The 70,430-nt window shown below is 58.5% G+C and overlaps 1 long non-coding RNA gene across 4 annotated transcripts; it reads left to right on the forward strand.

Annotated features, from left to right (window-relative positions):
• The first annotated feature begins 17,661 nt into the window (after nt 1–17,661).
• On the forward strand, nt 17,662–51,375 carry LOC307103763. Of its 4 annotated transcripts, XR_013813834.1 has the most exons (9): nt 17,662–17,792; nt 35,000–35,177; nt 36,438–36,635; nt 36,768–36,856; nt 41,590–41,716; nt 42,325–42,512; nt 43,743–44,904; nt 50,230–50,333; nt 50,732–51,375. It is a non-coding gene; the product is annotated as an uncharacterized lncRNA (long non-coding RNA). The 4 variants fall into 4 exon arrangements; XR_013813835.1 differs by lacking the exon at nt 41,590–41,716; XR_013813836.1 differs by lacking the exons at nt 50,230–50,333; nt 50,732–51,375 and adding an exon at nt 45,756–46,442.
• The last annotated feature ends 19,055 nt before the right edge of the window (nt 51,376–70,430 follow it).

The raw sequence follows: 70,430 nt of genomic DNA on the forward strand, positions 1-70,430 counted from the left end.
GATTCGCCGGCTAAATGAGCTGCTATTTCTCTCCTGCACTGAGGCTTGGAGTCATCTTTCTGAGCCACATGTTCTGCAGCTCTGAAGGGAAGCTTAATGTGCATCCGTTACAGCGAGCCTCAGTCGCCCTAAATCACGGGCAGCCGGTTCGGGCAGCGCGTGAGCGGCCTCCCCGGCTCAGCCCGTCCTTTACCCGCGCGAGCGCTGCTGAGGCGCAAACCGTCATCACAAGTCCGGGGAGGGGTACGGGGGGGGGGGGGGGGTGGGCAATGCTTCTCAAGAATCGCAGAGTCATTTCAAACCGATGGGAGCTGATTGCACGCCTCGCCCTCCATTTGACCTTCAGCGCGTGCCCTCCCCGTCCACCCGCCTGGCCTCGGCCTCCGTGGGCTTCGCCGTCCCTCTCACCCCACAGGGAAGGCGGTGACCTCGGGGCCCGGCCAGTGAGATGCCTGCGGTTTTCCTCCCGTCGGGGCCTCAGCCCGGCCCGGGACGCACACACCCACCCTGATGCAGGCTCGCACCCGGGCACGCCACCAAAGGCACCTTCTCCAAGGGGCTGGGCTCCCCACGGCCACGCAGGCAGGTCCACCCCCAGCTCTGCTCCCAGCAGCTGCAGCTGCTCCCTGGGGACTCCGGACCCACAGGGCCCCTCACTTCGGACCTGTGGCCCTCCCCTCCCCTCCCCCACCCAGCTCCTCCCGCGTTGGAATGGGAGGCGGGGCCTGGGCACAGGTGTTCTCTCTCTCGGCCGTCTTCCCTGCCACGGACCGAATGCCCCCACACCCACAGGCCGAAGCCGGACACCCTGTGGGAGGGTGGCGGGAGGCGGGGTCTGTGGGGGTGAGAGGTCCTGGGGTGGAGGCCTCCAGCTGGGATTGTGCCCCGGCGGCAGGGACCCCGGAGCCCTCCTTCCTTCCACGGCGCTCGGGGTCCTCACCAGACACGGATGTCCCGAGCCTCCACCTTGGCGTCCGGCCCCCGGCTGTGAGGGGAGAGGTCTGTGTGAGGAGGGGGCCCCGCCCCTGGCTCTGCCCCGGCCGTGGGACCGTGGGACCGTGGGACCGTGGGACAGCGCTGACAGCCCCGGCCCCGTGGGTCGCCGGCGGGAGGGACTCTGGACCCGGGGCAGGTGACTGGGGGGGGCGGGCTTGGAGAGATGCGAGGACACTGGGGTGGCCTTTCCTGGAGGGGGCCCAGCGGGCACCGGGGCGTCAGGATGCTGGCATACAGTGGTGGTCCCCCAGACCTGAGTCTGTGTCGGGTTCCCCGAGGGGACACAAAGCCCGGCTCCTTGTTCCGAAATGCCAGACTCCGTGCTGACGGCGAAGGGCGGGTGCGCTAGGTCAGTGACTCGGACCCGGGCCTGTGCTGGCAGCCGGGGCAGGTACCAATGGTCGCCGGGACCAGGGCTCCCATGGGGGACCCGCCTGTGCTGGGTGACCCTGTACCTACAGTCTGGGCCTGCACCCCAGGGGCTCTGGGGGCCCCCGTGGCGGCTCGGAGCACCTTCCTTTCCGAAGGGAGAGGAGACCGAGTCTGTCTGCGCGGGGAAGCCAGCACAAACCCCAGAGCAGGAGCCAGGAGGTCACCCCTCGGGGGCAGCCCCCATTAGCGACCTCCTGCAGGCTCATCGGAAACCAGCTGGCGGCCCAGATCCCGGATGCCTCGAGGTGAAAGACCAAGAACCTACTTGCCCGTTTCAGCGGCCGGTCCTCACTGTGCATTTCAAACGCAGCCTTGTCGCCCGGCCCGCGGGGCTCAGTGACTGAGCGTTGACCTGTGAACCAGGAGGTCACGGTTCAATTCCCGGTCAGGGCACAGGCCCGGGTTGTGGGCTCGATCCCCAGTGTGGGGCGTGCAGGAGGCAGCCGATCCATGATTCCCTCTCGTCACTGATGTTTCTCTCTCTTCCTCCCTCTCTGAAATCAATAAAAATATATTTAAAAATGAAGAAATAAAATGCCACCTTGTCCACATGCCTTGGTCCTCACAGAAACCTGCTTTCATCCCAACTCCACCGACAGGACCCTTAGTGAGATGTCTACCCAGTGCGGGGTGTGTCCCGGGCTGTGACTGCCTTGGGGCAGACAAGTCGGGAGCGGTCGCCCCGTCTCCATCCGCGCTGGACCCCTAATAGAACCTTCCAGTCAACTGTCAGACCTCGGGGATCGGGGACGCAGAGGCAGCGCCAGCCCGAGATCCGGGAGCCCTTGGGACCAATCTTGAGAGAAAAGCAAGTTTTAGAAAAAGTTATTACCCTTGAGGCTGAACCAGAAACATTCCCCTCCCCACCCCCCGCCCCCGATGCTGAGCTGGGGGACAGCTCATTTATTATCTGGTCCCCGGGAAGCAGTGACCAATGACTTTGTAGCTTGTGGTCCACGGCTGGGGCTGAGACTCGGGCCGAGTCACCTCCAGACTATGGGGGGTCAAGGGGGGAGCCAGGGGGCCACACTTGCATGTAACACACGGTGCCCCGGCTGCAGCGATGTTCCTAATTGCCATCCTCCCCAACCCCATTAAAAGTGTAATGAAGACGATGACACAAAACTCCTCTATGTGGCCTGAATGAATGGATTTATTTAAGCCCTAATGGACTTGAGACTCTAGCCGCCGCGCTCGGGGCTGGAGCGGCTGATGGCGGGTGCTGGTGGGAGCTGGGGACCGTGATGCCCGGCAGCCTGGTGCTGAGCCGGGGGACAGCTCATTTATTATCCGGTCCCCGGGAGGCAGTGACCAACGACTCCATCTGCTCCTCACTTCTCTTTCCAGACAGACAAATCCAGCCTCGGCCAGAGCCCCAGCATCAGGCCCCGCTGGGCTGCCCCACGGGTGTGTCCCAAATGCAGAGTCAGAAGGAGGGGCCTGGAGGGGGTGGAGGGACGCCCGCGGCTTGGTGGCCGGGGATGGCTTTGTGGCCGGGGACGGCCTGGTGGACGGGGACGGCCTGGTGGCCGGGGGATGGCCTGGTGGCCAGGGATGGCTTTGTGGCCGGGGACGGCCTGGTGGCCGGGGGATGCCAGGTGCTCCCTTCCGCAGGCGACAAGCTCTCGCCAGGGGCCGCCCTGGGTGCCCGCACGGCCGCCGGTGGGGCTGGTGCTCTGCACCTCCGGGAGCCCCCCCGCCCCGTTTCCTCGGGCACGTCCCCCGCTTTTAGACTCGGGCTTTTCCACATTCCCCAAGGCGCTCACATCTGCAGGCGGAGGCTCGGCCGGCCGTCCTGAGCGGACGTCTGTCCTTCACTCCGTGTCGTAGGGGTTTGGGTCCAGGATAATCACTGTCCTGCCTCTTTCTTCAGACCCCTCCCCCTGCCCGCCCCTCCCCCTGCCCGCCCCCTCCACCTGGCCCACCCCCTCCCCCTGCCCGCCCCTCCACCTGCCCGCCCCCTCCACCTGACCCACCCACTCCCCTGCCCGCCCCTCCCCCTGCCCGCCCCCTCCACCTGGCCTGGGCATCGCCCTGCCTCCCTGCCCAGGCGCGTCATCCATTCCATTTTCAGAGGCTGAGCTCTCTGCCTGCCTGTCCTCTGCGGGGCTGGGCACATGCCGGGCGTCCGGGGGCACCCACAGAGGGGAACGTGCTGATTGCCAGTGGGTACGTCACCGAGAGGAGTGGGGGCTGGTTGTCTGGGCCCTGGGCTATTCCTGCAGTTAAGTGTGTCAAGAACTAAGGCAGAGGCCAAGGGCAAGAGAGCCTTCTTTGTACAGCCGCATAGAATCCCACTGTGTGCGTGTACCGCAGAGGGGCCTGGAGTGTCCCACCGTGTGCGTGTACCGCAGAGGGGCCTGGAGTGTCCCACTGTGTGCGTGTACCGTAGAGGGGCCTGGAGTGTCCCACTGTGTGCGTGTACCGCAGAGGGGCCTGGAGGGTCCCACTGTGTGCGTGTACCGCAGAGGGGCCTGGAGGGTCCCACCGTGTGCGTGTACCGCAGAGGGGCCTGGAGGGCATTATGCTGAGTGAACTAAGCCAGTCAGAGAATGGCGTGTCACATGATCCCACTCATATGTGGAGTCTAATGAACAAAATGCACGGATGAACTAAATAGGTCCAGAGACACGGAAGCGTGGAACAGACTGTCAGGTCTCAGAGGGAAGGCGGGGGTGGGGGGTGGGAAGAGACCAACCGAAGACCCTGCATGCGTGTGTGCATCCCCATGGGCACAGGCAATAGGGCGCTGAAGGCCGGAGGGGCTGGGGGGCCAGTGGGGGAAAGAGGGACATCTGTGATGCTTTCAACAATAAGATGAATTTAAAAAGTAAAAAGGCAGAAACAGGTCATCGGCAGCCAGAGGAGTCACGCGGGACGCAGGTGGCGTCCGCACGGTCCCCTCACCGGGAAGGAGCCGCGTGGGCTGCCCCGCCCACGGCCGCCAAGGCGGGAAACCCGGAGGCTGTGCCGCCGCCCGGTCTGCCGCCGCTCTCCAGGGACCCTGCGCGGGGCAGCCTCCGCGCCGTGATGGCGGCTGAGCGCTGTCCGCGTGTCCACATCCGTGGCTGCAAACGTGTCAATTCTAACGTCTGACAAGATGGTTGGCGAGCGAGACGGCCGAGAGATGAGATCGCGGTTTGGGGGGTGTGGGGCCCTGGGTTTGTACACTCATCTGAATGAGCGGGAGGCTTGTTGCCACTGTTCACTGCGCTTCCGCAAACCGAGAGGGCGGCCCGCCACAGGCCCCGATGCGGCTCCCGCCGCGCTTGTCCCCGGAGCCAGGCGCGCAGGCGGAGCGCTGACGAGCGCCCTCGCTCCTTGGACTTGGAAATGCGTGCGTCTGCCTGGGTCTGGGAGCGAGCGCCCCGGGAGGCTGAGCCGCCCGCACGGTTTCCAAGTGAAAAGCTCTAAATTGAAATCCAGGCCTCCGGGGACTGTGAGCGCCAAAGAAAACCGCTGGAGCCCAAAGGCGCCATTCCCACCTAATGAGAATTTTAAGTGGCGTCTTTAAATCCCCGGAAAAGCCTTTCAGGAGTGTGTGCGCAAGCGACGGTGTCTGAAGTCCTTGCAAAGATGCTGTTACATTGGAGACAGGCACCTCATCCCAATTCCACAGCCCGGGGACCCTTCTCCCAGCCCGGGGACCCACGCGGGGGCTCTCCAGGTCCCCCAGCTGCTGCCAGAAGGGACAGGCGCACCGTGAGAGGGCGTCACGGCAGAGGACGGAGGGGATGCATCTGAGATTTTTTAAAAAATATCTTTATTGCTTTCAGAGAGGAAGGGAGAGGGAGAGAGAGAGAGAAACAGCAATGATGAGAGAGAATCACTGATCGGCTGCCTCCTGCACGCCCCCCACTGGGGATCATGCCCGCAACCCAGGCATGTGCCTTTGCTGGAATCGAACCCAGGACCCTTCAGTCCACAGGCCAATGCTCTAGCCACTGAGCCAAACTGGCTAGGGCTGCATCTGAGATTTTATAAAGGCTCTCTCCAGAGAGGGGCTGTGACCTTGTCTTCCAATGTATCTTCTTCGCCTGGCCACCAGGGGGAGCTGTCCCAGGTTTACCAGAAGCCCCTCCGACCTCGCCCACGTGAACGGGTCTTTCTAGCACTATCTGCAGAGCGTGCACGGGTGCAGGCCCCCTCCGTGTCCCGGGCTGCATGTAGAATGGACGTCCACCGGTGTGGGGGCCGCAGCGAGGCCGGAAGATGGCCTCTGCCCTGTGGTCACTCTGCGGGCATCGGGCATCAACTCAGGACGTGGGTGAGTCGCTGTGTGCCCCGGGCCAGGGAGGTTGTCCGGCGAGCGGACCCGAATGTCCCGCCTCTGAGTGAAGGCCTTGAACTTGGCAGTGTGCGCATCCTCCCCGACCCTCAATGAGATGACATTTCCCGAGGCCCAGGCGCTGGCGGTGACCCGCGTGGGCTCTGGGGACAGCGCTGCATTGTTGATGGGTCTGGCCTGACGCCAGTGACATGGACTTGCATCCGCGTGTCCTGGCCGTGGCCTCCCCTCGGCAGCATCCGGACAAGAGAGGCAGTGTGTCCAGAGACAAGGGTGTGGCTTCCTCCAGCCGCAGAGGGAAGGGTTCCCATCTGGGCTCGCTGTGGCCCTGCCTCCGGGGCGGCCGCCCTGGCTCTGACCCGCGTGAGTCTCAGTTCTGAGCAGATGGCCTGGGGCAGGAGGGCATGTCCAGGGTACGTCAGAGCGTGGGCACTGGGACCTCATTGTGTGGGGACTGGGCTTGGCTGTTACTGGGGCTGGTCTCCTGGTGTCCTTAAGGCTCTGAAGATCCTTTAGTGACGTTCTGATGGCATCGGTGGCAGAAGGGACTCAAATTGGATCTAAAAAATTAGAATAAGGCTGGGTGGCCTGGCTCGGTGGTTGACCACTGACCTATGAACCAGGAGGTCACGGTTCCATTCCGAATCAGGGCACATGCCCGGGTTGCGGGCCTGATCCTCAGTGGGGGGCGTGCAGGAGGCAGCCGATCCATGACTCGCTCTCATCATTGATGTTTCTATCTCTCTCTCCCTCTGCCTTCCTCTCTGAAATAAATAAAAACATATTTTTAACCTTTTGCACTCGGATGTCGAGTGTGACTCGACACGGTTAGCATTAGAATAAAGGAATCGAGAAAAAAGCAAGCGAGTGCAAAGGGTTAAAACTAATAAAAATAAAATATTGGAATAATAATTAAAGATTTAGATTTAGAATTGAGTGGGGTTGGTCCTTTCAGAGCGGTGACCGTGATGAGGGAACATGGAGCAGCGGGCCATGCGGGCTCCGTCGCGGGCTCTGGGACTCTGCCGTGTGGCCTTGGGTGAGCTAGTTAACTCCTCTAGGACTCAGCTTCCCAACTGAAACGTGTAGGAAAGCACAGCAATGGCCTTACTGGGGTGTGGTAGGCCGGAAAATGCCCCCCAAGGTGTCCATGACCGAATCCCGAGGGCTCCCACATTTGCTAAAGAGTCTTTGCAGGTGTCATTACATTTAGGAGCTTGAGATGAGATCATCCTGGACTCTGAATCCCATGACAAGTGTCCCTGTGACCGACATGCAGAGGAAGACAGACGGACAGACAGAGAAGGAAGGGAGTTGGGTGATGTGGCCACAAGCCAAGGACTTTGGGCAGCCACCAGACACTGGACGAGACAGGAGAGACACGCCCAGTTTTGGGTAATCTGATAGAGGGGCCCCAGGAAGCTAACCCTGGCGTGATGAGGAATAAGTGATGGATGCATGTGAAGTGCTCCATGTTCATTGACAGCAGAGCAGGGGCGCTGTGTCCATCTGGAGAGGGCAGCGTGGCCTCGGGCGTGGTGTGGGCTGTTGTTCTGTGGTTCCGTGTCTGCCTCCTGGGAGAAGGGCCTCACCCCTCATGAGACGTTGCTGCTCGAAGATTTTACTGCTTGTCAGTCATTTAATCCCAGCCATCTCCTCTCGGATATTATTCCCATAAAATAAAGCGGGGGAAACGCACAGTCCCCTCAGTGTGCGCCATGAATCACTGTTGAATAACCCAGCGCACCGAAGGCCCGCGCTCCGCCTGACACGGCGCTAATTTAATCTGTGATTTATCATCCGCGTCCCCACAAGCCCCCTCATTAATTCCTCGGGTGCTTATTGAGTGTTGACCGTGTGCTGGCCATCATTCTAGGCTTCAGGGATGGAACCTTGCACGCAACATACAGAACGGCAGGAGCCCTGCCCTCACAGGGTTAACTGTGCCGGCGAGAGAGGCAGTGGGGGCATAAAGGAGTAAAACAGTGCAATCCATTCCCTGGTAAGGAAGGCAGGAGACATGAAGGCGGAGTGGCCTCAGGAGAGAATGCCTGCTGACCAAGGTGCTGATGGTGAGCAAGCAAGGCCTGTGGGTCCCGGGGAAGAAGGTTCCAGAATGTGGAAGTCCTCGGGGAGGTGCAGAGAGTGCCAAGGTCCGTGTGCGGGGAGGTCGGATGGGGGTGAGGTAAAAAGGAAGTGGGTGGAGCCCTTGGGGTCCTTGTGAGTCCTTGGATTTTGATTCTAAGCTTCTTGGGAGCCAGCTGTAGGGTTTGGGCAGAAGGGAGCTCCAATCCAGCCATGTTGATGACATGTATGTGTGCCGTGTTGAACATGTGTCCCATGTTGAAAGTGTGTGCTCTTCTATGGAATGTGTGTGCCATGTTGATGGCATGTCTTCAGTGTTGAATGTGTGTGCAGTGTTGAATGTGTGTGTTGTGTTGTTTAATGGATGTGCAGTGTTTAAGTGTATGCTGTGTTGATGGCATGTCTTCAGTGTTGAATGTGTATGCAGTGTTGAATGTGTGTACATGTCTTCAGTGTTGAGCGTGTGTGCTGTGTTGTTGAATGTGTGTGTGGTGTTGAATGTGTGTGCGGTGTTGAATGTGTGTGCCATGTCGATGCCATGTCTTCAGTGTTGAGTGTGTGCTGTGTTGAATGTGTGTGCGGTGTTGAATGTGTGTGCCATGTCGATGCCATGTCTTCAGTGTTAAATGTGTGTGCGGTGTTGAATGTGTGTGCCATGTCGATGCCATGTCTTCAGTGTTGAATGTGTGTGCAGTGTTGAATGTGTGTACATGCCTTCAGTGTTGAGCGTGTGTGCTGTGTTGTTGAATGTGTGTGTGGTATTGAATGTGTGTGCGGTGTTGAATGTGTGTGCCATGTCGATGCCATGTCTTCAGTGTTGAGTGTGTGCTATGTTGAATGTGTGTGCCATGTCGATGCCATGTCTTCAGTGTTGAATGTGTGTGCGGTGTTGAATGTGTGTACATGCCTTCAGTGTTGAGCGTGTGTGCTGTGTTGTTGAATGTGTGTGTGGTGTTGAATGTGTGTGCGGTGTTGAATGTGTGTGCCATGTCGATGCCATGTCTTCAGTGTTGAGCGTGTGCTGTGTGGAGGTCACCCTAGAGGGAGGCAGGGCAGGGGCGCACCTGACAAGGAGCCTGTGGGTGCTGTACCTGCTGCCACCCGCAGGCACAAACGTGGCCGAGAGGGAGGCCAGAGCCCAGGTGCCGCCCTGACGGCCACGGCTCCGCAGGGGCCCCGGGCTCCTCTCAGCGAACCTGAGGCCGTTCACGGTCCCAGTGTGGGTTGAGGAACAAAACCTTTCATGCTGACCCAGTGCCTGCGCTGGGCTCCTCCTGCCCCCCTGCCGTCCACACCCACATTTCCCCGGGCTGCAGTGCGTCCCCTCTACCAGCCTGTCCCTCCCCCGGCGACGCCACAGAAGGCGCTGAGCCCCGGTTTCTTCCTCCTTTATGTTTCACGTGCTCAAAGCAATGGCCGGCTCGCAGCTTCTTATTTCCACCTCTGACCGACACACCAGACACACGCTCTCACACGCACACACGTGTGCGCGCGCCTCGGCTGGTGCTGATTATCCGATTGCTTTTTGGTGGGTTTCGTCGGCAGACGGGCCCCGTTACTCCCTTCAGTTGATGAAGCTCCAGTTCGCCCCCGAAGTCGCCAACGCCGAGAGCAAAAGGCAAGACCCCATTTCCATTGGCTCTGCCCCTCTCCCGGTTCCGATCTGCACAGGACTCGTGTATCCCTGACGTCCTTGTTTGGGGGAGAAGCATGGGTTTGGCTTTTATTGTAAACCATCAGATGTTTTATAGGCCCGCTAATGGCATGTTTGGTGTGAAATTAATTGTCAAAGACTCGCCGAGAGTTTTAAATTAGATTCTCCCTGTTCTTCGAGGCGAACAACGGGTCCTGTTGTTGTCACTAATAGGAGGTTCTCACTGCTGCCTCTCTCTCCCCTCAACAACAAAATGATAAAACAAATCTTCGACTTATTTTAATGCGCTAATTGGGGGTTATTACAGCTCATTTTATTTACATTAAAATAAAAAGCAGCAATTCATTTTCCGTGCACAGAGAACGCAGAGAGAGTTTAATTGCCTCCTATGCCAACACGTATTTGCAGAGAGAAATGCTATGGAAAACCAAGAGCCCAGGAACAGAGATGTGGGCAAAGGGCTCAACGGAAGCATGGTTTCCGAGGCGGATTCTCGGTGCCTGAACGCGTCCCTTCCGGCTGGTGGCTTCGCTGCGCGGCGGCGCACAGTTTGCGAGAGATAAATGCGGGGGAGGTGGGGGGCCAGCGAGAGAAGCAAGTGCAGGAGTGTTTACGTCGCTGTCCCCAGCGCTCCAGGGTGACTTGGTGGTACTAAGGATGCAGCACAGGCGAGAGGTATTTATTCATTTATTTAAGTATTTTTTATTGCTTTCAGAGAGGAAGGGAGAGAGAGAGAAACATCAATGATGAGAGAGAATCATCAACTGGCTGCCTCCTGTACGCCCCCCAAAGGGGATCGAGCCCACAACCCAGGCACGTGCCCTGACTGGAATCAAACCGTGACCTCCTGGTTCATAGGTCAACGCTCAGCCACTGGGCAACACTGGCCAGGCCGGGCTTCCATTTTTATTGGAGCAAAGAATATTCTAGACAAACAGGCTTGGGCCTCAGCTCCTGTCCCCACTGCCTCCCCAGAAGCCTGGGATCTCCTGAGAACGGGACCCTGAGAGCCCATGATTCCCCCTGGACACGCTCATTCCCAGAGAACTCTGCCTCCTTCTCAGGGGCGAGGAGCCCCGAGGATGTCCCTCCAGGGCTGGGATCGGCGTGGCACAGGTCCCGAGCCACCTGGTGGATGGGTCTGTGGCCGAGCCCAGCCCCCTATGAGTCCTTGGTTCTAGGGCAGCCAGGTCCACCCACCTCCCAGACGTGGGGTAACAACGGACATGCTGAAAGTGACCTGGGACAGCGACCGCACAGCCTCGGTGTCGCTGTCTCTCATTCTCCCCTCCTCCACGGGGAGGCTGGGGCGCAGGCCACGCAGCCAGGACCCTGCCTGCCCCTGCCTGTCCCTCCCTGCCCCTGCCTGCCCCTGCCTGCCCCTGCCTGTCCCTCCCTGCCCTTGCCTGCCCCTGCCTGCCCCTTCCTGCCCCTGCCTGTCCCTTCCTGCCCCTGCCTGTCCCTTCCTGCTCCTGCCTGCCCCTTCCTGCCCCTCCCTGCCCCTGCCTGCCCCTGCCTGCCCCTGCCTGCCTCTGCCTGCCCCTGCCTGCCCCTCCCTGCCCCTTCCTGCCCCTCCCTGCCCCTGCCTGGGCTGTGTATGTCTGTGTCTGTGTCTGAGTGTGTGTCTCTCTCTGTGTGTCTGTGTATGCATCCCTGTGTGTGTGCATCTGTGAGTGTGCCTGAGTGTGTGTGTGTTTGAGTCTGTGTGTGTATGCATCTCTGTGTGTGCATGTGTCTGTGTGTGCGTCTGAGTGTGTTTGTGTGTGTGTGCGCGTCTGTGTGTGTCTGAGTGTGTTTGTGTGTGCGTCTGTGTGTTTGTGTGTGTGTGTGTGTGTCTGAGTGTGTGTGTGTCTGAGTGTGTGTGCGCACCAGCTCATCTCCCAGCCCCGACACAGGCCCGCAGGGTGCAGATCTGGGCTCCGGAGGGGGGTGGCGGGGGTGGAGGAGGAAACAAGCAGGGGTTGAACAGGGCACGAACCACTGACCCTCGGACCACGAAAGCAGCTAATGAGACGCTGAGCAAACAGAGGGGCGGGCGGGGCCGGCTGCTGGCACAGGGCACCTCACTGCCACGGGGGGGGGGGGGGGGTGAAGGGGGGGTGTCTGTCCCTGGGAGGCTGTTTCATCCGTGACCCCAAGGCCGTCCTCAATCCTGCGTGTGGTGCTCGCGGGACAAGTGGGTGTGGGACTCAGACCTTGAGTTTAGGGTTTCTTCTGCCCCAGTCGGGGGGTAACTCTCCCGCTGGCTGGTCACCCTGGTTGCCTCTGGCCCCACCCGCCTGCCTCCCACCTGGACCCCCACCCGCCTGCCTCCCACCTGGACCCCCACCCGCCTGCCTCCCACCTGGACTCCCACCCGCCTGCCTCCCACCTGGACCCCCACCCGCCTGCCTCCCACCCGCCTGCCTCCCACCTGGACTCCCACCCGCCTGCCTCCCACCTGGACCCCCACCCGCCTGCCTCCCACCTGGACTCCCACCCGCCTGCCTCCCACCTGGACCCCCACCCGCCTGCCTCCCACCCGCCTGCCTCCCACCTGGACTCCCACCCGCCTGCCTCCCACCTGGACCCCCACCCGCCTGCCTCCCACCCGCCTGCCTCCCACCTGGACTCCCACCCGCCTGCCTCCCACCTGGACCCCCACCCGCCTGCCTCCCACCCGCCTGCCTCCCACCTGGACTCCCACCCGCCTGCCTCCCACCTGGACCCCCACCCGCCTGCCTCCCACCCGCCTGCCTCCCACCCGCCTGCCTCCCTTCTCACAGGCTCCACGCTGTCTGCGGTCGGTCGCTCTGACGTCGCTGTGTCCCTCTTAAAGCCGAGCACTCCACAGGCATCTGCAAAGACGTGTGGCGTGTGCCCGAGGCCCACACTCTCGGAAAACAGAAGGTCCTGTGAGCACGGACGTTCCTGAGGGCACACAGAGCAGGGGGGGGGGGGAAGCAAGGGGGCCAGGGGGCGCCTGCATCCTTGGTGCAGCTGTGACCTCGAACCTGGGGAAGAACTCGGCCATGGACTCAGCCAGAGGCGACTCCCCATCTCCTCGGCCTCCGCTGCCAGCGGGCGAGTGGTGCCCGGCCTCCCCGCCCGGACTTGGCGGCTGGGGAGACACCCTTGGGGCCGGGGCCGGGGCCAGGGCCGTGTGTCCTGAGGAGGGAGCGCAGCCGTGGCCTTGCTTCCGAAGCGGTGCCTCCCGCCTCCAGGGGCCTGCCCTGCGGGGCACATCCCTCCTCAGGGCCGGACCGCGGGCGATGGCGCCGCCAGGAGCCACGGAGGTTGCCGAGGGCGGAGCTCGGAGCCGGGCTGCGCGGCTCCATCTTCAGCGGCGCCCACAGATGCGGCCGCCCCGGAGCCACGCTCCCCGGGGCCGGGGAAGGAGAGCCGCCCGTGGCCTCCCGCACGCGGGCTCCGCCCAGGAGGCAGCGGGAGGCCTGTGCTCCGCACAAACAGCCGTGCCCCCCCAGAGGCCCCATCGCCACGCGCTGCTCCCCTCGCGGCTCCGCGGCTGTAACCGAGCCTTGACCGTGGCCATGATCACAGCTTTGGAAATCACCCGGGAACTTCCCTCCCGCGGCTCTCCTGGCGGCGGAGTCTGTCTCTCCCTCGCCCCTGCCCTCCCGAACCGCACACGCCTCCCGAGATGGACCCAGAACACAGCCTGCGCCCCGGCCTGCGCCCTTGGGGCTGGGACACAGGTTGGACTGGGACTGGCCGGCGCCGCGTTCTCACCGCTGAAGACGGCGCCGGCGAGGCCATGCGCGTTGAGAATGAGCCTGGGCAGCAGAAGTCACCTCCGCCTCCCGGTGGCGGGCTTCCGGCTGCGAGGTGCGCGCTTGGCCCAGAAAGGCATTCACGACGCCATCACGGCTCACGGTCCGCCCTGAGCACAGACCTCCTGAGGATGGGGAGTAACAGCAGCAAAGGAAGGAGGAGGCGGCTCCTGAGCCTCCGGGTGCAGGGACGGGGGGCAGGCGGAGCAGCCGCCAGGCCGGCCTGCACTTCCAGGGTTTCCATCGCTTCTGTTTCCTGGCCTGGTCCCCCGACCCCCCAGCTCTGCAGCCCCCTGGCCCCCCAGCTCCACAGCCCCCTGGCCCCCTGGCCCCGGTCCCCCGGCCCCCCAGCTCCCCAGCCCCTGGGCCCCCAGCCCCCTGGCCCCCTGGTCCCCTGGCCCTGGTCCCCCAGCCCCCTGGCCCCTTGGCCCCGGCCCCTCCACCATCTGCCCCCTGGCCCCCAGCCCCCTGGCCCCCCAGGGCTAAATGTCACCTCGGCAGTGCCAGGCAGGGAGCAAGTGTGCCCGCTCCCCAATGAGCGCGGCTCCGCTCCCTCCGGAGAGAGCGCCAGCCGGGCAGAGCGGCAAAGGGGAACAGAACATTCCAGATCAAACCGAGACGGCCATTCTGCAAGAGGCTGGAAGGACTCCACTTGTCTCCCTCTTCCCTGCGAGCCTCACCTTCGTCCTGAAGGTCTGTGAGAGCCACAGGCAGCAAGTCAGACGGCCGTGCCCTGTGGGGGAGTCTGTATTCACGGCAGACCCCGGGGTTGAGCCCTGGCCTCCCGCTCTACGCCCCATGGGCTTCAGTTTCCTCATCGTCAAGCGGCCGGGTGATAGCCTCTCCCTGGGAAAGTGTGTGTGTCTGAGGGTGGAAGGCATGCCATGTAAAGCTCGTAGGTCCTGGGCCTTTATTGTTCGAGAGATGCCCCAAGGCCAGTGTGGGGTCGGGAGCTCACGGGCATCCCGGGCCGGCTCAGTCCCTCCCGCCCCTCCAGGGAACCACGCCTCTGGTCTAGTGGGCAAGGTCCCCTGCACCAGCAGAGCGGCCTGGAGAGAAGACGGGACGCGCAATGCTGTCGATTCAGGAAACACGTATTACAGAAACCTGGGTGCAGGTCAAGGAGAGCTTCCCGGAGGAGGCGGTCCTGCGTGCGGTGTGCTACACGAGGAGTTACTTATTCATATTGAGGCTCTAAGAGCAACAAATGTCCGGGCCCCTGCTGTCAGCCCGGTCCTGGTTGCCAGATGAAGGCAGGATGCCCAGGTAAGTTTAATGTCAGATACATGACAAAGAATGTTTGGCATAAGGATCCCCCAAATCCCGCATGGGAGATCCCTAGATAAATCGTTTGTTGTTTATCCCAGGTCCAGACTCAGCTGGCAGCAGAATCTGTTTGCTGAACCTGGCAGCTCGCCGCCCTAGTGGCGGGCGTCGGTAGTGCGCCCTCGTCTTGGCCCTTCCCCCTCCCCTGCCCTCCCTCTCCTGGGGTCACAGGAAGCCACGCCCCCTCAGCCTTTCTCTCAGGCCCACACTCTGCCTGTGTCTCCAGAGAAAGGAATGCTCCCCTTAAAAACAGAACGTCTCCAAACATGAGGAAACGCTGCACAGCCCTGCTCACCCCGTCTCAGTGAAGGGCGCTCCCCACCCCCAACCGAGTCCCCGGACCTCCTTTGAATCCCTTTTCCGCCTTTAGAAGTCCCGGGGGAATTTCCCAAGACGTCTCGCCCTTCAGCATCAGCCTTTAAAGGGCACCGGACCCGCTCACGTCACCTGCACGCCGATGTGCACAAACGGAGACTAAGGCCTCGGCTCCGGGGCCACGAACCGTCCTTGTGGAGTAAAGCCCCGGAGGAGCCCCGCCCCCCCCCCCCCCCCCCGCCCCCCCGGCTTGGCCAGTTTCCGCGGCAAGAACCTCCTTGCTGGTGATGGACGAGTGAGCTCTTACAGAGTGAGCCAATTCTTCAAAAGGCTCCATGGAGAGAGACAAATCCCTCCACAGATGTTCTCCTGGGAGAGAGGCCAGACTCCGGCATCTGCTTGCAGAGAGGAGCCCGCACAGCTCCGTGGGGGGGGGGGGGGGCGGTCGAGAGGGCTTGTCCCGAAGGACCAGGCGACCGGGCGGAGGAGAAACCAGCCTTCCTCAGGGCAGGACGGCCAGGATGCTCAGGCTGCGCTGCGTGTGCGTGTGCGTGTGTGTGTGCGTGCACATGTGTGCACACGTGCGTGTGCTTCTGGTTGCTGTCGCTGCTCGTGTTGCACGCCTCACACAGGAAGCCCCTGTTAGACACAGAGCTGGCGCCGCTCTGCTTCAGGCTCCGCGTCTCCAGGGACAACGTCCTGTCGGGACAGGTTCCAGCCGTTCCCAGCTGCCCGGGTGCCAGGCGGGGCTCACCGCGCGGTTTCAGTTTAACTGGACGTCACTCTTGAAGGGCAGCGTGACACGGGCTCGTGGTCGCCCACGCGTGTAACACGGCTGGCTCATGTCCAGCCCCATGGCACCAAGGAGGTGCTCAGTGAGCGGCGGATGCAGGGAGAGGCTGCTCAGGCTCACAGCGCTCCCAGCCTCAGGGCCTTTGCACGGGCTGCTCGGCAAGGACATGTGTCAGTGCCGGTCCCACAGAGTCCTGGAATTCCAAGATGGCCCCTCCCTCTCGGACCCCTGCTCACAGCTGGCCTGGGCGGGCTTCCCCAGCTCCTCGTACACAGTCTCCCCCCGACCCCGGAGTCCGGTACCTGCGAGCCTGAGTCTGTCCGTTCGCCATGGACCTGACTGGGAATGTGTTTATACGTTTGCTTGTTGTCTGCTTCCCCGCCGGCACGTGAGCTCCAAGACCACAGGCCCCGGCCTCTCACCGCTCAGCGCAGGGCTCAGCGCACGCCCAGCCAGCACACATAGAATGAACGAATGAATGAATGAATGAACGAAAATGAATGAGCGAATGAACAGATGGGTCCTGACAGCACTCACACTGGCCTCTCACCGCGCAGCCTCCAGGGCTCAGCGCAGGCCCAGCCAGCACACATGAATGAATGAATGAATGAAAAAATGAATGAGCGAATGAACAGATGGGTCCTGACAGCACTCACACTGGCCTCTCACCGCGCAGCCTCCAGGGCCCAGCCAGCGCCTGTTTGTTGACTGAATGAATGAATGAACAAATGAACGAACAGGCAGGTCCTGACACCGCGCACACTTGGCCCCGGAGCCTCGGGGTGCAGGAGAAGCCTCTTCTCCGTCCTCTCTGCGTGCTGGGGGGCCTGGGGTCTTCATCTGGACTATTTGTCTTCTCTGAACCCCACTTCGAGCCTCAGGCCTGGGGGCCGAGCTGGCTCTGAGGGGACCCTTTCCCGGAAGGCCTCTCTCTTCCTCCCGCTCCTTCGGGAAGTTGCCCAGCAACCCCCGACCATCGTGCTGGACCGACCAGGCGCCCCCGGCATTGACCCTGGCGCGTGCTGTCTGCAGGAAGTCATGCCCCCCCCCCCCCCCGAGGTCTCTAGGCAGAACCCCGCAATGACAATGGCTCTGGAGGTGAGGCGCTTGCCGCTGAATAGGCCTTCTGTCCGTGCAAATGCCTGGCTCGGCCCGCCAGCCTGTGACCTTGGCGGCGGCTTCCCCTCCCCAGAGCTCATCATCTTCATACACAAAGCAGGGTCACCTCACCACCCGGGCCGGACCGTTATGAGGAACAGGATGTAACGGCTCTAACTGTCTACCACGGCCCCCAGCGCGCAGTAGGAGCCCAGCAGATGGCTCTAATTAGTCTTTTCAAAAATATTTTTATTGATTTCAGAGAGGAAGGGAGAGGGAGAGAGAGAGAGAGAAACATCCATGATGAGAGAGAATCATGGATCGGCTGCCTCCTGCACGCCCCCTCCTGGGGATCAAACCCACAACCTGGGCATGTGCCTTGACCGGGACCTGACCGTGACCTCCAGGTTCATAGGTCAATGCTCGACCCCTGAGCCACGCCGGCCGGGCGCCCATTAGTCTTAGTAGGAGGCTGATGGGCTCTGTGCTCCACGTGGTACGGGGAAGGGGCTCGCCCCACCTCTTTCGCTTTAAGAGCATTTTTACTCTGAAGTCACCGGGGCTCCCGAGGGGAGCTGGTTAGTGGTGATCCACCCGGTCACTTGGTAGCCACGCCCGAAGCTCATCTCCATGACGGTCTTGGAACCGAATTACCGCCCCCCCCCCCCCAGCCCAGCCAGGGCAGGCCTCACCCCGTCCACTCCAGTTCATCTCTGTGTGTCTCCCCAGCACGTCCTGCTCTCTCCATAATGAGACGGAATCTCCGCACAAAGACCGGAATGGAGGGATTTTCCTCGGCACAGGCACACCCTTCCTTCTTCAGAGACTCAGCACCGCGGCTTCTGAACCCTGACAGCCTCCGGAAACTCCATTGGGGAGGCGAGCTTCCTGGCAGCCAGAGTGAGAAAAGCCAGATGCACAAGCCCCTTTTCTGTCCCCTCCCTCCCGTCGGTCCCCAGCTCCAGGCCCCCCACAGGCAGGCTTCTCCTCCTGGAAACATCACTTCAGGAGAGGAGGGTTTTCAGAAGGAGAAAGGTGAGTCGTGTGCGCGGGCCGAGCGCTCACCGGCCATCTCGGACGGCGGCTGAAGGAAACGGCATTGATTAGGGAAAAGCGGGTAGGAGAGGGGGGTGTCCAACGGGAAGGGCCGCACGGAGAAAAGGGGGCCTTGGAGATGGTCCGGGGGTGCGCCCGGGACGAGCTGCCTCTGCCCCATGCTGCCCTGGCTGCCGGTCTCATGGGGTCCCGTAGAGGCTGGGGGGGTTGCCTGTGGGGGAGGAGAGGGGAAGCGAATGGGTCGGGCGCGCTCCTTGGAGGGAGAGCTCGCGCTGGGTCCTCTGTCCTGAGAGTTCTCGCTCCTGCAGGTGGGACTCTTGGGGGAGCTCTCAGGGGAGGGTCTCTAGAGAATATTCCTCAGCTTCCCGGGTCCTGGTCTCCACCGATGGGTCGGGGTCAGGGCCGGGGTCAATGCCAGGGTCAATGCGGCGGGTCCCGAGGCGGCCACGGCGCCACTAGTCTGTTTTGCTGCTTTTCTGGGCCTGGAGCGGAAGTGCAGCTGAGGCCTCGATGTGTCTTCAGGGAGGAAAGGTCCGGGGTCCAAACTGCAGGACCAGGATGTGCTGGGGGAGGGGTCACCCTGGGGGCGAGGTTCCTGGTTTCCCAGTTTTGCCCCCTGCTCCGCATCCGGGGCTTTCCGCCTGGTGCGTTTCTGTACCTGCCCCATCGTCCTTGCTCTGGGGGGCATCTAACAAAAGGGTCAAAGAGTTTTGTGATCGCCAAGCGAGCGTGGCTCAGTCGTTGAGCGTTGACCTATGACCCAGGAGGTCACAGTTCGATTCCCGGTCAGGGCACATGCCCAGGTTGTGGGCTCCATCCCCAGTGGGGGGTGGGGGGGTGGGTGCAGGAGGCAGCGGATGGATGATTCCCTTTCATCATCTCTCTCTCTCTCTCTCTCTCTCTCTCTCTCTCTCTCTCTCCCTCTGAAATCAATGGAAATACATTTTTTTAAAAAGGTTTCATGGTCCTCAATTCGATGTCATGAACAGCATGTTGAAGGCCACGAGCAGGGCAGCAGGACAGAGGGAGGGCACTCCGCCCGCGCGGCCTGGGACGCAGAGTGGAAGCCCGGAGCGGGCGCCTCCCGCCTCCCTGGACTCAGCACGCGGCTGGTTCTGAGCGGCGGAGGCGGTTGGTGGCCCTGCTCCCCACCCAGAGGCGGCCAGGTGCCCACCCACAGCTCCGCCTCGTTCCCCAGCCAGGCCCGCGTCCCTGGAAGTTGCACTAACAGCTTTATTAGGGCCAATTGCCTTCCATTCCCAAGCTCTGTGGGAGCTGGCAGGAGGCCACGGCTCCGGGGTTCGGCGGCTTCCCAGCCTCCTCTGTGCTGTCTCAACCCTGGAACGGGCGGCCGGAGTCTCAGTGCGCGGGGACTCAGCCCTTCCTGTGTCAGAGGGGGACTGGCTCACAGTAGGACCGCTGCTCACAGGTGTGAGTCAAACCCATCACCTCCCTGGCCCCACTGGGCAGCTGCTGTTTGGAGGTGTGAGAATTCCACCCCCCAGGCCGCCTGCTGAGCCCGGTCCCGCCCTCCTCGCCCTCTGAGAGCTGAGGCCACGCAATCTCTCCTTCCTCCCTGAGCCTGAGCCACCCAGAGCCGCAGGCTCCTGGCAAGACCAAGAGCGAGAGGCGGACCCCGAGCAGCGGGCCAGGCTCAGCTGACTCGGGCGCGGTCACCCAGCGGGAGAGAGGCCTCCCTGGTTCAAGCCAAGGTCACCCGCTCAGCTCGGGGTCCTGCTGGCGGCCCGAGGGCCCTATGCGGGTCCTCGGCTCTTTCTTCCTCTTTTCATTGGTTGTTTTTATGGATTTGAGAGAGAGAGAGGAGCGTTAGTTTGTTGTTCCACTGATTTAGGCATCGTTGGTTGATCCTTTTTTTTTTCTTTCTGCTTTTTTTTTATTATTATTTATTTATTTATTTATTTTTAAAATTCTTTATTGATTAAGGTATCACATATTTGTCCTCATCCCCCCATTCCCATCCCACACCCCTCCCCACACATGCCCCCACCCCCCTGTTGTCCTTAACCGCTGGTTAGGCTCATATGCTTGCACACAAGTCCTTTGGTTGATCTCTCCCCCTACCCCCACCCTTCCCTACCCTCCCTCTGAGGCCCGACAGTCTGATCCATGCTTGTATGTGCCCTGACCAGGGATGGATCCCACCACCTTGGCGCATGGGGACGATGCTCTAGTCCGGTGGTCGGCACACTCATTAGTCCACAGAGCCCAATGTCAACAGCACAACGACTGAAATTCCTTTTGAGAGCCACATTTTTTAAACTTAAACTTCTTCTAGCACCACTTCTTCAAAATAGACTCGCCCAGGCCATGGTGTTTTGTGGAAGAGCCACACTCAAGGGGCCAAAGAGCCGCATGTGGCTCGCGAGCCGCAGTTTGCCGACCACGGCTCTAACCTACTGAGCTACTCGACCAGGGCCCTTTCTCTCTCTCTTCCTTCCTCTCTTCTCCCCCCCCCCGCCCCCCATCTCTCTTCTCTCTCTTTCTTCTCTCCTGTCTCTCTCCTCTATGGATAGGAGGCTCTGAATTGCTGCTCAGGCCGCGTTCCCTGGCGTCTCTTGTCCGGAGCCGTCAAGTCCGTATCCAAACGCGCCTATAAAGACACCAGAGACGCCGTGATCCCTCTCTTTCCTCCATTTGTGGAAGCTGCGAGGCTCCGGCGAGCACTTATAAAATAGCATGTCACTTCCCGACGCTCAGGATGATTTGGAGCAGAAAATGGTTCCCCGATTTTTCTCCGGAGCTCGCCAATAAACCTGGCAGGCGTCCTGAGTTACAGCACAAACATGGGCTCTGCGGGCCCGGCCCTCGGCGTGGGGCTCGGAGGAGCCGCGTGTCTCCCGGAAGCCCTGGGCGCACGGAGTTCTGTCCGTGCCCCGGGCACGTGCCAGCCTCACTCCGGTGACAAAAGGCAGCCACGGGGCTGCAAGAGAAGTAGGTGGCGTGCTTTTGTGCGAGCAAACAGTGAGGGGGCATTTGAGTGGAGGGGCAGTCACTCCCCAAAGAGGCCAAGTGGGGGAGCAGAAAGGATGGAGACAAGTGAAGACGCGGGGGTGGGGTGGAGTGGGGTGGGGGAGGGAGTAGGGTGCGGGTGGGGGTGGGGTGGGGTGCGGGTGGGGTGTCGGCTGTAAGTTACTGCAAACGCACTGTAGTTCTGATAATGGTCTCAGCAGGGAGGGCTGGGGTGCCGCACAGCTTGAGGGGATCAAACTCAAGAAGACCTGGAAACCGCCATCCAATCAACACCGCAGTGCGCCCCCTGGGGGTCAAATGGTGCAAACGCTTGAGTACCTTTTTCTTTCTTCTTTTTTTAAAATTGATGTCAGAGTGGAAGGGAGACAGAGAGAGAGAGAAACATCAATGATGAGAGAGAAACATGGATCGGCTACCTTCTGCACACCCCACCCTGGGGATGCAGCCCGCAACCCGGGCATGTGCCCTGCCGGGAATTGAACTGTGACCTCCTGGTTCACGGATCCACGCTCACCCACTGAGCCCCGCCGGCTGGGCTGAGCATCTTTCTCACCCTCGCCGTGGTCTGACCCGGATGCAGCCCAGGCAGCCCCGGTGCGGCGTGGGGAGGTGGGGGGAGGCCGGCGTGGCCCCTCTCGGGAAGATGCTCATGGTTGCGGCTCAGCATTTGGAGTTGCTGCCACCACCGGGCGAGGGCGAGGAGGAGGAAGGCGCTGAGGTCTCAGAGACAATGGGGTTCAGCAGAGAGTGGATTAAGGCAGTCTCAGAGAGGAGTGTTCTGGAAACTTCTGCACGTGCCCACTGGGAGAACAGATGGGACTATCTGGGGCAGCGTCCTCGGTCCTGGGGACAAGTGGAAAGAGCCCGGGTGACCATCCCGGGGGAGCGGGTGGTCCGTGTGTGGGGCTCGCGCCGGGGAATGCTCCGCAGCCCGGGACACGGAGGATGGCCAAGAGCCAGGGCCCACCAGGCTGGAGCTCCATAGCGTGTGCTCTGGGTCCTGCTAACATTTTTGTTTGTTTGTTTTTCAATCCTCACCCGAGGACATTTTCCCATTGATTTCCAGGGTTGTCTCCTGCACGGGGAGGAGCCTGCAACCATGCCCTTGACTAGAATCGAACCCAGGACCCTTTGGTCTGCAGGCCGAGCTCTATCCGCTGAGCCACACCGGCCAGGGCTGCTAACATTTTAAAAGCGGCGTGCATGTCTTTCTGGAGGCTGATGTAAAGGGTGGAAGATGAGGAACTAGAGCGGCTGAGGGACGTGGTCCGCGTGTGTACAGTCTAAGCCGCAGTCGGGACTCTGTGCCCGGGCTGGGAAACCACACCCCCGTGTGTGAGGGCGCCCAGGGCGCGCATGGACCCAGCGCCGGGGGGCGCCTGGACGGAGCGCCCGCCTGCACTGCGCTTGCGGGGGTCGCACACCCCTCCCGCGCCCAGCGGCCTCGGCGGGAGGCTGTGTTCGGCTCTGTTGTGACCTAAGCCAATAACGGATGCTCCTCCTGAGCCCAGGCCCCCCTCAGCCGCAGGAGGGGGCTGGCTATACATATTGTTTGATAAACGATGTCAACTTTTAATAAAAACAGATGTCACAAACTTTTAAGTGCTTTCGTCCCTGGGCCCCGGGATTTGTTCCAATCTCATAATGTTGTCAACTCCGGGATGAAATTACTTTGTGTGAGATAAAGTGAGGCGCCCGGAGCACCCGGAGAACGGCCCTGATTGCTCGGGGGGCCGGCTGCGCGATGCGTCCGGCCACAAAACCTCTGCAGGACGCGTGCCTCGACCCGGCCGACCTGGGCCTTTATTTTGCAATATTAGGGAGGCTTTTCTGGGCAAGCACGTCCCAATGATTTATTCACGTCACATCATGAAAAGTTGGCTTTCACTGGTCCTAACCGTCTCCCCCACCCCCATGCCCGCCTCCACACACACACTTCTTTTTCTTTTTTTAATATTTTTTAAAATTGATTTCAGAGAGGACAGGAAAGGGAGAGAGAGATAGAAACATCAATGATGAGAGAGAATCATGGATCGGCTGCCTCCTGCACGTCCCACACTGGGCATTGAGCCCACAACCCCGGCATGTGCCCTGACCGGGAATCCAACAGTGACCTCCCGGCTCTTAGGTCGATGCTCAGCCACTGAGCCATGCCGGCCGGGACACACAGCTTGGAAATCTCTGCCTCCTTTAGACCAGCTGAGACCAACCTTATCCAAGAGGCTGAAGAGGGACTCGTTCTGTGTGGCTCGGCCCACGAGAGGGTCCGTGCGAGCAGGTGGCGTGGATTTGAATGGTGACTGAAGCTCATCCTGCCTGCGTGGCCCTGGGCCAGCCACGTAGCGTGTCCCAGCCTCAGTGTCTCACCGTCAGAAGCCAGACCATGACGGTGCCTCCCCTGAGTTGATAAAAATGCCAGACGCGTCCTAAGGGGCCCAGGGGGCGCCTGCCCGAGGCCGCTGCCCGCAGTACCTGGCCTGGCAGCAGGTGCTGGGACCTGAAGACTTGCTGAGTGACAGCCGCCCGTCACCCTGATCCCTCAGGCCCAGCCACAGAGGGACCTCGCCACCCCCCAGGCGCTCCCCTTGCCCCGAGCAGCCAGCTCCCGCCCCTCTCCTCCACCCCTGCTTTGTGCACGGGGGACACAGTCTCTCACTGTCCTCTGCTCCCGGCCTGGGCCTTCGCCGTCTCCTGGCAGGAACCATTCCTCTTCGGCGGCCGCATCTTTGAAATCAAATGAAAAAGCTTTCCCGTGGGGTCTCCGCGCATAATTCCATTTTACAGACTCGCTTCCAGGGCCTGGTCTCTGCGTCATGGCCACGCTGCCATCCTTCTCCATAGGAACGTGCGGGCACATGGGATGCGGATTTCTGCATAAACGGGGCATCGTCCATGTGGTTTTTATCTACCGCCTTTATCATACACGTTTCCTCCACTCCATGCCCCTTCCCCCAGGTAACTCGGAGTGGGAGCATCCACGCCTGTCCATCCTCCCCGACCACACCTGTCCGTCCTCCCTGACCACACCTGTCCGTCCTCCCTGACCACACCTGTCCGTCCTCCCCGACCACACCTGTCCATCCTCCCCGACCACACCTGTCCATCCTCCCCGACCACACCTGTCCGTCCTCCCCGACCACACCTGTCCATCCTCCCCGACCACACCTGTCCGTCCTCCCCCACCACACCTGTCCGTCCTCCCCCGACCACACCTGTCCGTCCTCCCCGACCACACCTGTCCATCCTCCCCCGACCACACCTGTCCATCCTCCCTGACCACACCTGTCCATCCTCCCCGACCACACCTGTCCGTCCTCCCCGACCACACCTGTCCATCCTCCCTGACCACACCTGTCCATCCTCCCCCGACCACACCTGTCCATCCTCCCCCGACCACACCTGTCCGTCCTCCCCGACCACACCTGTCCGTCCTCCCCGACCACACCTGTCCATCCTCCCCCGACCACACCTGTCCATCCTCCCCCGACCACACCTGTCCGTCCTCCCCGACCACACCTGTCCGTCCTCCCCGACCACACCTGTCCATCCTCCCCGACCACACCTGTCCATCCTCCCCGACCACACCTGTCCATCCTCCCCGACCACACCTGTCCGTGCTCCCCGACCACACCTGTCCGTGCTCCCCGACCACACCTGTCCATCCTCCCCCGACCACACCTGTCCATCCTCCCCCGACCACACCTGTCCATGCTCCCCTGACCACAACTTTGCTCCTGTGGGCACTGAGACACACCATGCTCCACAGCTCACTCTTAAACGCTGCCCTCGGCCCCGTCCCGGCCTGTCCCCATGCAGCCCCCACACTCCCTGAGGCGCCGCCCTCATTATTGTCCCCACTGTTCCCTGTGAAGAGTCAGAGGCTCTACGATGTTAAGGAATGTGACCAAGTTCACAGTCAGGCTCAGACCCCGCAGGCAGTTGGAGGAGTTTCTCCGCTGTTGCTGATTTTGCAAACTGAGCTCATGTCATGCACCCTTCCCTGAATCCTGCTCTTTGCAAGTTACAACATCTTGTCAAAGCCCCTCGATGCAGCCCAGCCTGCTGAGAGCTGCCTGCAGCTCTTACCGGCGCTGCCGCGCAGCGGACTCGGCTCGCGTCCTGTCACCGGGTCTTCCCTTCCAGGTCTTTGTCCTGCACACAGCGCTGCTGGGATAAAAATAAATAAATCGGTACATTGCCCCAGGAAACAGTGCTTTGTTCCTATGGGACAATTACTTCGACAAATGTAAGTGATAGCAGAACTGACCCCCGAAGAAACAGAAAACCGGAACTGGTCGATGGACAAGAGAAGATGAGAAAGGCGGTGACCATGGCGTCATTCGCAGTGGAACCAGGATGACACGCGTCGCTGTCAGGCCCTCTCGTTTGTAAGGACGGGGATTCTGGAATAACTGACTCTTTCCGGGGCAGAAGGAAGCGCAGGAAGCTTCCTCCTAACTTCCTGTCCGCCTCCGGCCCCTGAGGGCCCCATGCACATGGGCAAGGCGTGCCCCCTGGGAGGGCCCAGGCAGGCAGGACCCCTGGCTGCAGACAGATGCGGGCGCCCTCCCTCCCCAGGTGCACCCGGCCCCTGGAAGGCTGGGCCTCGGACCCTGGCCTTGCTGGTCACCTCTGTGTGTCACCAAGCACTCAGCACGTCGAACAGTGCTCCAACTCTGCAACCACAGAGCAAAACGCAGCAGCTGGAGGGGCTCCCACGGGCCAGCCCCTCGGCCGGGCAGATGCGGCCGTCCCAACGTCCCAGCGAGGCCACATCTGGCTGCGGGTCAAAGGAACGGCTCACTTAGCCAATCCGTGTCCCTTCCTCCCGCAGAGGGAACGTGGCCTGCTTTAAAGTTCATCAGCCTGTCTGTCCTTCCTCAGCACCTGGAGGGGACAGACATGGGAGGGTCCTAAGGAAGACATCCGGAGAGCATCCGGCCATCGCGATAATGAACATTCTGAGCAAAACACCAACAGAACGTCAATGTGACAGAGTCCGTTCCTCCGGACCAGCCCCGGCCGTCCCGGGTGGCGAGGGCTGAGTCGGTGTCGGTGAGAATCAGACCAGAGAGAACACCGTTACCACCCCCACGGCTCACATTCCGGTGAAGTTTGAGAACGTGGTGAGAGGAAACACGTGAATTCAGAACCCAGAGGAGCTGAAACTCCCTCCGCTCCCGCGCCGACTGCGCTCCCGGGAACCCGCGAGGCTCCGGGGAAAAGCGCCGTGTCCGGAGGAGCGTGTGTTAGGAGCGCAGGCGCCCAGCCACGGGACAGCGGAGAGGCTCTCCGGCTTACAGATAGCTTTGCTCGCAGAACGCACCTCGCCCAGGGCTCTGGGGGGCGCTGTTCGCAGGGATTCATTCATTTCCTCCTCACCAGCCAGCTGGGGGCAGGCTCCGTTATCACCCCGTTTCCGGACCAGGAAAGAGCAGGGACCGGGGACCATCATGGGGGAGTCCCAGGGGACCCGGGCAGGTCACCCTAGACGCTGGCTGGGCCCCGGACCCACCAAATTCCACTGCTTCTCTCGCCCAACACAAATGGGAGAAACCCATGTAAGCAGAGGATCTCTGTGCTAAAAACGGTCTCTCGTCATATTTATCTTCTTCACACACGGAGACACACACGTACCTTCTTTTACACAAAGCGTGATGAGTAAGTCATGTCACGCATGCTGAAGTTTCTCCATCCTCTCTCCCTTCCTCCCCGCCCGCCCCGTCCCTCTCTCAGGCTGCTCCTCCATCTCTACCTCCCATGCTCACACGCCCCGCCCACCAGAACCTGTGTTTGTCGCTAGCCATGTTGGTGGATGGCTGCCTTTCCCTACACACAGCTGGGCACAGACACACCCACACTCCTGTCCACACCGTTTTCTAAAATAGGGTCTTTGTGCCACGCGTTTACTCTTCATCTCTGCCTCGCACGTCCTATTTATTTGTGTCATATGCCATTTTCATCCACTTGCCCCTTCTGGGAGTCATGAAGGGTTTTTTCTGGTGTTTGGCCACTTAGAATAAAGCTGCAGAGACTATCATTATGTGTAGATAGATAATAGATAGATAGATGATTAGATAGATAGATAGATAGATAGATAGATAGATAGATAGATAGATGATAGATAGATGATAGATGATGGATAGATGGATGGAAGATAGATGATAGATGATAGATAGATGATAGATAGATAGATAGATAGATAGATAACAGATAGATGATGGATGGATGGATGGATGGATGGATGGATGGAAGATAGGTGATGGATAATGATAGATAGATGATAGGTAGATAATAGATTGATAGATAGATATAGATAGATAGATGATATATAGACAGATAATGGATGATGTATGGATGGATGATAGATAATGATTGATAGGTAGATTATGGATGGATGATAGATAAAAGAAAGATGATGGATGGATGGATGGGTGGATAGATGATAGATAGATCTAGATAATAGATAATAGATTGATAACATATATAAATATCTAGATATAGTATATATGAAACTTGTAGCTTTAGGTACCAGCTTTTGTATGTACATGACAGAACGGGATCTATGTTTACAGTTTTAATGACTGTTGTCAAATGCTTCCCGAACCGGCTGTCAACGTGTGCATTCCTCCAGAAACCTGAGCACACGCTCGCGGGCACCTCGCCAGCAGCAGGTGCTAAACTTCTCCTTCACGTCATGGCTGATCGCGGCCAAGAGGGATCTCATTGAACTTCACCTGGTCCTTCCCCGCCGCCTAGCAAGGGAGCAGTCTTCCCCCTCGGGGTTGTCTGGCCCGGCTGCCCCAGTCGCCTGCTGCTCGCGGCCCCTGCGCCCGGCTGCCTCCCTGCGGTTACCCCGTGGCAGCCCCTCCCCGCCCGGCACTGCGAACGCTTCAGAAGCCTGTGTTTTATTTTCTGTCCCCGCCCTCGGAAACGCTGCCTCTGATTTAACCGGGTCTCTGTTTTGCCAGAAACCGACCATTGTCTCACTAATAGAAAGATGTGGACAGGGAACCCGGAAGGCTGGTCAACCTTGAAGCTCTGAAAGGCCAGAGCCAACCACTCCCTATCTAATTGAGACAATGGTAACTGAGGCAACTTCCCCACCAAATAACCATGTAAATCCTTACTGATAAGATAATCTGCCTGTTACTGGAATTGCCTGCCCAAGGGCCATGGGTGTATCCCAAAGCTGAATAAAAGGGATGGCAAGGCCAAGGCAAAGCGTAGTCCTCCCCCTAGAGGTGGGCTCCCACCTGGCCCCCAATATTCCCAAATTAATACTTTTCTAGTCTCTTTCATTTGTGTGTGGCCTCCTCCAGAACCCGAACCCTGAACCTGAACCCTGAACCACGTGGGACGTGAAAGGGGATCCCCACAATGTTTCCTCTCGCAGCCTCTGGGTTTCTGGCCCCGGTTAAGGAATTCTCTCTCCCGCGGCTCCATGGATGTGGCCGCTGCCCTGAACACACTCGAGTTCCCGTTTCATGTGGGGAGCGCGGGGGGGGGGGGGGGGGGGTCGGCTTCGTTTTCTCCCAGAAAGACGGCCGGTGGCCTGAGCACCATTTACGAACCCCGGCTTCCCGGGGAGGGGCGTCCCCACAGCAGGGTCTGCTCTGGTGGTGCCCAGCCAGGCCCCGCGAACAGTCGCCCGCAGTCTGTTCCGATGTTGGGTGAGGAGGCTCCTGTTCCCGGCTGGCCCAGCACCAGTTCTCCCCCAGGAACTGGAAGGTGATGTTTCCCTCATTTCCCAAACAACCCCCAGCCCACCCCACCCCCCAACCAGCCGAACGAAGAAGCCAGAGCAGGGTCTCTCTGTCCGTCCGCCGAGCAAGCCCCGCGGCTTTCCGGTTCTGCATTTGCGGGAGGTGCTGGTTGCTGAAACAGAGAAACGCGAGTCCGTTCTGTGCATGTCTCCCAGCCGCCCCGCTGATCGGAGCGCTGCTCATTTTGTTCGTTTGCTTCACCTCTTGGGGTTCCTGCGTATGCAGTCACTTCGGGAGCAGAGGGCGGTTTTATTTCTTCCCGTTGGGTTTGGTGCCGATTCTGCCTTCCGCCTCCGTCAGCGCCTTTCCTGCGAGGCCGGGCAGCGCTGGGACGTCTCTTCGCTGCCAACTTGGGGTTCGACAGCCGAGCGGTTGTCAGCTTGGAGATGTTTATTGCTGGGTTTCAGCAAGTAATTTCCATCGCATCCGAGCAGCTCTGCGTGGACCTGTTTACCGGGGCTCTCATTCCGAATGGCATCTGCGCTTTAATAAATTGCCTTTTCGGCATCACCGGTTTGGTGTGTGCGTGTTCCTCCCTTATTTTCCGATAGAACGGGTAAAACTGATAGATTTTATAGCGTTCAATCAGCCTTGCATTGCTGGAACAAACTCATCGTGATTAATTAAAACAAAATAATTGTGGAAACAGGAGAACGTGCCCGCGGATGTAGCTAGCTTTTACTTTTATGCTTCCTGGGGTTGTTTGTTGTGTATGTTTACTCACATAACTCAGGTTGATGGGCAGGACCGGCCTGTGTCTTTCTGTTTTGACCTTGACCCGCTCTGAATCAAGTGCCACACTGGACTTTTCTCCTTCAATCTTTTTTTTAAAATATATTTTATTGATTTTTTACAGAGAGGAAGAGAGAGGGATAGAGAGTCAGAAACATCGATGAGAGAGAAACATCGATCAGCTGCCTCTTGCACACCTCCTACTGGGGATGTGCCCGCAACCAAGGTACATGCCCTTGACCGGAATTGAACCTGGGACCCTTGAGTCCGCAGGCCGACGCTCTATCCACTGAGCCAAACCGGTTTCGGCATCTCCTTCAATCTTTTTTTAAAAATATATATATTTTTATTGATTTCAGGAAGGAAGGGAGAGGGAGAGAGAGAGAGAAACATCCATGGTGAGAGAGAATCATGGACCGGCTGCCTCCTGCACGCCCCACACTGGGGACTGAGCCTGCAACCCGGGCCTGTGCCCTGACCGGGAATTGAACCCTGAGCTCCTGGTTCATAGGTCGATGCTCAGCCACTGAGCCCCGCCGCCGAGCTCTCCTTCAATCTTAAACCGCGTGTGGTTTCTTGGACGTTGTTGGTTCCGTGGTACCTTCCGCATTGTTTTCCTGGTCGGATGGGAGTGCTGCTATTTCTCTTCCCTTGTTTCTTCGGAAGTGGTCACGGATCCTTATAATGATGCCCAGGGACCCTCGCCCCGCCTGGGTCCGTGCCTCAGAGCCATGGTGGGGACCACTTCCCATCAGGAGGGGCCTGTCCCTCCCACCCCCTGACCGTGTGCTGGCCTCCTCGCTTCCCTTGGCCAAGAGCGGGGCGGGATGTGACCCGGCGTCGAGGACGTGGGACCTGGGGACTTGGTTCCCTTCTGCGTGCGGGGAGCTGCGGCTGTGCCCTTTGAGGCCCAGGGCCTCGCGAGAACCTCACAGGCCCTGGGAGCAGGTGGAGAGGAGAGACCCGTGGCACCCCATCCCGCTGAGCCCGTCTCCCCACCTCTACCCGAGGCAGCCACGCGAGGGAGCCCAGGCCTCCCAGGTGAGCGGGGAACAGCCGCGGGTGCTGCTGAGGCCGCTGCGCGCCGGACGGTTGTCCTTCCTGCAGCAGCGGCGGCGGACAGGGCGTCTCTCCACCGCAGCTCGGGGCCCTCCTTCCCCGTTGCTGACAGCAGGCCACCTCCTTCCCGCTGACGGCGCTGCCCACCAGGCGGATGTGAAGTCAGAGCCGGCGGCTCCACACCTCGTCCCCTCGGACCTGCGGAGGGAGCCGGGGACCCGGGCAAGCAGGCGCCCCAGCAGGCAGGCGGCTTCTGTGCCTCAGGGATCCGCATGCGACATTGAGCGTACATGCTTCACACTCCCCGTCACCTCATCATCATGCGCTTACATTTAACTCCCTGTGTGTATTTTCAATAATGTCGTATTTAAATATTCAAACCCCCATAGAGTCCCCATGTCCAGGCATGTTGGATGGAGTCCTGTGTCCAGGCATGTTGGGTGGAGTCCCCATGTCCAGGCATATTGGGCAGAGTCCCCGTGTCCAGGCATGTTGGGCGGAGTCCCTGTGTCCTGGCATGTTGGGCGGAGTCCCCGTGTCCTGGCATGTTGGGCGGAGTCCCCGTGTCCAGGCATGTTGGGCGGACTGCAGTGTCTAATGTTACTCACCCACCCAGTGTATCTTTCGTGTTCACTAGGTATGTTCCATCGCTGGGGATCCAGATCGTAAAAAGCCCTTTTACCATCCGATCCTTCGTGTCTCTCTCGTGTCTCCTTTACTCCCGAGCCTCTGCAGCACATATGGGCAGTTGGGTGTCCGTCTCGGATCTCATCGTCTCTGTCACGGAGGCGCAGGCCTTTGCCTGGCCTGGAGCGGTGCGCAGCCCGAGGCTGACCGTGCTGGGTGTGAGACCCCCCTCGGAGCGTTACCTGGCGCCCTGTCTGTTACGATCTCCCCTCTGGTCGGAGGAAACCGACTGTTTCCAGCCTCGTGGGGTTCCCCTCCACATGTGCCAACGTGCATTCCGGCAAACATTTAGGGGACCCTCTGGAGACCTCTGTCTCTGTGCAGGGACCCCTCGCTGGAGTCCGCCCACTAATCCCAGCTGTCCCGGATCCTGGGAGCCCCATCCTCTTCCTCCTCGAGAAAGTGAGCCTGCCCAGCCGGGCGTGGCTCAGGGGTTGAGCGTTGACCCAGGAACCAAGAGGTCACCATTTTGGTTCCCGGTCAGGGCACATGCCCAAGTTTTGGGCTTGATCCCCAGTGTGGGGCGTGCAGGAGGCAGCCGATCAATGATTCTCTCTCATCACTGATGTTTCTATCTCTCTTTCCCGCTCCCTTTCACTCTGAAATCAATAAAAATATATTTTACAAATATTTTAAAAAGCCCTAGCCAGTTTGGCTCAGTGGCTAGAGTGTTGGTCTGTGGACTAAAGGGTCCCCGGTTTGATTCCAGTCAAGGACACATACCTTGGTTGCAGGCTCCTCCCTGGCCCAGGCCCTGGTTAGGAGCCACCAATCGATGTGTTTCTCTTACATTGATATTTCTCTCTGTCTTTCCCTCTCTTTTCTACTCTCTCTAAAATCAATGGAAAAATATCCTTGGGTGAGGATTAAATATCCTATATAATAAAGAGCTAATATGCTAATTAGACCGATGGCAGAACGACCTTCCAGAACTATCTTCCGGAACAACCTTCCGGAATGACCAGTGGGTTGGGCGTGGGGAGTGGGGCCGCGTGGGGAGGGCTGAGGCAGCCGGGGCTGCAAGGGCCGAGCCCCTTGCATAAATTTCGTGCATCGAGCCTCTAGTATATATATATTAGAGGCCTGGTGCACAAAAATTCATGCATGGGTAGGGTTCCTAGGCCTGGCCAGCGATCAGGGCCAATCTTTGGGGTAACCAGTGGGGCAATTGGGGGTCCCCACTGGCACCCACCTTGGCTGGCCTGGGGCTTGCAGGCTGGGGGCAGCTCCTGTGTTGAGTGTCTGCCCCCTGGTGGTCAGGGCGTGTCATAGCGACTGGTCGTTCCGCTGGTCGGTCAATTTGCATATTAGGCTTTTATTATATAGGACTAGAGGCCCAGTGCATGATTGAATCATGCACGTGTAGGGTCCCCTACATGCTTTCCCTTTCGATCACGGGGAGCTGGGTGCCTGTCCGCTGGTGCACCAGGCGCCGGAGGCTTCTGAAAGGCCTGGTGCCTGAGTGGACAGGCACCCAGCTCCCACGCTTTTGATGGTCCATGCGGCGGGACGTCAGCTTGCTGCCCCAGAAGCCCCTTCTGTGCCGCAGCACAGCCATGGCGCAGACGCTGAGTTCGTGCCGCTGCTGGCGACGCAGCTCAGCGTCCCACCGGCCCAATCAACTACCCCGGCCCCCCCGAGTCCCGCCCCCCCGCGCCTCCTGGCCAATCATGGGCATAGCGAAGGTAGGGTCAATTTGCATATTTGTCTATCATTAGGTAGGATATAATCGATTTTAAAAAAAGGAAAGTGTGGCTGCTGTGTTTTCGGGTTGGCCCTCCCTGTGTTGAGAACTGGAAATGGCCTCCAGGTAGGATGCTGGGAACATCCCAGGTCACCTTCTTTGTGCTCATCCTCTCTGGGACACAGCTGTGTGCCTCGTTGCGCGGTATCCAACATTGCTGTGATCGTATATACGCGCACATCGACTTTATCTCCTTAGTAACTGTTCGTAGCCGCTTATTCTTAGTGGTTGGAAATAGCAACCTCGTCCTGCCATTCTCCTGTCTCATGTAGTCCCCGTACGGTTTCACGATCTAAGTTACGCAGATCTCATCACGTGACTTGGACGGTGCGCTCTGTTTTCCCGGTGAAGTTTGCACACTACGACGGCCTCGGAGCCGTTTCTCTCTTCGCCGCTCGCTCGGAAGCATTGCCAGCACAGCCATCTGGGACTGGAGTTCTCCCCGTGGGAAGCTGGGAACTGCCGATTCCGTTACTTTATCAGATCCAGATCGAGTCAGGTTTTCTTCTCCTTCTTGTATCAAATTCAGGAAATTCCGCTGTTAAAAAGAATGCATTCATTTCATTCACATTTCCTAACGTATCGGCATATAGTTGCTCAAAATACTTGCCTCATTTCTGGTGTTTTCTGTAAGATGGTCGTTATGATCTCTTCATTTCAATCTGATAGTGGTAGTTTGTGCTTTCTCTCTTCCTAGGGATTCCTTTATTTTATTAGTCATTTCCAGTAGCCAATTTTTGTCCTCGTTAATTTTCTGTGTGTGTGTGTGTGTATGTGTAGCATACATTTCTTTACTTTTATTATTATTATTTTTTATTTCCTTAATTTTTGGCTGCTTGATATTGATGTTTAGGTAACTGGTTTTTAACACGCGTTACTTCTGTCTTCATTTAAGGCTAAACATTTCCCTGCAGCCGCTACTTCGGCTGGATCCCCGGGTGTCGGTGTGTCCTATTTTCACTCGCTCAGCCCCCACGATGCCCTGGTGTTCACCGTGAAAGGTTCTTGAAACCTCCTTAGCTGAGAAACATGGTGCTTGAACGCTGAGGACATTTTCCAGTGATTATTTTGTTGGGGCTCCCAACTTAATTATACTCTGGTCAAAAAACATATTCTGAAAAGTACGTTCATGTTGGACATCTGAGCCGTTTCGGTTACGGTTTAAGGTAAAGCCGGACGCACTGCATCCTGTGCGTGGCGGTTACCTTTGCCGCAACGCCCGGGCGGCGAACGCTGTAGACTCCGAGGGCCACGCGTCCTCCCAGCTGCTCGGCCTGCTGTGACCGTGGGAAACCAGGTGGCCGATGCACAAAGGGATGGGCGTGGCCGTGTTCCAATAAAACTTTATTTACAAACACAGGCTGTGGGCGGGTTTGGCCTGTGGCCCTCGTCTGTGAGCCCTGCTTTAGGCACCACGTCGGTCCTAACAGTGACGCCCTACCACCTCCCGTCACCTACTCGGCTGTCGAATAAAAACCAAACCCGGTTCGGTTAGGTGGCTGTTTCCCAGGAGCCGCTGGCGGTGTCCCGGCCTCTCCTTAGCTGTTCGTCATGGCTCTGTCCGCCGCCTCCGTCGCCTGGGCTCCCGGGCCGCCAGGCGGTGCTCGGTCTCCTCCTCACGCGGTGCGGGGCCTCGGGGTGCTGTATTATGTCCCCGTGACGACGCGAGGCCGCACTCGGACCCTGTCCGGGAGGCCATGAGGGTGAGGGTCAGGCATGAGGTAGACGAGGCCGACTCACGTGCTGACCGTCGGTCACTGAGCCCCCGCGCTCTGCAGCCCCTCGCCCCGGGCTGGGCCGGGGGCTCTCCCCTCTGGTCAGTCACTTGGGTGGTGGTTCTGGCCACCAGGCCCCACCCCACCCCGAGGCCATGTCCAGGGCCCGCCAGGCTGGACCCATCAGCACACAAAGGGCGCTCGTCTTCAGGAATGCCAGGTTCCAGGAGCTCTGTCAGGACCAGGCCGTGTGCTTCCTGTCCCCCTCCCCCGGCTTCCCACCGCCAGGAGGAGGTGCAGGGGGAGCAGGAGGGTCTCCAGCATCTGAGCTCCCCGAGGGCCCTTCCGGAGCAGACACACCCCCACGCCTGAGCGCTGCTGGGCAGAGGGCTACCTGTTGCCGGCCGGGCCGAGGGGAGACGGCTTTCAGAGGCCCCGGCTGGGCCGGGCCTCGGGAGGCGTCAGCGGCCCAGCGTCTCCCGTTCTCCCCAGACGCGCGTCGCAATCCATCCACGATGAACGGGAGCGGACTCCATCTCCCCACGAGCCCCGAGGAGCCCGCCCTCGGCCCCTCTGGGGGTTCAGTTCTGGCCTCAGGCATTGGACGGCAGTGAGGTCCCGGCTGCCCCCCTCCCCGGGGAGATGGAAAGCGTGGGGACAGGAACAGGCGGTGAGTCTCCAGGGAGGAGACACCCACGGCACCTCGACACTCCCGTCTCAGCCCCACGGGACCGGCACGGCCCCGCTGCCACCCGAGGCCCCACCATGCGTGGGGACGGCTCCCCGGTCCCCTGAGCCCGGTCCCGAGCCCTGCCCGCCGGCAGCCCTGTCTGCTGCCTGTCTGCGCCCCCTCATCCCCGCCCCCCTCCCCCACCCCCCACCCCCTCCCCCACCCCTCCCCCCAGCACAGCCCGCGAGGAGGCCTCGGGAACGTGTCCGGTGGCGGGATCTTCGGCACAAGGCGTCGCTCAGGAGCTCAGCGCTGGCGGTGCGATGGGGACCCGGGAGCCAGGGGACATTTGGGAGCTGAAGCAGAGCCCGCTTCATCGCCACGTCATCACGTCACACGTCATCACGTGACACGTCATCACATCACAGGAGACGCTGGGCCGCTGACGCCTCCCGAGGCGTCATCACGCCACACGTCACATGTCATCGCATCATCACGTCATTGCATTATCACGTCATCGCATCATCACGGTGCCAACGGGCCAGCCCGCCACGCAGACCGACGCCACCCACCACATCACCCACACCGTGCCACCCACGCGGCTCAGACCACAACCAGGCCCCCACTCCTTCCTGTGCCATCTCCGTGAGGGCCCGCCCCTGCTGGGCTCCTTCTGCCTCCCGCCCCCCCTGGGCTCCCCGGGGGCCCTGCATGGCACGCCCCTCCTCTCCCTTCTCCTCCCCCTCCCCTTCCCTCCCCTCCCCTCTCCTCCCCTCCCCTCCTCTCCCCTCTCCTTCCCCTCCCCTCCCCTCCCCTCCCCTCCCCTCCCCTCCCCTCCCCTCCCCTCCCCTTCCCTCCCCTCCCCTCTCCTCCCCTCCTCCCCTCTGACTTGCCTCCCTGTCTGTCTTCTTATCACACCTGATCAGTCAAAGCATTCCTCTCTTCCGCTTCCCCCCACCTGGCCCAGGGGCGTCTGTGCTGCAGAGGAATGAGGGAGGCGCCAGGCTTAATGAGATACTTAGCGCGTCCACTGTGCTGAGTCTGGGCTTTCATTCATTCATTCATTCATTTAAATCCTCACCCGAGCATATTTTTCCATTGATTTTCAGAGAGAGTGGGAGAGAGAGAGAAGGACAGAGAGAAACATATCGATGGGTTGCCTCCTGCATGCGCCCTGACCAGGGCCCAGACCGGGGAGGGGCCTGCAACCAAGGTCCGTGCCCCTGACCGGAATCAAACCCAGGACCCTTCTGTCCACAGGCCGACGCTCAAGCCACTGAGCAACACCGGCCAGGGCAGCCTGGGCTTGCGTCACGCTGAGATGGAGATGACAGCAGCTGCCTCACGGAGTGGTCAGAGGCGAGGAGAGCTCGCCTGGACTCTTCGTATGATCACCTTGCAGACAAATCCCGGGTCCCGTGGCTTTGGGGGAGGGCCTGATAAGGCCATGAAGTCCAGGTGCGATCAGCGTCTTGAATTGTTGGTGAATGAATGTCTGAATGAATGAATGAATGAATGAATGAATGAATCTGTGGTTTCCCTGGTTCCTGTGAAAAGCATCGTTTTCTGAATTTTGGTTTTCCGCCTCAGTTTTCAGATCCTGGTTTCACGCGTTGAATTCAAAGTGCTAAGATGATAAGCTCACTGCCAGTTATTCAGTCCCCGTGATGATGTATCAGGTAATCATTTTATTATGTAATTAAGCAGGAAAAAGCTAGACAAGTGGACGGGCGGACGGGTTTCCTGCCAAGCCTGCCAGTGCAGGCCCACGCCTCTCCCTCCCTCTCCCCGCCGTCTTTTCCCGGGTGTTAATCTTACCTAAGTGGTTATTAACACACGTGAGATTACTTCCATTCATTATGTTTGCTACATTGTTTCCCAAGATTATTCTGCCACTTGCTTGCAATTAAGCAGGCTTTCGAGTTAAGTGTGCCGCCGGAGGGTGTGTTGAATAGGACTGTAGACACAGTCATTGAAATTGAACTTGCACTTGGAAGAAGTCTGTCTTTTGGGACTCGAGATGGCGATAGAAAAGGGCAGGGAGAGCGGGTCATCGCACGGAATGGTCATCGGAGTGGCCAGAGGTTCCCAGCGCTTTGAATGCGTCTCTTTCCATCAGGAGAGAATAGCATTGTCCGCCCTGCGGAGGCACGCCTCCAGGGAGAACCGGACGAGTCAGGAGCAGGTTCTCGTTTTGTTTGTTTTTTCCCATCAAAAATGTACGGAGTGTGCACTGCCTTAGAGTGGTATGTTGGTCGAGAAGGGGAGGGAATAGCCGGTGTGGCTCAGTGGGTAGAGCGTCGGCCTGCAGACTCAAGGGTCCCAGGTTCGATTCCGGTCAAGGGCATGGACCTTGGTTGCAGGCACATCCCCAGTAGGGGGTGTGCAGGAGGCAGCTGATTGATGTTTCTCTCTCATCGATGTTTCTAACTCTCTCTCTCTCCCTTCCTCTCTGTAAAAAATCAATAAAATATATTTTTTTAAAAAGAAGGGAAGGGAATATTTCAATGTTTAACGCATGGGGGAAGATGGGTGTGGGCCAGTCAGAACATACATGAACGTACATGAGCCCCAACATGGGGCAGGCTCCTGAGGACAGTGTGTTCACTGCTGAGGCCTGAGATCATGAATAGCAATTGGGGCAAAAAAAAAAAAAATTGACTAACATCTTGGGAGGAAGGCTGGGGAATGAGCTACTTTGGGGGGCGAAGAGCTTTGCAAAGCGACACCAGCTCCTGTCCATGTAAGGCCTCCTCCAGGCCCGGGCGGCTTCCGCTGGGAAAGGACCGGAGAGGCCCCAGGCCGGACCCGCAGGCTCTGCCCGAGCAGGGAGGACGGCTAAAGCCGTGGGCAGGTCGCTTGGCCTCCTGCTCAGCACGTGCCCGATGCCCTCTGGCAGAGCCCAGCCGATCGGCAGAGACCGGGGAGCTCTGATTCCGGGCAGGTGAGACATCTCTCTCCGACCGGCCGCCGGTCCCGGAGCTGGTGGGAAGAGGCCGCTCTGGGACCCGTGACAAAGAGCACGGACCTTTAGACGCTCAGAAAGGCCGCCGCACAGGCACGGCCGCAGTCAAACCGTTTCTCAGACGCCCCCGTCCTGAACAATTCGCTTCCCAGCCACGCTGTTCACAGGAAATACGTCTCGGCTACGGAACCAAATTCCGTCGTGGACCTGACAGCCCTTCTGCGCCGTTACCTCCGCGGGACGAAGAGCGTCCCCAGGCGACAGCCAGAGGAGAGAGGGCCTTGTTGCTGGAAAAACGGATGAAGCCACAATCTTAACACAGAGAGCCGCCGGGCGTGCCCCTCAGGGTGGGAGAGGAGCGGCGGTCACAGCGATGGGAGGCGTGGGAAGCGGCTGCGGATTCGGATACAGGAAAAGCAGGAGCTGCCGACAGCACGTGGGAGGCAGTGCCATGCGAGCCAGCAAAGACCTGAGAGACACCCCGGACGAGGCTAAAGCAGGTGGTGTGACAAATTTTAGAAAAGAAGAGTTTACTCACAGATTAAACAGTCCCTCAGCCATGCACCGGGCATGAGAAAGGTGAGAACAGGGAGTCATCGGAGGGTCGGGAATGGATTAATTCAATTGACATTATTTCTAAGGGGGGAAAATGATTCAGTTTTTGCACAAATCGCTTCTCAAACAGCCTCCCGGAACGAATTAACTTCGAGAACTGAGGTTCCACGGTCCCCCTGTGACAGTGGTCAGCAAACTGCGGCTCATGAGCCACATGCGGCTCTTTGGCCCCTTGAGTGTGGCTCTTCCACAAAATACCACGTGCGGGTGCACATGTACAGTGCAATTGAAACTTCGTGGCCCATGCGCAGAAGGCAGTTTTCGGCTCTCAAAAGAAATGTCAATCATTGTACTGTTGTTATTTGGCTCTGTTGACTAATGAGTTTGCCAACCACTGCCCTGTGACAAGCAGCAGAAGGAACCCTGGGAGGTGGCGGGACTCTAATAGTGTAACCATTTCATAGTATCCAAAACATCTGGGTTTCAACAATGATAACAGCAATACAAAGCATAAAGTGACGTTGAAATGTATTGCCCATGTGCGATTAAAAAACATGATTTAATTAGCTAATTAATTAATAGAAACGATCCCTGAGGAAGTCCAGACATTAAAATTACTACAAAACAACTTAAATCAACTAAATATGTTGAAAGAATGAAAGGAAACAGAGAAATGTCTTTAAAAGTTTAACCAAATGGAGAATATCAACAGAGATAGAAATGAGAAAAAAAGAAACAAGTAGAAATTCTGGAGGCAAATAATTATAATGACTAAAATGAAAAATTTACTGCAGGAGTGTGTGTGGGGGTCTCAACAGCAGGTTTGAATAAGCAGAATAAAGAAATAGTGAATTTGAAGATGGGTCAATAGAGATTATTCAGTCTGAGGAGCAGAAGGGAAAGATAAAGGGACAGCATTAGATGTGTCATTATATACATAATGAGACTTCCAGAAGGAGAGATGGAGAAAGAAACAGAAAAGCTACTTTAAAAAATAATGGCCAAAAACTTCCCAAACTTGATGAAAAATACTAATTTACACATCCAACAAGCTCAATAGAAACTCCAAGTAGGATAAACACAAAGAGATTCACAATGAACCACATAACTAAACTATCAGAAGACAGAGGTAATCTAGAAATATGAGAGAGAGAGAGAGAGAGAGAGAGAGAGAGAGAGAGAAGCTTTTCATCACATCCAAGTCATCCTCAGTAAGATTACAGCTGATTTCTCATCCTAAACCATGGAGGACACAAGGCATTGGAAGGACATATTCAAAGTGTTAGGAAAACAGACAACCAACAACCAAGAATTCTATAACAAAACTGTCAAAAATGAAGATATTTTCAGACACACAAAAACTGAGAATTTCTTATTAGTAGCCATGCTATGCAAGGTATACTAAAAACAATTTTTTAGGCTAAAATATTGTGACCAAAGACAGTAATGCCAATCTATAAGGGGGGCGTGGGGAGGAGCACCAATAAAAGTATGCATATATCTACAAAAGTCAGCATAAATGCATATTTCATGATTCCTCTCTCAGCTGACTTAAAATGCTCTGTCATCTTGTCTCAGCTGACATCCCATAAAAAGTGGCCTTTTTATGGCTTATGTAGTACCACATGTTTCACATTTCAGTGCCTTTTGTTGGTGTTTCTTATTTAAAAATTGCTCCCAAGCACAGCGCTGACAGGCTTCCTAGTGTCTCTAAGCGTAAGAGGGTTGTGATGTGTGTGATGGAAAAAATTAATGTGTGTTAAATAAGCTTCCCTCAGGCATAGGTTATGGTGTGGAGGGCAGTGAGTTTGATGTTCGTGAGTCAATGGTATAAATTCAGCAAAGGTGACTTAGCACAGAAGCACACACATAAGACAAGGTTACATACTGATCAGTAGAAAACGTTTTCCCAAGGGGTGACCTGGACCCAACCCTGTGTCCCCTGGGAGCAATGGCTCAGGATTTGCTAATCTAGAACGTGCAGTGACTTTACAGGACACGGGTACTATGAATACCAGAAATTGTCTGTATGTCCCAACAATTCCACTCCTAGTCATATACCCAAAATAGATACACGTCGGTTCCCCCAAAAGACATACATAAGAATGTTCATCGTAGCATTATTTTCAATAACCTGAAAAGTTCCCCCAGAGAGTTAAAAAAAATAGTGTAGCCTGGATGGGCATGGCTCAGCAGTTGAGCTTCAACCCAGGAACCAAGAGGTCACCAGTTTGATTCCCAGTCAGGGCACATGCCCAGGTTGTGGGCTCGATCCCCAGTAGGGGGTGTGCAAGAGATAGTCGATTGATGATTCTCTCTCATCTTTAATAATTCTCTCTCTTCTTCTCCCTTCCTCTCTGAAAGCAATAAAAATCTATATATATATAAAAGGCTAATATGCAAAGTGTCCCCTCGGGAGTTCGACCGGGAGACCAGGAGTTCGATCGCTTGCTGATCACCAGGGGGTGGCGTAGAATGAAGGAAGGCCCCAGCCAGTAGCTGGAAGGCCCTGATCGGCCCTGATCACCGGCCAGGCCTAGGGACCCTACCTGTGTATGAATGTTGTGCACTGGGCCTCTATATATTTAATAAAAATAATGCAGAACTAATCTATGATATTTGGGGTTGGGGCCATGTTTCCCCGTGGGTGGGTGGGTGTGTGGTGGGGTGGTGGGCGATGAAAAGAGAAGGAGGTGCTTTCAGGAATGTTGATGATGTTCTGGCTACCGCAGTACCAGTACCATAGTCCTCCCAGGAGAGAGGTGGCCTAGGCCGGTCAAAGGCAGAATTGGCTAATGATCGAACATCGTATGGCATTACCAATTTTTCAGAAGTTGTTAATGAGTTGACTGGCCAACAATTGCAATGGGTATCTCCCTCTTCCCCTAACAGAGAGAACTGGGAACATTTAGCGACTCTCACTGGTTTGCGCCCCGGGGCCGTCTTCACCATTCCCCAGCAGTTTGCGTGTGGATGAGCGGGGGCTACCCACCCCCACCCCGGGAGAGGACACTCTCAGGTGACTGCCGGCCCAGAACTGGCCGCTCAGATGCCGTGGTTCCCCCAGCCCAGGTGGCTCTCGGCAATGGCCTGCTGGCCACTGAAGATGCGAGCTACAGCCACACACTTCTTCCCGGGCGGGTGGATTTATGGCTCAGACACACGGACGGGCAGAGGGGAGCAGGGAACGCCATCCTTCATAAAACCTAACCGCTGGTGGTGCTTAGCTTCTCCTTGCAACTTCCCCGTAAATTTTATGAGAAGGTGCATTCAACATCTTATTACGGAGCCTTTTTCAGTGAGTGATAAATAATGCACTAAAAGCTGCCCTTGGCTTCCTCGTGGATTAAATATGGATGGGGGACTGGGAGGTGGAAATAATTAGGCCCATCCCAGGACCGGAGAATACAACGTTATCCGACGGTCTTCCGTCCGCTGAGACGACCCTAGACACCTCGCGGAGGGTCGCAGTGCACGAGGACGGTGCCTCGGGCGGGCCGGCACGGTTTCGTGTTCCACTCTTGTCACTCTCGCGACGGTTAATGGAGGCAGGGCCCCTGAGGCAGGAGCTGTCCCTGCTCGGCTCGCCCGCGTTGCTCACCCGTGTTTCTCCGGGGCCTTGCACAGGATCTGACATGTACAGCAATGGATCATTAACTGTATCCAGAGGAGCGGATCGATAGGAAAACCACTCGGCCCCGAGAGGAATGCCGGCACCCAGCCAGGAGAGCAGATCTGTGGCTTCGACCGCGGGCAGCATGCCCAGCTCCCTAAGTCCCTCCTGGGAGAAGCTCCAGCCCGTGGACGTGGGTTTGGTGAGTCAGACACGCAGAGCCCTGCCCTGGCCAGGGTGGCTCAGTGGATAGAGCCTTGGCCTGCGGACTGAGGGTTCCTGGGTTCGAGTCCGGTCAAGGGCACATGCCGGGTTGCAGACTCCATCCCCAGTAGGGGGTGTGCAGAGGCAGCTGATCCATGATTCTCATCATTGATGTTTCTATCTCCCTCTCCCTTCCTCTCTGAAAAAAGAAAAGAAAGAAAAGAAAAGAAATGAAGAGCCCTTTAGTCCTCCCAGGAGAGAGATGCCCTTGGCTGGTCAAAAGCAGAATTGGCATCTATCCTACCTAATAATAGAGTAATATGCAAATTGACCGTACCTTCGCTACACCCACCAGCCACGCCCACCAGGAAACCGTCGCAGGGACGTTGGGGTGCGGCAGAGCCCAAGGCCGGGAAAGCCTCGGGCAGAGACTTTCCCGGCCTTGGGCACCAGCGGGGAGCCTGCATGGATCGCAGGCAACGACCAGGGGGTCGGCTCCTATGATCCTTAGCAGGGACGCTGGGGTGCAGCAGAGCCCAAGGCCACCGCCCGGGGCCAAGCCCCGACCCTGAAAGAAGGCAGAAGGCGGTGGCCACAGCCAAGGCCTGGGTCCCCGGTGCCGGCAGCAAACTGGTGCAGGCAGCCAGGTGAATGAGGGTCTATTGCACGAATCTCCGTGCAAACGGGCTGCTAGTATCTATATAAAAGCCTAAGTGACCATCCGACTGCTGGACCAGTAGCTATGACGCGCTCCGACCATTATGGGGCAGAGGCTCAGCGCACAGGCATGGGAACATGGAACAGACTGATGAATCTCAGAGGGAAGGGGGGAGGGGAGAAGGTGGGAAGAGATTAACCAAAGATCGTACATGCATACTAGAGGCCCAGTGCATGGATTCGTGCACCAATGGGGTCCCTCAGCCTGGCCTGCGGGGATCAGACCAAAACCGGCTCTCCGACATCCCCCGAGGCATCCTGGATTGCGAGAGGGCGCAGGCCAGGTCGAGGGACCCCCACTGGTGCACGAATCCATGCACCGGGCCTCTAGTCTGCACATAATTCATTGATCCTAATGTTTCTCTCTGTTGAGGCAGGCCCACCGGCCTGCAGGTCCACCTGCCCTCAAGAACGTCCCACGTACCATCCAGAACAGACACATTAGAGATGTCCATCAGGTCCAGCTGTTAGAACAGACTGCTGACACGGCTGTCACCTGCTCTCCCCACAGGCTCGTCCCCGTCAGAGGTGAGTGAAGTGATATTGCAGAGACACGACGGATTGCTCGCCAGGCTGTCGGTTGCCACTTTGACGCAATTGTTGCTCCTAGCAAGGGCGTTACCTCCCTCCGCCTGCGGGGAGAGATCAATGCCAGGAGGACTTGGAAGCAACAGGAGGAAAACAGAACACGGAACTGACTGAGAAGACTTGTCTCACGTAACCCCAGTTCCCCACCTGCTTTCTCCCCGAGAAGTCTGCTCCGGTCCGGTTGATCAGATGTCGAAGGCAAACAGTTTCCTAGGTCCTGGGCACGCGGTGTCGATTGGAGGGAAGTAAACAACGTCTCCGGAAGCCAAGGGCAACCCGAAAGAATCCTATATAATAAAAGCCTGATATGCTAAGTGTCTGGTCGTCCAGTCGGCCGTTCAACCAATCAAAGCGTAATATGCCAATGATATGCTAAGGTCACTCAAGTGCTCGCTATGATGTGCACTGACCACCAGGAGGCAGGTGCTCTGACCGGTAGGTTAGCTTGCTGCTGAGGTCTGGCCAATTGGGACTGAGCAAGATGGGCTGGACACGCCCTGGAGCCCTCCCGCGGTCCCTCCCCGGCTGGCCAACCTCCTGCGTCCCTCCCCGGCCCCGATCGTGCACTGGTGGGGTCCTTTGGCCTGGCTTGCACCCTCTCAATCCAGGACCCCTTGGGGGAGAGCCGGTTTGGGCCCAATCCCACAGGCCAGGCTGAGGGACCCCACTGGTGCATGAATTCGTGCACTGGGCCTCTAGTTCTATCTATAAAGGCGACATCAAGGAAAAATAAAGTTTGGAAGCGAGACTCCAAGGGGGGGCAGTGCGGGGGAGGAGGGGAGCAGGCTCTTTCAGTGTCACTGGGCGTCCTGCCCAGAGGTATTCAGTTACGTTTTCCTGTCTTATCACGCAGTCACCAGACCCATGGGGCTGCCTACCATTAAATGTTAACTCATTAAAACTCACTCATTAATTTAATAATTAATTCATTTCAGAGCATGAAGATCCAACTTCTACATCCCGCTCGCCCCACTGTACGAGCCCCATAGCTGCGTCGGACGAGTGGCTACCCCATTACACGAGGCAGAGAGAGGACACTCCAGGATGGCAGGGAGTTCCGTGGGGCGGCGCCGATCGATCCCAGGGTAAGACTGGCGTGTGCGTTGCTCAGCTTCCCGCAGCCGCAGGCGGACTGGCAGGCGGCCTGTGGGTGTTTCCATCCTCAAGCGCGGTGACCTCGCCGCCCTCCAGGACAGTCACGGCTCCGCTCTCACGGTCCCTCGTGGCCTGTAGGGTCCTGTCTGTGGAAAGATGTTCCCAATAGCGTTCCCCTCACCTCATTTCCTCGCAGGCTGAGGCCCTGAATGTCACCATTAGTGCACGTTCATTTATGTCGGCAGGAGGCGCTTGGGTTTAATTTCCTGAAAGTGACATGTTGACAGCAGCTGCGCAGAGAGCAACCCCTTCCTGGGGGTTCCTAGGTGGGGCCAGAGTCCATGCGAAGGGGGCCCCGTATTTAAAGAGCCGCACCCTGTGCGTACTAAACCTGAAGGCAGGAGGCCTCCGTTCACCGTGCCCAGCGGTGGGAGCGGGATCCAAACGCAAGCTGTGCCTCTGCCGTCCACGCCTTCGGGCAGCAGCTGCGGCCCCCCCACCCCCCTCCCCCCTCCCCCCAGAGCTCAGGGCTCGTCCATGTTCCTCAAGCAATTGGCGCCCTAATTGGCGCCGACAGGGCTTAGCTGTGCACGTGCAGAGCGCACGGCCCAGGGGCCAGTTGGTGTTCCCCTCATTTCAGGCGCCTTGATCGGCACCGGAATTCTCCGTGGGAAGAGGAACGGGCTTGCGGGGCGGGGGAGGGGCGGAGGGACTGCTCCTAGGGCAGTGATGGGCAACCTTTTGAGCGTGGTGTGTCAAACTTCGCCAAAAAACTGAGCATAACTCGGGTGGTGTGTCACTTTGAGGAAAAAACATTATTTCGCAAATGTTTCATCCTCAGGAGCAGCAAATGTTTCATCCACAGGAGCAGCAAATGTTTCATCCTCGGCATGCGGCCGCGTGTCATCAGAAATGGCTACGCGTGTCAGTGCTGACACGCGTGTCATAGGTTCGCCATCACTGTCCTAGAGGATCCACGTGTAGCCAGGCCCGCAGGCCTCCCTGCACCGGGAGACGGAAACGCCGCCTGTGGCTGAGCTTGTGTTGTCCTGGTGTGGCTCCGCTGTCTCAGGCTCTGAGGTTAGGGCTCCCCACCGGGTCACCACGCACGGGACAAGTGGTGAGATCCCCATGGCCCCAGCGTGGCCCCAAGATCGTGCCCGCCACGTGGGGTTTGCTCGGGAGCAGCGCGCCCCATCTTTATCCCCGGGTGCCGAGGCCCCGGAAAGGTCTCCTCACCTCCCTGTGGCAGCAGGGGATGAGGCCTCCTGTCCCGTCTCCCCGGCCGCCCCGCCCCGCCCGTCAGTAACACACAATCCGACTCGGGATGGGGACTTTATTTATCATGACGGGCTTATTGCCAGGGGAGCCGCGCCCGCCTGGAGGTCTGCACCCATCTCAAAGGCCCGCGGGAAAAGGGTGTAAACCAGGCGGGAAGGAAAGGGTGCGGGAGCGTGGGACACAGGGGTGTCTGCGTGGGACACCTGAGCCCAGCCTGTGCCACGAGGGCTGTGGTGGCTCCATGGAGTCCCGGGGCCCTGGGCGGGGTCTGGCTCAGGGAGCTCCGTGAGAGCAGAGGGGCCGTGCTCACTGTCACCAAGGCCACAGGCAGGAAGCCCCTCCAGGAGCAGAGACGGGGGGGGGGGGGTGGGCGGGGGACGGTGTCTCTTGAACAGTCTGTTCACCAGGGACACGCGCTCGGCCGAATGCAGCACCGTCACCTCGCCTTTGTGGCATTTCCTCCGACGCGCAGACACGGCCCTGACGTCTCCATTTCAGGAACCGGGACGAGGCCCGGGCATTTGTGCAGCGTCACGCATTCCGGACACTCTCCTCTGGGAGCCGGGTCCAGGCCTGGCAGACTCTCGGCCGCACTGCTCGGTGCTGTCCAACTCCAGAGGCTCAGAAGCTGGAGCAGGAGAGAGGGCAGACCGGGAGGGAGCCAGGGAGCAGGGAGCCAGGGAGGGAGCCAGAGAGACAGGGAGGGAGACAGGGAGCCAGGGAGCCAGGGAGACAGGGAGACAGAGAGGGAGACAGGGAGACAGGGAGGGAGACAGGGAGACGGGGAGCCAGGGAGACAGGGAGACAGGGAGACAGGAGACAGGGAGGGAGACAGGGAGACGGGGAGACAGGGAGACAGGGAGACAGGGAGACAGGAGACAGGGAGGGAGACAGGGAGACGGGGAGACAGGGAGACAGGGAGACAGGGAGACAGGGAGACAGGAGACAGGGAGGGAGACAGGGAGACAGGGAGACAAGGAGGGAGACAGGGAGACAGGGAGGGAGACAGGGAGACAGGGAGACAGGGAGACAGGGAGACAGGGAGACAGGGAGGGAGACAGGGAGACAGGGAGACAGGGAGACAGGGAGACAGGGAGGGAGCCAGAGAGACAGGGAGGGAGACAGGGAGACAGGGAGCCAGGGAGACAGGGAGACAGGGAGGGAGACAGGGAGACAGGGAGGGAGACAGGGAGACAGGGAGGGAGACGGGGAGACGGGGAGACAGGGAGACAGGGAGACAGGGAGACAGGGAGACAGGGAGGGAGACAGGGAGACGGGGAGCCAGGGAGACAGGGAGACAGGAGACAGGGAGACGGGGAGCCAGGGAGACAGGGAGCCAGGGAGACAGGAGACAGGGAGGGAGACAGGGAGACAGGGAGACAGGGAGACAGGGAGACAGGGAGACAGGGAGGGAGACAGGGAGACGGGGAGCCAGGGAGACAGGGAGACAGGAGACAGCGAGGGAGACAGGGAGACGGGGAGACAGGGAGGGAGACAGGGAGACGGGGAGACAGGGAGGGAGCCAGAGAGACAGGGAGGGAGACAGGGAGACAGGGAGCCAGGGAGACAGGGAGACAAGGAGACAGGGAGACAGGAGACAGGGAGGGAGCCAGAGAGCCAGGGAGGGAGCCAGAGAGCCAGGGAGATGGGACAGGGATACAGGGAGGGAGACAGAGAGACAGGGAGCCAGGGAGACAGGGAGAGGGCTCTTTGCTCCTGTTCAGGCCTCACCACCTCCCCCACCTCCATCACCTCCTCCACCTCCCACCTCCCCCACCTCCATCACCTCCCACCTCCCCCGCCTCTGCTGGGCCCTTCATGTCAGGGCTTTTATCTCTGTGTCTGTCCTGTCTGCTCCCTCCCAGCCAGCTCCCCCGGAGCCGTGGTGCTCAGCCCGATCCGCTCTGCTCGGCTGGGACACAACATCATTACGCGTGAGCTCCACCGGGGAAGGTGCGGGCGATGTTCTCCAGAAACACACCCGTCACAGTCCATTTGCCGCCAGGAAATGGAGTTTGAAGGCACTTTAATTACAATCATTGCTTTTGGACGGGGCTGTGCTGTGATTTGCAAAATCTGCAATTCCCTTGACACTGTGGCGAGCCTGCTCTGAACCCGATTCTCCTGAACCCACGGCGGGAAGAACCACGCCGCCAAGGTCACGGGCACGCCACTCCCGCCGGCCTGGGAGCCGCGGCTCTCCTGCCCCGGGGCTGCCCGGGCACCTCCACCGGGGCGGGCGGGGCCGTGAAGGCCGGGAGGGGGCGCCCATCCGCCTGGCTGTCCCCGGAGCGGTCCTTGCAGTGCGGCCTTCAGGCCGGGTCTTCCTGGAGGACATGCGGGCGTGGCTGGGAGGAAGCAGGTGCGTTCCGCCACCCGCCCTCCGGGTCTGGGCTGGGTCTGCGAGGGGCCTGGCCCCAGCCAGGTTAACATGAGAAGCAGCCCCGCCCCCAGGAATGACCTGAAAGGTCGAAAGGTCGCTCAGAACTTGGGCCAAACACCAGCAGGGGAGAGGCTGGGAGGCGAGCTGTGGGCGGGGCGCGGCCGGGATGCCTGGGGCAAGCAGGGCTGCTGGGTCAGGGTGTTATGTGGTTGAACGTCCTGCTCTCTCCTCAGCGTCCTGTCTCCCCGGGCAGGGCGAGGGCGCGTCTCCGGAGGAGAGGTTCCCTGTCAATGCAAACGCCCTTTAAGGGGGAGCGCCTGGCCGTGTGCAGAGCCGGCGCTGGGTCTGCGGCTCTCACGGGCCTTCCGCGCGCTGGGGACAGCCGGTGCCCCTCCAGGTCCCACATGGCAGCAGCCTGGCGCCCCCTGTTAGGGATCCAGGGACCCCCCAAGAAGAGGGAAGCCCCGAGCCTCCCGGGCCTCATTTGGAAACGGTCTTTCCAGAGCTGGTGGAGGCGCCAGGCGGTCCCTGGGGCAGACCCCAACCCAATGGGAGCCTGTCCTCACCCAAAGGGGATGTGTGGGCACAGGGACACACCTGAGGACGGAGGCCGTGAATCCCGCAGCCGAGAGAGGCGAGGACGTCTCCCTCGCGGCCTCCGAGGAGCCCCCGACAGCTGGAGCCCAGGCCGCTGCCTGGAGCCGGGAGAGTAGGTGTCCGTGTCTGAGCCACACTGTCTGTGCCTGGGACACGGACAGAACACCCTGCCCCCCCTCCCTGGGCGGGGCAGGAGCAGGTGGCGATGCCGCCTGCAGTGTCCGGGTTGTGTGCTCCGGGGCCGCCTCTCTGCAAAGGCCTGTCCGCGGTGGCAGCATCGCTGGCGGGAAAGCGTCCAAAGGCGGGGTCACCGCGCCCTGAGGTGCCTGTCACTCCGTCACGCGGACCTGAGCACGGCGCTCAGACGGCATCCCCCATCCGCTCCCATCTATCTATCTATCATCTATCTATCTATCATCTATCTATCATCTATCTCCTATCTATCATCTATCTTCTACCTATCATCTATCTCCTATCTATCATCTATCTCCTATCTATCATCTATCATCTATCATCTATCTATCTATCTATCTATCTATCTATCTATCTATCTATCATCTATCTATCCTCTATCTCCTATCATCTATCTATCATCTATCTATCTATCTATCTATCTATCTATCTATCTATCTATCTATCATCATCTATCTATCTTCTATCATGTATCTCTCCTCTCCCTCTCTCCCCTGTCTAGACACGGGTGTAATGCTTTTCAAACTTGAAGACATCACTCCCCGGTGCTGGAAGCTACCCATTGTCTACACTATCAGTGAAAGTGCAGCAGAGAACACAGAAGGATGTTGGACCTTGGGCTTTAGCTAGGGCTAAAAGCTATGGTTCTGTCGAGACAATGGTGGCTCAAGGCCATCCCCTAACCTGATGATCTCTTACTGTTTACCGCTTGCCTGTGATATACGTGTTTGCTTTGCTGAAGGGCAAATGTATATTCTAGTAAATAGGAAGCTATGGGTCCGGAGATTCGGGGAGCCATTCCACTAGAGAGTACGTCTCCACCTGGCTCCCCCATGCCTTCTAAATTCATATTCTTGTCTAGGATATCCATTTGTGCGTGGCCCCTTCTCCGGACCTTGAACCCAAGCTGCGAGGGTCACGGCTTCACAACCCGGCAGAGTAAGAACTGCTCTCACCTGGAGGCAGGTGAGTGAGCAACAGGGTCAGGCCTGATTCATAGATGCTTATGGCCTCGGTTTTCCCTTTGGTTAGAAGGAAGGAGGGAAGGGAGGGAGGGAGAGCGGGAGGAAAGAAGGGAGGGAGGGAAAGAAGGAGGGAGAGAGGGAGGGAGGGAGGAAGGGAGGGAGGGAGGGAGGGAGGGAGGGAGGGAGGGAGGGAGGGAGATTGGGCTGAGCAGTGAATCCCAGCTGAAGGTGTTTGTGGGGTCGGAGGGAGGGGGCGGAGAGGAAGCCAGGGTCCCGGGTCTGTTTAATCCACTGGGTCCTTGAAGCGGCGGTGGAGTTGGCGGGGGAGGGAGTCTTCCTGCCCAATAGCAGGAAAGTTATTACTTTATCAACATCTCCGCACATTCTCCTTAATTCCAGATCCGTTCAGATGAACAGGACCTGCCTGCTCACAGGAGACCCTCACCGCCCACCGTTCCCAGCAAGGCGCCCCCTTGTGTGTAGGAGGTCTCGCCTGCGTCCTGTGAACATGCGTGCATTTCGGAAAGCTGGCGGGCTGAGGCCGTGCCGCCCCGGGGAGATGCAGGCAGTGACTGGCTCCGAAGGAGGCTCGAGCCGCGCCAGCCAGCTCCGGAAAGCCGGCCCGTCCATGGACCGGAGCCCACCCCGCCCCAGCGCAGAGCCCAGGCCCATATGCTGGCGCCACGGAAGCGCAGGGCCCGCCATATGGCAGCACCGCGGGCGCCAGGCTGCCCTGGCCGGGTCCGAGGCCAGCGGCGCGTTTCCGCAGCGCGCTCCAACCTGCTGCTGGGGAGCTGGACCGCGGGCTGCGAGGCCCTGGGAGATGCCAGGGTCACTGGGGTCGGGAGCAGGCTGGGTCCCGGGAGCTCACTGGGGAGCCACGCAGGGCCCGTCACACTCCGGTCGGGACGTCTGAACACACGTTTGTCCCCAAAGCCGCGCGGCAGCCCTTCCGGCCCGGCGTGCCCAGGAGCCCGTGCGGGCGGGGAAGGCGCGCCAGCCCCTGACAGGTTAATTAATATTCATTAGTCAACGGGGCACATGCTGAGCGGTTTATCACTGGTTCCTTAGTTTTCGCCAAATAAACGGTAAGACCATCATTCTCATCCGCTGCGGTGACGGGGCCTGGGAACGCGGGGTGAAACAGGCATCTTCGGGGTCCCCCCCCCCCCCGCAAAGGACGAGGCCGGTCCTGCCGGGGCAGGAGAGCAGCGGTCCCGCCCGCGCCTGTCAGCTGCGGCCTGGACCGGGAGACACCTGCGGGGAGACTTCACCTGCGTTTCACGTGGCCTCTGTCTCCACCACTTCCTGTGACTTCAGTGCACGTGTGAGTGCATGTGCATGTGCAGGGGTGTGTGTGAGTGCATGCTTGTGTGTGTGCACATGTGTGTGTGCAGGTCTGTCTACACCTGTGTGCACATGTGTGGGGGGCATATGTGCATGGAAATGCGAACATGTGTGTGCAGGTGTGTGTGCGCATGTGTGTGGAGTTAACTCCCCTGTACCGCAAGTCCTCTCACTGAGCAGGTCACTCCGGAGGACCTGCTGCCGGCGTGGTCCTGGGAAGGGCGTCCCAGTGCCCTCCATCCTGCCTGCTCTCCTGCAGGCTCTCCGGGGCTGGAGTAACGCGAGGCTTGAGGTTCTGCGTTTGACTTAGTCTTCGGAGATGTGGACGGGACGTGTGTGTCCTCCCAAGTTCCTACGTGACGTCCTGACCCGGCATGGCTGCAGGGGGAGGTGGGGCCGCTGAGGAAGTCATTACGGCTAAATGAAGTCACAGGTGGGGCCCCGACCCACTAGGATTAGTGCCCGAGCTCTGACCCCGCGTGCACATGTGCGGAGAGGCGGGGAGAGGTCGGGAGGGGGGAGCCCTGGGAAGCCGGGACCGTGAACTTGGGCCTCCAGCCTGCAGAGCTGTGAGAAACAAGCATCTGTCTAGTGACCCAGCCTCCCGTGTTCTGTTAAGATGGCTGAGCAGGTGAATATATGCCACATGCCTGTAAATTACACATGAGCACACACACATACACACATGCACATGCATACACACACAATACACACATGAGTACCGGGGAGCCTGGACCCACTCGGTCACAGGGAGCGGAGAGCCAGGTTCTGAAAGGGGAACTTCCCGGAGCAGCACTGACCTTGAACTGAACGAAGGAAAGCAGAGCGCGGACCCCGCCCCCTGGGGAGGCCCCGGTGCACACGCGTGTGACAAGCTAAAACAGGATGCGGTCAGCTCCGCGGACACGGCGACCCTCCGCAGCTCTGCCCAATCCTCGTTTCTAAAAAATCTTTCCTGATTGTTGAGAGCATTCCAGATGCCCCTCCTGTCCCGCCATTGCCCTCGGTCTCGGGGTGCGGGCTGCCCCAGGAGGGGCCTCAGCCCGGCAGCCCTGCAGCTCAGCCGGACGGTCTGCGGCGCGGGCCCCTGGGCGGGCTGCACGCGGCGAGTCCGCACCAGTGACGCTCCCCGAGGACGCTCTCCTGCTCCCGTTCCTCCTCCCAGAAGCCGCTGTTGGGGGGGGGGGGGGTTTGAACCTTCCCACCAGAGGTTTCAGACAGTAAATCACTGTGTTTGTACCAACGATGCTCATCCGGCAGGTGTGTCTGAGCCATACAGAAAGGGGTTGTTACACATACAACATATATACATACAGACAGACTACATTTGTGGATGATTATTCACATCTATGTTATTCAAACTACATTTTAAAGTTAACTTTCTGTTAAAAAGATTTATCTATGCTGATTCATACTAAACTCACTGAATTCATTTTCATGGACGGAGAAAACCCCACGGTGTTTCTATGCTATAATTTCTCTTGTAAACCACACCCTTCCAGTTTTCACTGTAACAAGTAAACCTTAACCCTAACCCTAACGCTAACCCTAATCCTAACTCCTAACCCTAATCCTGGCCCTAACTCCTAACCCTAACCCTGACCATTCCCCTAACACTAACCCTAACCCTAACCCTAACCCTAAACCTAACCCCTAACCCTAACCCTACCCTAACTCCTAACCCTAATCCTAACCCCTAACCCTAACCCTAAACCCTAACCTTAATCCTAAACCTGAACTGTAACCCTAACCCTAACCCTAAAGCTAATACCTAACCCTAAACCTAAACCTAACCCTAACGCTAAAGCCTAACCCGAACTCTAATCCTAACCCTAAATATTAATCCTAAACCCTAACCCTAACCTTCACCCTAACACTAAACCCTAAACCCTAATGCTAAAACCTAGCCCTAAACCCTAACCCTAACCCTAAACTCTAACCCTCACCCTCACCCTCACTCTCACCCACAGCCAGTCCCTGGGAATCCACACAGATGCTAGGGTGGGGGTGGGGAGCGGGTGGGGGGAGTGGGAGGGTGCTGTTGGCAGATCCCAGGCCTGTGTGTGTGTTGTTTTTTTTTTAATTCTTTATTGTTTGAAGTATTACATGTGTCTCCTTTCCCCCCATTGACCTCCCCCCAGCCCTCCCACCCCAGCACAGGCCCTCACCCCGCTGTCTGCCCCTCGCCTGGCCGTGTGCATGCCGCTGGCCCTGTTCCGAAGCCCCGTCTCTTCAGACGCGGAGTTTGGCCGCGGGGACGCTCCTTGCAGACAGACAGCGGAGCCCCGTGCGCAGATGTGGCCGCGGAGAAGAAAGGACTCGGTCCCGCTCCCGTTCCTAACGTAATCAACACGGCCATTGTTCTCCTCGCACCCAGGAAGCGAGCAGAACCCAGACAAAGGCGCGCCCTGGGGCAGCCAGCAGCTGTTCAGGCACTTCCTGCGTCTCCTTCCCAGGATGTACCCCCAGTGCCCCCAAACTTATTATCTCCCCCGCCCCGCCCCCGCCCGTGTCCCACGGAGACAGATCCTGTGGAGCTCAGCCTCCAGAGAGGCAATGAAGGCCCAGCAGCCATGGCGGGCGGGGCCAGGAGAGAAAACTTAACCGTCCCACAAGCACGTCTGAGGGCTTATTGGGGGCTTCTCATTCCGAATAACAACTGCCTCCTGCCCTGGGTGGCCCTGAGGTCAGCGTGCACACCTCCCTGCACCAGGTGTGTGAGCAGGTGTGGGCAGGACCACTCTACCTGAAAATCCCGGTGAGAGTAACGGCCCGGCTGGTGGCATGGGCCAGGGAGGGACAGAATGAGGAAGGCGAACGCTTAGGACAGTTCACGGTGCGGAGAAAGTGCTCGATAAATGTTGGGGGTGAATAAGCCACAGCGTCCCGAACAAAACTACCATTTTTAAAAAGACATTTTATTGATTTCAGAGAGGAAGGGAGAGGGAGAGAGAGAGAGAGGGAAACATTAGTGATGAGAGAGAATTCCCGGGCATGTGCCCTGACAAGGGAATCAAACCATGACCTCCTGGTTCATAGGTTGATGCTCAACCACTGAGCCCCGCCGGCCAGGCAAAACCACCATCTTAAAAATGAACTAACTCATGCTAATGACCATGACCTTGGTTCACTGAATAAGAGAAATGATATTCAGTATTTTCTCAGCAGATGGAAGGTGAATACACTATAACTCAATAATGATGAATAAAAATGTAAATATGCACATCTATCGTTATTAAAATGTGAGAAGCGGTATAATTATCAAGGCCTTGGTTCACGAAGGAAGAAATAGTGTCGGGAATGTTCGGCATTTTCTCAGAAAGTGAAAATGGTGACGTGGACGTTTCGGCATCATTTTCATCCCAAACCGTCACACAGAAGGCGTATGGCAGGCGCCAGGCACATCACAGCACCGCGTCCCCAAACCGCGTTCCTCGGCATCAGTGACTTCCCGTGGGAACGGTGTGCTTGTGAAAGGTCCTCGTTGGCTTAAGGGGAGTTAAGCAGGGACTTCCTCCTTGGGTCCTGGACCTGGAACCTAGAGGCAAGTTTTCCTGTGAAAACAAAGAGGAGACCTGGGGAGGCAGAGCAGAGCACGCTGAGCGGAGAGTGCGTGAGGGAGGGAGGCGGGAGGACCCGGGAGAGGACGTGCACGCACGGCGGTCCCCCGGCCTTTAGAACCCCCTCCCCGGAGGCCGCCCACAATGTGGAAGACACAGCTGAGAAGCTGAGAAGCTCAACAACGTGCTGAGCTGAAGAGTCAGAGGACTAGCGGGGCAAAGTCACAGCGGAGGCCCCATGTGGGGAGCCCTGGGGAGCCCCTATACTTGGTGTTGAAACCCTAGAGCAAGCATGTCCAACACAAAGGCTAACACGGGCCAAATAACCGAGGCATGGGGCCCACAGGCCGCGAGTTTGACGTGCGTGCCCTAGAGTCACGTGCTAGCAGGAAGGCGGGTGGTCAGTAAGTTATGAGACGAAACCTTTCTTGACATTTTCTTAAATCGCTGAGTTGGATTGAGACAAACCCTGTTGTCTGTGTGCTGAACGGTCCGCCAGGAGTAGCATACGTCTTTGTGGGCAAAGTTGACATCATCCGAGGCCACCAGTCATGTCCACAACGTTTTGGATACAATTTCCAACTCCGAATAAAAAATAACCAGGTAGCACACAAGCCTGGACAGCATGAATGAAAACCAGGAGAATTCGCAGATAGAATAGATCCAATAGGGAAACCAGAAATTGAAAACATCTGATTCCAACTTTATAATATGCATTTAGTATGTTCAAGAAATAAAACAACAAGATTGAAATTTTTAGCAAAGAAGTAAAGACTGGCCCTGACTGGTTTGGCTCAGTGGACAGAGCGTCGGCCTGTGGACTGAGGGGTCCCGAGTTCGATTCCGGTCAAGGGCATGTACCTTGGTTGCGGGAACATTCCCAGTAGGGGGTGTGCAGGAGGCAGTTGATTGATGTTTCTCTCTCATCGATGTTTCTAACTCTCTATCCCTCTCCCTTCCTCTCTCTGTAAAAAAAATCAATAAAATATATTTTTTAAAAAAAGTAAAGACCATAAGAATCAAACAGAAACTAAGAGTATGTAACGCTCACTATCAAACCGTCAATGCGCGGATTTAAGAGACTAAACACACGTGGGAAACAACTAGGGCACGGCACCGCCATCAGAAGGAAAGACACAGAGTTACGAGAGGCCTGACGCGTGAAGACGCCCACGGGACTGAAATAGGAAAAGGAGGCACAGAGACGTCAGGAACACCCCGAGGAGTCAGTGAGCGCGGGGTTCCAGAGAAGACAGCGTGGAGGAGAAAAGGTGATCTTGGGGTGTCCTGGCACTCATGAGAGCTATCCAGCTGCTGGAATAGGAGGCACATGACATTCAAAGGCGCCAAGGTCAGACGGACAGCGCATTCCACAGCAGGATCAGCAGAGGGAGAGGGTGTGGAGACACGGGCCACGTGCTGGAAGGGATGCAGACAAGCAGCGAGAATGTTCAAGGCGAAGGTGGGCCGCAGTGTTTTCCAACAGATAAATCTCAGATCTCTCATAGTTAGCAGACTTTAATGAAAGGGAAACACCGGGAGATATACACTGAGTGGCCAGATTATGATGATCTCTGAACACATAATAATCTGGCTACTCAGTGAGTGTGTGTGTGTGTGTGTGTGTGTGTGTGTGTGTGTGTGTGTATTGGAGGCCCGGTGCATGAATTCGTGCATGGCTGGGGTCTGGCCAGCCTGGCCAGGGGGAGGGGACATGGGCAGTTGGCTGGCCTGCCTGCTGGTCGGTCGAACTCCTGGTCGAGGGGACAATTTGCATATTAGCCTTTTATTATCTAGGATATACACTGAGTGGCCAGATGATTATGCGTTCAGAGATCATCATCTAGCCACTCAGTGCATGTATACATAACATGAGAATACACAGAAACAACCACGCAGAATATGAGGAGAGGGATGAATGGCAGTAACGTGTCCTAAGGTCCTTGCCTTGTTCAAGGAGAGATTAAATGACCACGGGATGTTACACCGAATTCTAAGGGAACCAGTGTAAGAACAGTAACCAAACGAAATGGGGGTGAGATGGCTGGAAGAGAATGATACAAAACTACTCAGTAAATCCAAGGAGAGCCAGGGCAGACAGCGAAACACAGTTGTGGCCAAGAGGAAATATTGCCCCTGTGGTGGATTTAAACCTCACCTGTCTGAATTACACTAAACGTAAATGGACTGCCTGCTCCCACGAAAAACCGCAAAATGCTGCTTCAAAAGTCAGAAACGTGTGAAACAAGTCACAGGGAACGTAAAGAGCCCTTACAAACCAACACAAAAATAAAGACAAAAACCCGGTTATAAAGGGTGCAAGAGCCCTGGCTGGTGTGGCTCAGTGGATAGAGCGTCGGCCTGCGGACTGAAGGGTCCCAGGTTCGATTCTGGCAAAGGGCACATGCCCGAGTTGCTGGCTCGATCCCCAGTGTGGGGCGTGCAGGAGGCAGCCGATCCGTGATTCTAAAAGGGTAAGGGCAGGATGCCTGAGAGCCGTTAACATGCACTCTGAGTCTTCAAATGGGGGGCAGTGCATGTAGTATTTCCCAAACTTACTTGATCACAGACAAAGCGCTGGGGGACGTCTGGTTTCCCGTGAATACCGGGGAACCACTGAATCCCCTGCGAGACCGTAGTCCTCCACACCGAGCCTCATGCTGCTCCTGCTCTTTGCCAGGAATCAACAAGAACAAGCTTTATTGGACAAAGGTGTGGCCACCTGGCCAGGGTGTTGCTCTCAGGGAAGGTACCTGTTACAACCTCGCCGATAAGAGAACATCTGACAGTCAGGGGACAGCCTTGGCCACTAGAACAAAAAAAGACCCAAAATGAGATGTGCTTAAGCAAGGCGGGTAGCTCATGGCTTTTGGAAGGTCCAAGAGCAGCCCAGGGCCAGTGGGGTGGTCCCACCCTCCCCAGGGGCCTACGCCCTTTCTGCCCTCTTGGTCCGCCGCCCTTTCTAGAGGAGCCGTCCTCCTCAGGGTCCAGGATGGCTGCTGCCGCTCCACCCATCACAGCCACGTTCCAGCTGGTGAGACCAGGGGGAGGGGGAAAGGCAGGAGGATCCCTCTTGGGGCGCAGGCGAGCATTGGCGTGCATTATTTCAGCTTTTCTCACCCTGGGTCAGAATTCAGTCACATGACCACACCTAGCTGCAAGGGAGGCTGAACACGGTGCCACTGGACGTTCGTACAGAGGATTCCTTCGCGAAAGGAAGGAAGGGGAGCTAGGTATTGGGAAGCGGCCGCTGACCCTCTGTCTCCAACGAAGTGCCCCTGGAAGGAGTTTGAAGGCACAGCCCTTTCATTGGGAGAGCCCCGTGGTCGGCAAACTGCGGCTCGCGGGCCACAGGCGGCTCTTTGGCCCCTTGAGTGTGGCTCTTCCACAAAATACCACGGCCTGGGCGAGTCTATGTTGAAGAAGAGGCGTTAGAAGAAGTTTAAGTTTAAAAAATTCAGCTCTCCAAAGAAATTTCCATCGTTGTGCTGTTGATATTTGGCTCTGTTGACTGATGAGTTTGCCGACCACTGGGAGAGCCTATGAGCAATATGGGGGGAAGGTGCAGGGAAGGCGGAGCCCAGGGAAAGCTAAGAAGCCCCCCCCCCCAACCCTGGAGGGGACAATGCCGGCCAGTTTCAGCCGCGTCCGCCGTGGGACATGGCTGTTCCTGCGGTTTAGACGGGAGAGGCCCTCGGGGGGGAGAAGGCCGTCTCTGACACACACCGCGCCCTGGCTCCCAGAGAAGAGCCGCTGGAAGGCTGTGACCAGAGGCCCAGGAGGGTGGGCAGTGCAGTGACCTGGGCCGTGCCACGCCCCACCGTGTGACCTTGCATGACCCGCTGCCCCAAACCGGCCCCTCCCCACCCGCCCGTCCGGGGGCGCCTGGGCGTCCTGTTCCGGGAGCCGGTGCCTCTTCCCACAAGAAGGGACCCGGGAAATGAGGCTTCTTCCAGGGTGCCGAGCGGCTGCTGCCACAGCCCTGCTGCCTGCGAGACACCCAATTAGCACTGCGCCGAGCGGCGCCCAACAAAAGGCCGCCGCCCGCCCGAGCGGGAGCGCGAGGCTCATTAGCGGAGCCGGCCGGTGATTATTTATATCCCTTCTCTAATTAAAACTCTGAGAGCTAATTACAATGATCCGCCCGCGGCACCACGCCAGGCTGCGATCTTCACCTTGCTGGCCTCCTCCTCCTGTTGGCCCTCGCAGCTCCCGGCGGCTTTCCCTCTGGAAGCGCTGCGCCCTCCCCCCCAGAACCTCCCCTCCCCCCTCTGTTCTCTGTGCTTTTCCTCAGGCCCAGGGCCTCGGAAGCCGGAAGAGGACTGCCAGCCACCGCTCCCTCCCGGCACCTCGGCCGTCCGCGTGAATATTTGCAAGACGGGCCCTCCCGGTCTGGCTCAGTGGATAGAGCGTTGAATCTCAGACTGAAGGGTCCCAGGTTTGAGTCTGGTCAAGGCCATGTACCTCGGCTGCAGGCTCGATGCCCAGCCCAGGTCGGGCTGTGTAAGATGTAACCAATCGATGTGTCTCTCTCACACCAAGGTTCCTCTCTCTCTCCCCCCCTTTTACTATCTCTAAAAACACACACAGAACAATGGAAAAGTATCCTCGGGTGAGGGTTAACAAGTAAAAACAAAGTATTTGCAAGACGGGAGGCTCAGGCACAGCCAGGTCCCATCCCAGCTGCTCCTCTGCTCCCCACCCCCTTCCCTGCGAGGGCCGACCAGTGCCACCCGCCGGGGCCTCTCAGGGCCTCTCGTAAACACCACACGGCATCAGTAGCCTTAGACCCAGGAGCGGGGAGGCCCACGTACCTGAATTCCCATCTAATTACCGTCGCAGCCCCAGGGGCTCAGCCAGAGGCTCTCCCGGCCTTACTGAGCCGACGATGCAGAGAAACCTCAGCTGCACCGCACGGGCCGTGGGTGGCATCACCTGCATCACAGGACGCCACCTCATCCAACCATCCCCGCACACCGGCCCTGTGTCCCGGGGCACAGCATCCCCCACAGAGGTGGGGGGGGGGCGGCGCATCCCAGCCTCTGAGAGCACCGCCAGATGCCACAGGGGACGCAGCCCCTCCTGGGATGGCCCTGGGGTCAGCACTCCAGGGCCCTGGAGCAGGCGGGCAGCTGCGGGGCCTCAGATTGAAGCTGGCATCTGGGACGAACTGTTCCCAGGCCTCCGCGCTGCTGGGAGGAAGGAGAGCAGGCGCCGCCTGGAGCGCTGGGCCCTCTCTTCCCCGCGCCGAGGAGGCGGAGGGGAGAGCGCAGCGGGGGGACCACCCCCAGCGTCTCTGGGTGTCGCGGCTCCCTGGGCGGGCGGGCGGCAGCTCTGGCTTTATCAGCGGGAGGGCCGTCCCCCCCGTGGGTGCTTCCAGGACCCGTAGGACAGGGCCTCCCGCTCTCCCCGGGAGCGGGGAGGTCCCCCAACAACAGGACAGAAATGGGGAGAAGGAAGATGGGCTGAGCGGGCGGTGACCTCCCACAGGGGCCCCGGGCACAGGCACAGAGAGGCCGCCTCCGCCTGGAGGAGCTCCTGTCCAGGACACACACGGGGAACCCGCCGCGCCCCGCGCTCCGCTCCTGCTGCCACCGGCTGCTCAGGGCGGACTCCGGGCTCCGGGCTCCGGGCTCCGGGCTCCGGACAGAGGAGCTGGCGGCCACACAGCCACGGCCACAGCGGGGAGCGAATCCGGCCAGGCGGCGGCTTCCCCGGAGCGGGAGCGCAGCCTTGGGAGGGTCTGTTAGGCTCACAAGGACCAGCGCCCCTCCGGCCTCAGGAGCCCGTGCCTCCTGGTGAACGAGGGCACGGCCGCGGGACTCGCCGGGCCGGTGGTGGGTCAGTGGCGGGACACGCGTCGTCATCTGTGGAGAGCCTTGGGGGTCAGCACGGTGTCCCACTGTGTCCTCCACATCCCGGCTGTGACGCGGAGATGCTCCAGGGAGAGCCGGTCCCCGAAGCGGGATGACACGCGCAGCGACGCGGGGATCACGGTGTGTGAACGAGACAGAAAGGAACTTGCTTTCAGCCACGGGGACTCAGGGACCATGTGCCTTAGAGGCGCCTCGGGGTCCGATCTCGGCCGGCACAGGCGGGAACACACCCGGCAGAAAAAACTAACCACAGCCGGAAATCGTTAGTGAATCGACGCTGCTGTCGCCGTTTTAACATCCGGCAGGATAGACGTGCAGCAAACCCGGCGTCAAAGAGAGAATCTTAAACCAGCCAGAGAGCAGGGCAGCTGCCTCCAGGGAGCGGTTCGGGGGCGGCGAGCGCTCTTTTCAAAGCAGGACAGGGGCCCTAAGACCCCGGCTTCATGTTTTCAAAGGAAAGAAGGACACTTTCAGAAAGAAAAAGGAAAAAAACAGAACGCACCTCCCGCACTCTCGCTGAAAGAATCTGTGCATGGCTTCTTTGTAACAGAAAATAGCCAACTCCAGGGGGGTGGTCGGCAACGCAAGATGAAATAAAACCAAGAGCAAAAAAACCCACACAAGATGGTAAATGTAAATAATTACTAACTGTAGAAAGCAATGCCTGTACCTGTGGGATTAAACGTAGAGTTACAGCCGAGGTATGAGGAGTGTAACACAGAAGACATCCTTGGGCCCGGGGGTTCCAGGGTTATCGAGTTATTGAGACGACAGGGAAGCCGTCGGTGGTTTATATAATTGGGGGATTGAAACATGTCCGTCATCGTATCTGCAGTAACCCCTGAAGGAGTAGAGATCACATGTGTAGCTTCCGAAGTATGGGGGCGTGGGGAAGGGAAGGAGAAAACACGTCAATTCAAAATACAGTATTAAAAAAGGATATGGTTAAAAGAAAGAGAAATGTCAGAAAAAAATAGAAAGGAGAAAAGAGTCTTTATATATAAAAGCCTAGTATGCAAAGCGTCCCCTCGGGAGTTCAACCGACCGGGAGCTCAATCGCTCGCTACGACGTGCGCTGACCACCAGGAGGCGGCGCGGAACGAAGGAAGACCCCGGGCATCAGCCGCTGGGGACCCGACCTGTGCACGAATTCCGTGCCCTGGGCCTGCAGTGCGGTATAAAATGGATGCAAATACATGAATCATTGCAATCCTTGTGACAGAAGTACCGCCATCTTTGCTGTCCATGAGTAACCCACCTAACACAGGAGGTTACGGTAAGAGGCGGCGTCAAAAGGCAGAAGGAACATGAAGAACAGATGCCTAGGAATCGAAGCCGGAATCCTGTTTCAGGGTCAGACGCGCGGGACTCGGAGACCAGCGCCGTGTCCTGGGAGCAGGGATGATGGAGCCGTGTCCTGGGAGCAGGGATGACGGAGACGTGACTGAACAGAGGCACGAGATTCTAAACAGACACACAGCCGAGGGCAGAGGTCACGGTACACAGGGAAAAATTCATGAATAAATAAGAGAGACACATAAAATGATACCGGGGGCGGGGGCAGGGGGGTTTAAACTTTATTCCGGAATCAAATAATCGGACAGGAAATACGTACGCAGTAGATTTGCATCAGCTGATTTAAAGCACGTGACCTAATGGACAATAGAAGACGCTAGCGAAGGGAAAACATCGCCTTTGCAAACACGCTGAGTGGTAAACAAACACCGAAGGACTGATGTCACACGCGGCAGGTGCACAAATAAACATGGGTTCGGGCCCTGGCCGGTGTGGCTCGGGTGGTTGGAGCATCACCCTATACACCAGTGGTCGGCAAACCACGGCTCGCGAGCCACATGCGGCTCTTTGGCCCCTTGAGTGTGGCTCTTCCACAAAATACCACGTGCGGGCGCCCACGGACAGTGCGATTGAAACTTCGTGGCCCATGCGCAGAAGTCGGTTTTCGGCCTGGGCGGGTCTATTTTGAAGAAGTGGCGTTAGAACACTCAAGGGGCCCAAGAGCCGCATGTGGCTCGCAAGCCGCGGTTTGCTGACCACTGCTATACACCAAAAGGTCTCGGGTTTGATACCCGGTGGGTCGCGGTGTGTGAGGGAGGCAATCGAACGATGTTTCTCTCTTACATCTCTCCTTCTCTCTCTCTCTCTCCCCACCCTCCTTCCTTCCCTTCCATTTTCCCTAAAAATCAATGAAACTGTCCTTGGGTGAGGAATGATGTTGAAGCATAAAAACGAATGAGGAGATCCTGTGAATAAATTCATTCGAATGACTTAGGAATTGATTTTTAAAGATAACTATAAAAAATGATATGTGTCTGGGAATCAAGAAACATTTACAAACAACACTTTAGCCATAGAAGAAGTCATAATAGAAATGAGGATAAATGCCGACTAAGAAGATAATAAAAACAATACATACCAAAACCTAGTAGGGACATTAAAAATATCCTAAATGCCTTTAAATGCCAAAGTTAGGGGGGGGAAAGTCTAAAAATGAATGAGAACATTTTTCACTGAGAGACGGTAGATAAATAATAGAATAAATATAAAATAAGTAGGTGAAGGTTAATAAAGATAAAAGAAGATAAAATACAGAAAATAAACATACGGAGACTCAACAAAGCTAAAAATAATGGTTCTTTAATAAATCCAATAAAATTGATGATCCTTTAAAAAGATTGATCTAGACAAAAAAAGGCACAAATGAAAAAAATATGAAGAATGATGTAGCATAAAAACGAATGAGAAGATCCTGTGGACGCGTTCATTCGAATACATTAAAACATCCAGGGAAATAAAAAATTCCCCACCACACATTCGAGCAGCAAACCATCCCTATTTATTGTTTTAAATCATTCGGATCAAACAGCTCAGAGAAGCGTTTCAGCCAAAATGAGTGAAAGGTCATTTAGACCTCGATCCGTGTGCTCCGCCTCCTGGCGACCCTGTGAATGAGTGACATCCGCAGCCTCCTGTCCTTGCAGGCCTGCTCCCCAGCTGCTGTCCACGCTTCCCAGCATCATCACCTTTTTAAAAATATGTATCTTTATTGATGTCAGAGCAGAAGGGAGAGGAGAGAAACATCCATGATGAGAGAGAATCATGGATCAGCTGCCTCCTGCACGCCCCCCACTGGGGATGGAGCTCCCAACCCGGGCATGTGCCCTGACCGGGAATCGAACCCTGACCTCCTGGTTCCTTGGTCAATGCTCAACCACTGAGCCCCGCCGGCTGGCCGGGCACATGACCCTCTTTCTCCAAGAGCCCGACCTCCTGCCGCGTCGGCGGAGGCCGCTTCGCTTGGTCGTTCTCCTGCAGCGACGTTTCGGGCTCGTTTGCTGGGGGCCCTCTGTGGTCTGTGGTCCAGGGTCTCCGTAGAGCCTCCTCCCACACCAGGCTTCAGGCGAACCATGGTTTTCCCAGCAGCCCCCTCGCTGTCCAGCTTCCGCACCCGCGCCGAGTACCTGGGGTCGAGGCTGTGGACGGGCTCAGCCTCGTCTCTGATGGCACGTCTGTGCCCTCGGGGATCTGCCCGAATTCTCCTGCTGCCCCCCCCCCCCCCCACAGCCTCCTCCCGCTACTCAGCCTCCTCCCACCGCTCAGCCTCCTCCCGCTGCTCAGCCTCTTCCCCGCCCCCCCAGCCTCCTCCCACCGCTCAGCCTCCTCCCGCTGCTCAGCCTCCTCCCGCTGTCCTGGCTGCAGCCCAGTTTTGTACTGATGAGCGAGCCAAGGTCGGCGAGACCTTGAACAGCCTCAGGTCTGTGCGTCCGTGTTAAGTTGTGCGTTTCTCTGCGGTCGTGATGGTTGTCTCCTTGATGTGCAAACGCGGTCCCCCTTCGGCCCTTCCTTCTTCCCCGGACGCGGGGAGAATCCTTATTTGAAAAGTGGGTCGGGGAGCGTGGCCAAGGACAAGGCAGGTCCAGGCCAGGTCTCGGCGTGAGTGTTTTCTGCTCCATTTCTTCAGCGCCAGGATGGGCCTGGCTGGCCCCGCTGCCTGGCGAACGTCGGGCCCTCACCTGTGAGCCGCCCGGGCCCCCGCACAGGCGCACAGGCCACGGGAAGGCGCTGGAGAACGACAGACACTCAGGAAGCGCGTCTTCATGGACGGTTTGTTCCCTCAGGCCAACCGGGTCATCGCAGCCACGTCGGGAGGCGGGGGAGCTGCAGAAGGCGCTGCCCCCTGACCCCCCAGGGGGGGCCATTACTGCTCACAGGTGCGTGCTGACTGATCCTCACTCGCTTCCCCAGCCCAGGGACGTGGCATCCCTCCCCGCACGTCGTCGGCTCTTCTGCCGGATCGGAGGGCCTCCAAATGCAAACCAACCAACCCCGCCGGCCCTGGTCCTGGATCCCCTGAGCCCTGGCCGAAAGCATTCCCTCGCTTGTGCGTTCCAGCTCTGGCCTGCAGGTGCTGGGCGGGGGGCATGGGCACCCCGAGGTGCTGCAGGTGGATCGGCAATAAAATGCCCTCGTGTGTCCGGTGCTCAGGCTTAACGTGTCGGACGCTGGGCAATGAGCTCAGGATGAGCCGAGAGCTGGCTTCTCCCCCAAACCCCCCATTCAGCCCCCTGTGCGCCCGGCCGAGCGGGGGCCGCGGGCGAGCCTCCTTTCACAGTTGGGGCATTTTCACCTTCGCTCTCACAGTTCCACCGAAACCAGCAACCGTGTCCACACACACACACACACACTCACACACACACTCACACACATACACTCACACACACTAACACACACACTCACACACACACACACACTCACACACACACTCACACACACACTCACACACACACACACACTCACACACACACTCACACACATACACTCACACACACTCACACACACACTCACACACACACTCACACACACACACACTCACACACACACTCACACACACTCACACACACACTCACACACACACTCACACACACACACACACTCACACACACACTCACACACACTCACACACACTCACACACACACTCACACACACACTCACACACACACACACTCACACACACACTCACACACACTCACACACTCACACACACACTCACACACACACTTACACACACACACACTCACACACACACTCACACACACACACTCACACACACACTCACACACACTCACACACACACTCACACACACTCACACACACACTCACACACACTCACACACACACACACTCACACACACTCACACACACACTCACACACACACTCACACACACACTTACACACACACACACATACATACACATGTGTCGGGGCGACAGAGGCGGCGTGCTCTCGGGCCCGCTGCTGGCTCCGTGCGGCCATCACTTGGGGGATAGGAGGCACAGCTCGTCAGATGGGGTTCAGGCCATCAGAGGGGGGTCGGCCCCATAAGCCCCAGGTGCCCTCTGCCGGGTCTGATCGGGTCCCGGTACTTGCATCCTCCCTGCCTCCGAGGGCGGGAGTCCTCAGCGGGCTCACCGTGAGCTCCGTGTGAACAGTCACGCTCCCAGGGGCTCCCGCGTTAGGAGGCGGGGGTGGGCGCGGAGGCAGAACCCCGGGTGGTGACTGACCTTCCTCCTTGGAGTCCGGCTCCGGGAGGGGGCGTGAGGCCGGAGGCGGGGTGGCGGCCCTGCGGGCGGTCGGAGGAGGCGGGTGTGGTTTTCTGTGTCCAGGGCAGAAGGATGCTCGTTTATTTCCACGCGAGTTTCCGTGATGAGCACGCGACGCTTTCCTTCACCTCCAACTGCACTCAACCCACACCCACAACGCGCACACCACACGACACGGCCACACGCTGGCTCGCGGCCGCAGGGAGACGTTGGCCGGGAGGGAAGGTGGGCCGTGGCCACCGGCCTGGGCTCCTGGGCAGTGAGGGCGCAGTGCAGGGGCGCGGGAGTTCGCTGCGCCGTCCCCGCCTTCTCTCCGGGGCCACCTGTCATCACCCTCTGAGCGGAGGGCCCGGCCCATCCTCCTATGCGGTCCCCGGCCCGCCCTGCGTGCATGGCTGCCCGTCAGTCAACCTCCGCTGCCTGTGCCCGGGGGGTCTCCAGAGAAAGGTGAGAGCGTGTCTGGCACAGAGACGAGGGTGAGTCTGGCACAGGCTTCATTTCCCTCAGAGGGTGGGGGGCCGCTCCTGCCATCACCAGCGCAAAGGGGATCGGAGCGGACGCGTTTCATCGAGCAACGTCCTGTTGAGAGGAGTTGTCAAGGGACAACTTCCTGTGTCGCGGGGGTAGAGGAGGCGGTCGATTCAAACCCCGCCGGGTGGGTAACACCTGCTGCCTGCGGTCACCCCATCCACAGATCCACAGACGGTGAAGGTAGCTGAGATGATAGCCGGGCGGACGCCGACCCCCCGGGGCACCCAGAGGCCCCGGAGACGAATGTTCCCTCCAGGAACGAGGCAGCCGCTCATCGGACGCAGAGCAGAGGGCGCGTCATGGGTAGAAACACCCCGTGGGGATCCCGTGTGCACGATGACAGGACCGTCAGACAGAGCGCCGTGTCCCCGGGTGCGCGTCCGTCACGGCTGCCTCGTGAGGCCCAGGGGCTGGGGCGCGTCCTGGCCGTGTCCTAGGCTGCGGGGCAGCACCCGGCAGACCCACCACGTGAGCAGGCGGACGTGTGGCCCTCCAGCCCCGCCCCCGCCTGTCAGCCTCACACCCATGGCCAGTGGCCTCGCCTTACACCCAGCAGGTTCTGGTGCCCCCCATCGGGGCTGCTGAAGCGGGGCCTGGAGGAGCCAGCTGCCCCTGTGTTCCCACCGCCCGTGACCACCCGCCAGAGGTCTCCCCGCCTGTGACCACCCACCTGCCAGAGGTCTCCCCACCCGTGACCACAGGCCAGAGGTCTCCCCACCCGTGACCACAGGCCAGAGGTCTCCCCACCCATGACCACCCGCCAGAGGTCTCCTGCCCGTGACCACCCGCCAGAGGTCTCCCCTTCCGTGACCACCCACCAGAGGTCTCCCTGCCCGTGACCACAGACCAGAGGTCTCCCCGCCCGTGACCACCCGCCAGAGGTCTCCCTGCCAGTGACCACCCGCCAGAGGTCTCCCCACCTGTGACCACCCACCTGCCAGAGGTCTCCCCGCCCGTGACCACCCGCCAGAGGTCTCCCTGCCCGTGACCACAGGCCAGAGGTCTCCCTGCCCGTGACCAGCTAGAGTGTCCACCCTGAGGCGCAGTGACACCCACCTGGACGGTGCGGCTGATCCCAATGGATGAGGAAGGGGCTCCGACCTGTTGGCTCCGCCGGGAATGAAGGCCCTTTGCCCGCAGGGAGGCGTGTGGCTCTGCGCTGAGTTTGTTTAGGAATAAAATGACGGATGCCCGTCTCCACGCGTGAAATCCAGGAGCATCTGCCTTTAAAATAATAAAACGCTGGGCGCTTCGTCCACGCGGTAAACGGCCAAAAAGCGCCAGGAAGCCGAGCGGTAAGAGGAGGGCCCTCCTCTTGGAGCAAACTTTAACACGCGCCACGAGCTGGGGTGTTCGGGGTGCTCTGGGCATCAGCGAGGCGAGGGCGTGACGCACGGGGCCAGGGAGGAGTTTGCGGGGGGCCTGCACCTATGCATTAGGAGGGCCCGGCCGGCGGGGCTCGGTGGTTGAGCATCAATCTATGACCCAGAAGGTCACGGTTCGATTCCCGGTCGGGGCACAGGCCTGGGTTGCAGGCTTGATGCCTGGTGGGGGGCGTGCAGGAGGCAGCCGATCCATGATTCTCTCTCATCATTGAGTTCCTATCTCTTTCTCCCTCTCCCTGCCTCTCTGAAATCAATAAAAACATTTTTTTAAAAGAGGTGTGGTAAGTACAAAACACACACTGGGTTTCAAGGACTTGGTACCAAAAGAGGGAACACAGAATTCCCCATTGTACTTTTTACATTGATAATAGGCCGGAAGGATAATATTTCCGAAATACTGGGTTCAATAAAATCTTATTAAAATGAAGTTCACCTGCTTCTTTTCACGTCCGTTTCCGTCTCTGCGGGGGAGGGGGCTGCTCTCCGGGCTCTGGGTTTCGGAGGCTGAGGTCAAGGCCGGACGCGAGGGAAGGAGCCAATTCCCAGGCCACCCGCGCACCTGTCACGCGGGTGCTCCGGGTACAAACATCCTCTCGTGTGTGTCCTCAATGACACACGTGAATGAAAGCCACGCGAGGAGGTGGGCTCAGCCGCCACGGATCCGGCCACGGCAGGGGTGGAAGGAGCGCGTGTTCGGAGCCACGTGGGCGAGGCCGAGGACCGGGCAGCTGCGGCCTTTACGTCCGAGTTTGGCGCCGTGGAGATGGGGAGGCCCGGGCCCGACGGCCCACGCCGCAGCTGGGACTGGGAGGAGGAGGAGGAGGAGGAGACACACAGCGGAGGCAGACCGCGGAGGAGAGCGGCAGACGGCCGATGCGCCTGGCGGAGCTGGAGGAAACCGGGGGAGGGCAGGCGTTAGATACTCACCTGCCCGCTGCTGAGGGCACTGGGTTGAAAACAGGTGAGCGGGGCTAATAGGGAGCCGAGGCCTCCAGGAGGCAGGAGAGACGAAGGAGGAGCCGGGGGAAGGCAGAGGGAGTAGGTGCAGATAGCCACTCCTTCCGGAGAGCGAAGAGCGGAGGCGAGGGTAGAGGCTGAGGGTGGGGGTGGGGCTTACAGGACGGACAAGGGGTTCCTTCCCTTTCCTTGCCAGACCCCACTGGGCAGGAGCTTGCAGGATGAGGAGGTGGGAGGTGGAGGTGGAGGGGGGAGGTGAGGAGGTGGGAGGGGGAGGTGGAGGGGGGAGGTGAGGAGGTGGGAGGGGGAAGGTGGGGAGGGGGAGGGGAGGAGAGGGGGTGGAGGGGGACCCTCTGGTTGGACTGTGTATTTCTGTCCCCGCCCCCAATTCACGTCCAAGCCTGCCCCCAGGTGGTGGTGTTAGGAGATGAGGCCTTTGGAAGGCGACGAGTTAGATGGGACCAGGAGGGTGGGGCCCGTGACAGGATTAGTGCCCTGATCAGAAGAGATGCCCGAGGGACAGGGCTGGAAGGTGGGCCCCTGGGAACCAGGAGGAGGGAGTCCCCAGAACCTGACCCTACGGCACCCTGAGGCACCTGGGACCTCGGCCTCCAGAACCAGGAGGGAGAAACGTGGTGTTTACTGTTCTGTGTGGGAGCGCCAGGCAGTGCTGAGCTGTGAGGTGAGAAGAGCGACAGCCCAGAACAGGAGAAGGGGCGTCGGGTTGGGTTTGTCGCCCTTGTTCCCGTCCGTGGCGTTGGGGTAGGGCGCCGGCAGCGTGGTTTCCCGTTCGTGCTGTGCCGCTCTGTCCTGCGAATCTGG

Source organism: Cnephaeus nilssonii (assembly GCF_951640355.1).
Source record: "Cnephaeus nilssonii genome assembly, chromosome: 7".
Classification (NCBI taxonomy): domain Eukaryota; kingdom Metazoa; phylum Chordata; class Mammalia; order Chiroptera; family Vespertilionidae; genus Cnephaeus; species Cnephaeus nilssonii.